At 40.4% G+C, this 72,089-nt stretch overlaps 2 protein-coding genes and 1 non-coding gene across 6 annotated transcripts; 2 read left to right on the top strand and 1 right to left on the bottom strand.

The window, feature by feature from the left end:
* Nucleotides 1–60: 60 nt before the first annotated feature.
* Nucleotides 61–1,234, top strand: LOC121757679 (transcription factor MYB1R1-like). The gene is made up of 3 exons (XM_042153187.1): nucleotides 61–265; nucleotides 694–914; nucleotides 998–1,234. Exons 1-3 carry the CDS (start codon nucleotides 61–63, stop codon nucleotides 1,232–1,234), a joined length of 663 nt encoding a protein of 220 aa, XP_042009121.1.
* Nucleotides 1,235–7,152: 5,918 nt separating this feature from the next.
* On the bottom strand, nucleotides 7,153–12,805 carry LOC121757981 (agamous-like MADS-box protein MADS2). 4 transcript variants are annotated; one of them, XM_042153425.1, is made up of 8 exons: nucleotides 12,366–12,805; nucleotides 9,794–9,872; nucleotides 9,646–9,710; nucleotides 9,180–9,279; nucleotides 8,868–8,903; nucleotides 8,739–8,780; nucleotides 8,486–8,649; nucleotides 7,153–7,541 (listed from the first exon to the last, which is right to left on the bottom strand). In XM_042153425.1, exons 1-8 carry the CDS (start codon nucleotides 12,548–12,550, stop codon nucleotides 7,454–7,456), a joined length of 759 nt encoding a protein of 252 aa, XP_042009359.1. In that variant the 5' UTR covers nucleotides 12,551–12,805; the 3' UTR covers nucleotides 7,153–7,453. The 4 variants fall into 4 exon arrangements, with proteins under 4 accessions (XP_042009359.1, XP_042009358.1, XP_042009361.1 ...); XM_042153424.1 differs by having other exon boundaries at nucleotides 8,868–8,909; nucleotides 12,366–12,804; XM_042153427.1 differs by having other exon boundaries at nucleotides 8,486–8,628; nucleotides 12,366–12,802.
* A 49,188-nt stretch (nucleotides 12,806–61,993) lies between these two features.
* On the top strand, nucleotides 61,994–62,100 carry LOC121759777. Its single transcript, XR_006041723.1, has one exon. It is a non-coding gene; the product is annotated as a small nucleolar RNA R71 (small nucleolar RNA).
* The last annotated feature ends 9,989 nt before the right edge of the window (nucleotides 62,101–72,089 follow it).

Raw genomic sequence — 72,089 nt, 5'->3', positions numbered from 1 at the left:
TTCATTCATCAAGTTTTCTTATCCTTCCTATTGCTTTACATAGTTTGGCTGAAAATCACTATGCCGCCCTCCGCAGACTCCGCCGGTGGAAGCAGCGGCGGCGAGATCGTGCTTTTTGGTGTAAGAATGAAAATCGGGAAGAGCTTGAGCATGAATAACCTCTCCGATCATCTTAGCAATCCGGAGGCAGCGAAGGAGGACCGCGGATACGCCTCTGCAGAAGATGCAGAGCCTAAGCCGTTCGCCCATGCCAAACCTAAGCGAGGTTAGATCTGATTAATCATATACAGGTGTGTTCGGTTTCTTAGATAAAATAATACCAAGATATAATCTAAGATTGAGTTGTGAGATTATTTTAGTCACAAAGGTTAGCTAAGACTAATTATCCATCTAGACATGAGTTGTGGGATTGAATCTCATGAACCAACCACACTACATATTTTATCTCGGGATACAATCTTGCAAACCGAACAATAATTGATTGTGTAGATGTAAGTGATATGCTAATATTTTGCATGATATATTATAATAAAAAAAATTATGCGACACGGTCTAAGGAAGTAAAATTTAGTCGAATTTGTTTCCTGTATTCATCTACTTCGAGAAAAACATGAGAGACCACGCTCGGAAAATTATAGTAGGTTTAATTGTAGTTGTGAATTGATTGACCTTGCTTTTGTTTTGAATTGTCAGGAAGTCCATCTCCATGGACAGTGGAAGAGCACAAGCGATTCCTTATTGGATTGGGAAAGCTTCGGAGAGGAGATTGGAAAGGAATCTCCCTCAATTATGTCAAGACTCGCACACCCTCTCAAGTCGCTAGTCATGCTCAGAAGTACTTCCTTTATCAGAGAAAACTCAATCACCGTCCCCATCTCCGACGTTCTAGCATCTTTGACATCCCCATTGAATCGGTACACCACCTAATCAATATATTATACATAGTTGTTGCATCTTGCTTGTTCATAAATCAATGCCAATATTTGTAACGAATTAGGTTGTTGCAACAACGATGGAAGATGCTAGAAACGAGCAACAGATCCCGGACTCTGTGCCTCAGCCTGTGACATCCAATTCCAACCTTTTACTATCAATGCAAGGTGGGAATCCGTTGGAAAACATTCAAAATTTGTTAGTGAACAATTCATCACCAATGTTTGTTCATCGTCTTGAGCCAGCAACTTCCTCTCGAGCCATGGCACATCATAACTATAAACATTCTTGGCAAAAATAGACTAGGATTATTTATAATTTTCTGTAATTTCTTTCCCACCCCCAATTTTGTCTATTTAGTCTATATTGTTTATACTTAATGCAACAGTTTTTCAAACATGTTTGATTAGGAAAAAAAAAGTAATGTTCTAGCAACACGTGCGGAAGGTAACTTTGAGATTATAGATCAAAGCTTTCATCTGTGCATCTTATACAATGTGGCAAGTCTGGATGGATATCTAAAGCCTTCGATTTGCAGAATAACTTGCTCACATATAGATTTGAGTAGTGTAACGCCCCACTTTCGGAACCCTAATTTGCGAAGCATAAAATTTTTGCATTTAATGCTTTTAATGCTGTGAAGTATGTGAATTAAATGATGAGTGAATTAATTGCATGTTTTCTGTGTGACCTAATTGCGTTTTGGAATTTAGATTTGATTTGATTAGTCAAATCCGTTGAGCATATGACGTGGTTGTTGAATAGTCAAACATGTGGAACATATGACGTGGCCATTGAAAGGTCAAAGTGTTGAGAATATATGGTGGAAGTGAAAATGATTGAAATTTGTGACGTGACTGTGTGAATAATCTATGCGGGGTGAAATATATTGTGGCGCATTATTTCTTAAGGGATGAGTGAGATTAAATAGGAGCATCAGTATTCATTTGGCATTTTCGACCCCTGATATTATTGGAGAAGAAATCCTATTTTTCCTTAGATTTAATTAATTGCTTGGGATATTTATCCAAATTAAATCCAAAGTCCGATTATTCCTTATTCTCTCCATGAGAAAAACGACACATATGCCTTACACCATGGAGATTTTGAAATTCTCCTATTTATGGGAGGAGGAAATTATTCATTATATATTTTGATCCCTTATTTATTCCCTTCCATGAATAAATATAAACATCCTAGCAAATCTTACCATATCTAAGGAGATCTTGCCATATCCTATTTAAATTAGGATTTCAATTTAATTCCTTGTGGGAGAATATATATAAAAATCGCGTCTACTCACTATTTATTGGGAGGATTTATTATTTTTATTCTGCTCTGTATTATTCTATTCTACTCCGTGAAATACCAAATTAAATCATAGGCTAATTAAATAGCCTATAATTTCGAAATCCCCCTTATTCCTCCCCAAAAATCACGTCGATTCCTCCCCACCAAATCTCCCCCAAATCTTCATGTAATTAATTGGGGATTATATTCTAACTCTATAAATAAGAGAGGAAAGAAAATGAACCCTAGCCAACTACACGCCTCCCTCACATCTCAAACGCCACTCTTCTCCTCTCCACTCCTCTTCCACTTGTTTTTCTTTTTCCCTCAAGATCTCTTCATTCTTTGCCAAGAATTGTTGAAGAATCAAGATTATAGGTTGTTCTACCGATCGTTTCAATCAAGAGAGGTATAATTGAACTTCTTTTCCTCATCCTCTCCATTGAAACCTCGATTTTGATTCCATCATGCATATAATAAGTGTAGAGATTGTAAATCTAATATTTAATCGGGTGGGATTGATGATTGCATGAAAAAAAGGGATATGTATATGCATTTAGGTTGTTTAAGAATGAACTTGAGGATGATTTGTGGTGAATGCTACGTGAATATATGAGAACATGATGGTGAGATCTTTTTGAAGCGTAATTATGTGTTGGAAGTATGAATATATACGTTGGGATGAATATTTGATAAACCCTAATTCGAAATTTGGAAGCATGACAACTGTGGTGTTCGGACAGTAGATTCCGATATGCGTTTGACTGACCAAATGATCTTATTTTGGTGCGAAGTTTTAACTGAGTAAACTTAAAGGTATCTTCTGTGTTGTGTGTGAAAATAAGCCTTTTTGGTCGAAAGATGAAATTTTTTATGAATTTTTGGTGTCGACTGCGCAGTTCTGTCAGAATTTATATTCTCGACCAGTGAGTTTCATTTTTTATTTGACCGACCTAAACATGTGATTTTGATGTGAAATTTTAACTGGATGAACTTTGATGTGTATACTGGGTTGTGGCAAAATTTCAGCCCCAACGGAGGTCGGATGGACTTTTAATGATTTTTACAAAACGACTGCGCTTTTCTGCCAGATTTAAGTCATGCAAAGATAATCTATGTTGTTAAGCTTTGAATGACATACATGATGCATATGTGTTAAGGAACTCATTCTATGATGTAGTGATGTGTTGTACGTTGATGTGTGTTATGGTGTGTTTTCTTATGTTGATAAAACGAATTGATGGGAAAAGGGAAACATTGGGGATATGCATGATTTTGAGTCGATAATTGAGACTGATTTATGATACACATAAATTTTAAAGGTGATAACTCGCGCTCTCAGCGTGATAGCAAGGGGAAGAAAGTACTTGAGATCTAAGCCGTCGAGGTGGGCTTTTCTTTTAAATAAGGACCATGTCCTAAATATCTTATCGATGGGAATGCAACTATATTTATCATGCGGTATTTTGATTTTAACGTGCCTATCTGATGTGGCTTTTGCCACTATTATTTAAATCGAATTCGGGTCCTCGTAGGGCCGCAAACCCTACTTGGATTAGTGTACACCTATGGTAGACTGTGTGCTAGCGTACGTGCTGGCCGGTCTAGTGACTTGGTTTGTGGCCACATTCCAAGTCATGTATTGGCAGATATGGTTAACGTCTATAGGGAAATGACTGATCAGTCGACTTTTGCAATGGGAAATGATTTTTAGTGCCTCGGGCCTTTCTAAAGCTAAACCCCGATGGTTACTTATGTGTAGCATGATAAATAATACTTTTATTGAAATGTTTTCGGCATGAGCTCACTGAGTATTTTTATAGAACTCAGCCCTGCACGTGTTTTCCCTATGTGCAGGTTGAGCAGCGACGAGAGTATGGTGGTGTTGAGCAAGTTAATTGAAGAATGAATTGTTTATCTTTGATCTGTGAGTGTCGTTGTGTCTTCATACATAACTTCACTCTTCTCTTGGATGCTTCCGCTGAAACCTATTTTACTTATTGTTTAATCCTGACACTATTTTAAGTTCCGTTTTAGAATCTAAAGACATGATACGTTTTGGAGTACGTTGAACCCGTATTATTTTGAATATCAATGAAAATAATTGTTTTCTCCTTTTGGTCTATCTGCCAAAGCGTCACCATTTTCTCTTGATTTATTGTTCATTTATTTCCTTGGTCAAACCCCTTTTTATAAAACCCTAGCCCTTTTCTTTGATTGCATTTATGTCCTGTTAAGCCGCGATCACCGCATTTATTATACCCTAGAAGGGCGGTCGTGACAAGTAGGATTAATAGGAAACCTATTTGGATTAAAGAATGACGGGTAAATAATTTATTAAATTAACTTAAATAGTAAATGTTATGTGTTACTATTATTATTGTTATGTGGAATAAAACTATAATAATAGTACTATAAACTTTTGTATTGTTTAAAACAAATTAAACTTAGTAATTGATTCGATATAAAGCACCAAAGATTGGTATGAAATTAACCCTATTTATCGGCTATATATAATATTAAGCCAAAATAATCACTATATGTGAAAGTTGTGATCGTAATTATGTATTCTTGTGAATGGTTTAATCATGGAAATTTACACTAAAAAATGGACGAACAAGAAGATATTGATTCACAAAACATGCAATGAAGGCTTAGCTAGACAAAAACTCTCAATTCTCACGTCACTTAACTCTCAAGAACAAAATGACTCACAAAATCCCATTAACTGTAACACATTTGCTCTTCTAGTATTTTTCGGGATCAAAACTAACAAAATTCTTCAAATAAGAATCTTGAACATGTTAGCAAATTCCATTTTATGGTACATCCATTCATGGAAATAAAGGCCCAACATATTCATCTTGGGCCATACCAGGCCCTATCTGCTGAGTCCATTCGTCTTTAACTAATGATCTTTAAAAATATTGGTACACTAATTTAGTTGGCTAAACTTATTTACGATCTAATTTATGCAAAAGATGCTGATATCCCCAAAAGATATGATGTAATAAAATGATATATTTGGAAGCAGTATCTATGTATGGTGATTATTCATATGGTGTTTAATAATGGTAATGATGATGCAATATTATATTCCTACTTAACTTACGATGATGCAATATTAAATTCCTACTTAACTTACGATACAATAATGGTAATGATGATACAATAATGGTAATGATGATACAATAATAATAATAAGTGTTGTTAAGGTGTTAATTTTTTGTTAAAAAGTAAAATGCTTTAATTTAGATGGGATGTTCCAAATAAGAACTCGAATAGCTTAAGTTGGGATGGGGAAGTAATAGTTAACAAATTTGAAAGATTTGGTCAAATTTGGTAAATCCCATAAAAAAAAATTTCTCTATTGTATTTATAATAAATGACGTTTCTTCTTATACTTAAAAATTTAGGGATGTCAATGGGACAGAATGTCGGGCTATTCGTGTACGAACCATTAGGGTTATAATTTTTTGGGTTATAAGGTTTCACTACAAAATACTTATTGTTCAGGTACATAAAAATTTTCACGCACTCCACACACGTCACACAGTTGACACAGTACACACATTTCATTCATTTCAAGCATCCGATTTTTTCCATTTTTTAGATTATGTTTTCGATCTGAACCGAATCCGAAATTTGCAAAAAGTTTAAACTGAACAAAACCGAAAAACTGAAAACCGAACCAAATTTGAAATTTCAGTTAATGAATAGTGTGTCATTTTATTTTTAGACATTAATACTATCAACAAAATTATGCTTATTTGTCAACCTCCCATCAATAAATATTAGAGTACATTTTACTAATATTTACTTAAATATTTTTGAATATCATTGTTTTGTAATACTGATTGAATAAAGATATTATACTTGAATTCAAAATACAGAAATTTGAATCAAATAGCATGCAAAATTATTTCATTAGCTTACAATCATAGTCATAATACTCTCTCCGTCCCAAGATAAGCGAAATATTTTTTTTGGGCAAGAGATTTAATGAATTGGTATTTAAATAGTTAAAGTGAAGAGAGCAAAGTATGAAAGAGAGAAAATTAGAGGAGTGAAAAGAGAATAAAGTTGGTGGAGAACAAAGTAAGACAAAGTACTTTTTGCCAAAAAGGGAAATGACTCACTTATAGTCAGTGGCGAAGCTAGGATTTTTATGTTGGGGGCCAAGTCACGATTAATAGTTATAGGGTTTATCGATGTAGGTGACATCGGAAGCTCGAAATAATCAATATTTTAAATTTTTACATAAGTATAATGGATGAAAATGAATTTTTGTTGATGTTTAAATGCCCATCATAGAAAATATAAATAAAAACATAAATTTTAAAAAATAAAATAATTTTTAAAAATTAATATAATTATAATGATGGATTATGAAGAGATATTAATGGAATATAGTAACAAATCGACATTATAATGCATAAATTGTAGTACTACTATAAAAGAGAGAAAAGTTGCATAAACAAAAAGATGAAGAAAATGACGCTGACGGAAATCGAACAACACGGGACATACGCTTCACAAGGCGGCATTCACAACCAACTGCGCTAATGAAATTATACGGGAAATGTAGTTTGCATATAATATATATAGGTAAATGGAAAAATGATGGGGGGCCATGGTTCTCCTGGCCCAAACGTGTAGGCTTTATGTATAGTCGTCAATAACACTTTGGGTCGCCCTTATAGTTCAGCCACTGGCGTAATATTTTTCTGCGTCCGCCCGGCGTAATATTTTTCTGCGTCCGCCCCTATAGTTGACTACTTGAAAAGTTTATAAAGCAATAACCCGGATCAATATTTTTCTGCGTCCGCCCCTATAGTTGACTACTTGAAAAGTTCATAAAGCAATAACCCGGATCGACCAACAAACACAAAGCAGAATGGAGAAAAATATAATCATTACTTATGTCAATGGGAGATGAATTGTATCCTTGATTCATTAGCATACAAAACAAGAAGAAAACACAATAGTGAAAATCTAGATATTACAATTTACAACATACATAGAAATTTGATTGAGAATCTAAATTGTTTAGGCAAACCAGAGTCCCTTTGGTTTGTCCATACATCAGTTTTTGATAAGTTGATGACCCTTAAACCAAATATTAGAGTGTCACTCCATTATTTAAGACTGTACTTGAAAATAGATAAAATATGAATCATATTTATATGCTTCTTATAGTAGAATTGAAAAGATATGTTGCAAATCAGAGTCAGAGCATCCACCCAGGGACTATTCCGTTGACGTTTTGAACATCCGTTGCTGCTGTCATCTGGCTCGAACTCACTGGTTCACTATACCTATTTTCCCAAACCAAAAAATAAACATTAGAATATTAGTATTTTAACCATTTCCCATCGATGAATTCTACAAAATGGTTATGGATTTACTAAGACAAATACTCCAGCCATCCCCTAAAAATATAAATATTTGAAACAACATTTGTTTTAATGCAAAATTGGAGAAGATAGAGATGTAAAGAAAGAGGTGTTAGGGGAAAATGGGTCCCATTTCTCTTTTTAGGGACGGACCAAAAACGAAAGAATTTCTATTTTTAGAGTACAGATGAAGTATTTTGGTAATAATTTCTATTATGGTGCATGATATTTTGGTAACAATTACGCATATTAAACCTGTTGAATGCTAGTCAATAAACAGCCATGTAGGGGTGAGCAAAAAAACCGGAAACCGAATATCCGAACCGAACCAAACCGAAATTTTGAAATTCGGTTCGGTAATTTCGGTTTTTCGGTTCGGTTCGATTTTGAAAATATAAAAATTTCGATTTTTCGGTTCGGTTCGGTTTGGGCGAAGAAAAAACCGAAAAACCGAATAATATATATATATTCTATTAAGTATCTAAAGGAAGAGTAGTCATATAGCCATGTACAACAACCACTACTTAAATGTATAACTAGACAACCCGAACTTAGTGCACTATAAGAGTGATTTAGTTAACTATAAAGAGCGTTTTAATTCATAACACGAATTTGAAAATACGGAGTAAATCAAAACGCCATTATAGTGAACTAAATATTTCGAGTAATAAATACTCCACTATAAATTAGAGTGGACTAAAATCATTTTTATTGTGAACTAAATTAGTTAAACTATTATCATTTCTCATTGAATAAAGCTGCCAGATTTATTCCATTGTCCCATATCCAGTCAAGCACATATAATAAAAGCCAACCATTTCAAATAAAAAAATAAAAAAATCAATATTAAAAAAAAAAAATCTAACCCGATTTGGAGAGTAGAGTTGCAATCAAGAGGCTGAAAGAAGGCCTGGGATTGAGCGTGGTGAGGAGCATAGTTGTTACTGTGCTCCCCACTTCCTCCTACCCACGATTGCTGAATGTGATTTGCAGCATATATCTCTTCCAACTGACCATCAAAATTCATATACTAGACAATTGTAATTATAATTGATGATTGCCTATAAATAAATAAAATATTTCTGCAATCTATACATTTTTGTGCAAACTTTAACTAACCTTGCTCTCCAATGCTTTGTTAGCATCAAGCATCAACTTCTCCTGGACTCACAATTATTAATTATAAAAAATTTAAAATCAAATATATTATCATAGTATAGAGAAAGAAAAAAAGAATATCAAATATACCTTCGATTGAAGATCAGAAAGCTGATCAAGCATAACCTGTGTCTGCACACAAGTTAGTGACGAAACTGTGAATTTAATTTCACACATTTACAACACTACGTTTGTATGTTTGATTACAAAACTGAAAGTAACAGAAAGCGAACTCCGTATATAATCTATCTATTTCCAACATAGTAAAAAATTATAGAACAATATAATCTTAACATAATGATTATTTGAATATTCATAACAAGAAAATACTCATCAGAATTAGTATCCTCCTATATGTATACAAATCAAAATTAACAAAGAAAATATTTTGTTTCAGCTTACTCTTGTAGATCTAATGTGCTTCAATGATGTCTCCAGTTGATGTTCGATGTGCTCGAGATCATTGATGTTCAGAGGCCCAAGATTATCGCCAAGTAGTTGCCTGAAACATTACTTTCATAAGTTATTACAGACGGGTTGCGTTAGTGTGCTAACTATCTTAATGTGCTACTTGTTAACTAATCAGCACATTATATTAAAAATGTCAATACAAATTTATCTTAACATTTTGCTTAATGTGCTACCTGTTCTACCTGTTCAACACAATAACATGAGTACATCAACACAAATTTATCTTGACATTTAAACATAAATTTGTGTTGGCATATTCATGTCACGGTATTGACATTTTTAATATAGTGTGTTGATTTAGTTAGCAAGTACACGTTAAGATGGTTAGAATTTGATCACATCCCTATTACAGTATATACACATAATTGATATCAAAAGTGGACGAACATTCGTTTACCTTTGATATCGTTGTAGGGACTCATATTTAGCTTTAAGCTTTAGGTACTCCCTATAGCTGCTTTGCTACAAAACAACAGTCCCATATACAAATTAGATAGATCATACAAGATTCTTCATTCTCGATGTTTTGCAAGAAGGCATAGTACCTCAATATCCTTGTCTAGATGGTTGACTTCTAAAGAGCCATAACTGCATTTTTGGTACCTTTCAAGTGTCTTGAGCATGCTGGCACAAATACATATAACTGCAGTTAGCTATATGTATAAAAGAAAATTTAATCTATGATAGGACTAACTGAATGTATGATTGTTTCGACGCAATAATGCTAGCATGTCCAATAATCAAGAAATATTCTATGAATATGTTGCAAATTTATGAGTTTAATATAGTATTATAAGATAGTATTCCCTCCGTCACATGTTACTCGCGCTTTTCGTTTTAGGTCGTAAATTTGAGTTTGATTTTTTAGTATAATTAAATTAGTATTTTAAGCGTAATGAGTGAGCACTTAATAAACAATCACTTAATTAACTCTAATATATTAACTAAATATCCTAATTCTTACTTAAAATAGAAATAATTGAGCCGAAATAGAAAAGTGCAAGTAACATACAAATGGGTATATAATTTGAAGCGTTATGCACATTTTGTTAAATAGACCAACGGAAGTTATTAATCAAAAATATTTAAAGAATTTCGATTATACATACTGTTGATTTTCCATGTAAATAATTTCAAACAAACAATTTTAAAGAATTAAAGTGAAGTATATACGTTTATGATGCCCCGTTTGGTATATGGAAAATTGAGAGCTTGGACTTAGAATTGAAGTCTTTAATTCCAAATCTAGTGTTTGATATCACAAAAATATTTAAAATCACAATTTTCCGATCCTCTCAATTACCACAATTTGAATATCAAATACGAATTAGATAATTAGAATTTCAAATAGTTATAAAATAAGATATCTTCACACACTACAGCACACACTATGCACACACAGATTCAAACAAAACACTCACAACACAAAACCCACACTACACAATTTATAGAGTATATTGTTTTATAATGGAATTATGTGATGTAATTACTAAAAACAGGTAAAAAAGAGTTAATGAAATAGCAAAATACGACATCACGAAACAAAGGGGGCATAACTTAAGTAAAACAGAAAAAATTAAAACACAAACAAAATTATTAAAAAAAAAAAATAATAATAATAATAAATAATAATTATAATAATAATAGTTATAATAGTAATAATAATAATAAAAGGACAAATTATATAACATAAGGTGAATGGGAAGGAAATAAAAAAATAGAAACTAAACATTAGGAAAACATAAAGAAAAGTGAGAAACAAAGAAGATTTCAAAGTGTATACATCATGTATGTAGTGTGTGTATTGTGTATCGTGTATGGTGTGTATTTGTGTGTTCAATGTATGATGTGCATGTGTTTAGTATGTGTGTATTCAGTGAGTGAGCGTATAAAGTGCGTGCGTGTGCCGTGTGTATTGTGTGTGTTATGTATGTGTGTGATGTGTCTGTTGTGTATATGTGTGAAGTATGTGTATGTGTATTTAGTGAGTGTGTGTTGTGTGTGCATGTTTATGTTTATGTGCACAGTTTGTGTATGTTTATGTGCGTAGTGTATGTATCATGGGTCATGCAGTATGTGTAGTATGTCCGTGTGTAGTGTGTATGTTGTGGTATGTGTGTGTTTATTTAGTGGGTGATGTAGTGTGTGTATCGTATTGCAGTGCGTATATTTTGTTTGTGCCAAAGTTCTTCGCATCAAATTTCATACCAAATACTTCATTTACCAAATAAACTATATGGAATTGAATTCTAATTTAACTCCTACCTATTTAAATTCTAATTTCATATACCAACCAAACCAGAAGAGAAATTCGAATTTACAAAATTTAAATTGTAGCATATCTCCTAAGGAACTGAAGTTGTTAATCGTATAAAGCTCTCTCAGCCAAAGACTGAAAGAATTACATAGCAAATTAAACTAGTTAGAATTAAGAATTTAGTAGTAAGATTTTACTCTACAAGATTACTTAAGAAACAAATAGAGCAACTCATTTCCTTCACCCAACAAAGAATAGTTTAGCTAAATAAAATAAAAGTTTACTTTAATGTTGTTCAAATACAAAGTAAATTAACTATGCGACCCTGTCAAAAGATGATCTATCACACCAGATGAAAACCAAACAATGTCTTTATTAAATTGAATGGAAAGATCACCTCAAATACCGTATAGATAAACTTGATTAAACACACATCCACCGTTATTTTTCTGAAAAATTATTTTACAAATTCAATAAAGCAAAGGTCACCTCAAATACCCTATAAATAAACTTGATTAAATACATATCCACCGTACATATTTCTGAAATTTTTTGTACAAATTCAATGAAGAGAATCAAGCATAAATCCAGTCAAATGAAAGAAAAGCTGTCAGAGTAGAAAACAATTCCTTAATTTCACGGATAACAGAAAATCACCATATATTATCTGTCACGTTTCACCCAATTACACCAAGGTTAGAAGCCAGAATCGAATCAGTAAAAGTTGAGACGCAATTGAAGCACTTTGACAGAATTCCAAATCACAAAAGCTTTAACTAATTGAAACATAAATTTGTTTTAATTTTAAGAATCATAAAGAATTGATAAAAATTGGGAGTGAGAGAGAGGATATAATTTACTTTGATGTGCTGCAAAATTCATAAAGCTTGCCACGGTTGGAGAAGATGATGAGAGCAACCACGGCATCGCAGAGAACGGAGAGTTCATAAGCTTTCTTGAGCAAACCATTTCTCCTCTTTGCAAATGTAACCTGTCTATTTATCTTGTTTTCTATCCTCTTAAGCTCCACTCTTCCCCTACCCATGATCCCTATTTATACATCTAATTATTATGTAACTATTAAACCTTCACTTTCCTCTCTCTTCACCCAAGAGATTTCTTTAACCAAAAGGGTAACAATCTACAAACCCTAAAAAGAAAAACTTAAAAAGGACTGTTCTATTTATAGAAACGCTTGAAGAGTTAAAATAACTGTGTTTTAGTGAGAGAGAGATCTATAGAGAGGGGAAGGTGGATTTATTCATGGATTCATTGTGCAAAATGATGTTAGCATGTGCAGAAGTAGATGATGGGAGAGATGTTTTTAGGGTTGGCATTATTTTGCCTACTGTGTTAAAAGCGTGAACTGTCTAGCGCGTGGGACTCACAGTAGATATTTTTGTTGCTGTGGAGAGTACGCGTCCTTAAACGCGTGGAATTGGATTGTCACCATCCGAAATTAGACTGCGAGACTTAGGCCATCCACAACGCTGTCACTATACCGTCCCTTAAAACACTATTTGCGGGCCCCATTGTATTTTTTATTCCATCCCTTAACTAAGGGACGGAACCTGCAACCCTCCGTCCCTTAACCGTCCCTTAAATTACTATTCATTCAATTTCATTTTTTTTTATTTTTTCCAACAAATTCAATTAATAAAAAACGCACTTCATTCAAAATAAAATACCATTACAACATAAAAAAAATACAACTTAAAAGTTAAAAAATTAAAAAAACACACAATTAAAATCCTAAAAAAATAAACGTGGCATAATTTAAAATACAATTTCATAGAAAATAAAAAACTACTCCGCCGGCGAATCATCCCCCGAAGGCGGTGGAGGTGCACTAAAGCCGGTAGGAGGCGGAAGGCCAAGTTGTGCTGCCATAAAGACAATTCCGTTCCACCAGGCTTGGTACTGGGCGGGCGTAAAGCGGGAAGTGTCCGCCATTGTGGCGGTCATGTACATGGCCATAAGGGAGTTCGAGCCTCCCCCCAAACCCGAGCCCGAGCCAGACTGGCTTGATTCGCCTCGACCCTTCCTCGCTCTAGCCGCCTTTGCCGCCTTGGTCCCTTGCGGCCGACGGCGCCCACTGGAGGATCCTCCGGCCGTGCCATCAACCTCCTGCGAGGCACCCTCTTGTGCGTCGCTGCCCTCACCGGCGTCACCAGACGAATATTGGCCACTCGCCGTGTGCTTCGTGCGCTTGGAGGTTGAGCCCGAGCTGGAGCGGACACCGCCGGCCCACCTTTCCTCGTCCTTGACAATCTGCCAAACATCAACAAATTTGAATTGTTTGGCGGTGTCGTTGTGGTAGACGCACAAAGCCGACCTCAGAATGTCGGCGCCCGTGGATACGCTTTGGCACTGAGTCGATTCGTTCGCGTAGATGCCGTAGAATCTTTTGACATCTCTGTCGACTCGGTCAAAGTGAGCGCGGGACATCTTATATGTGCAGCGGCGGGAGCCCTTCGCCTTAATCTGGTGGTAGGCCTCAGAGACCTTTTCCCATAAACACTTGCGGTTTGTTGATTCCCGGCGATGGGATCGTATGAAACACGGATCCAGACATTGTACACCACCAACGTTTCTTCTCTGCTGTACGGATGCCGACCTAGATCCTCCTCCTCCTCCTCGCCCGCCTCCGCCTCTGCCCTGGAGCTTCCACCGCCTTGGCCTCCTCCCTCGCCTCGGCCTCCTCCCGGAGTGGGTTCAACGGAATAATCCTCCCGAATATGGGATAATCCCAGCGAATACCGCGGGGCAGAGGGACGGGCGTATGCATCCACGTCAAAATTGGGTGGTTGGTACCCCCGGAAGTCTACGAACCCTGGGTGCCCGGCGTCGACGAACCGGAACCACCCAATGTGTTGTACATGCTTCCCCAGTCGCCGAACGCGTTGAGATCCCACGAGCCGGAGCCGCCACCGCCGGTGTTTCCATCGCCGGACATTTTGTGATGAGATGTTAGATAAAAATTGGAGAGGAAATGTAGATGATTTTGGGAGAGAAGATGTGTAGTTGTGTGTGAAATAAGGATGAATTAGGTGTATTTATAGAGTAAAAAAAATAAAAAACGGCTAATTTACCTTATACAAAAAAATGATTTATTGCGTCAGCGTGACGATGCCCACTCGCGGGGCGGCGAGTGGGCGTCACGCATGGCGCCTGGGCGCGCCACGTCGCCTCGGCGGGTGGCGAGATGGCCCGTCACTCGTCACGCTGGCACGGAACACGGGCTGGGGAAGAGACGGGGCGCCGCAACGCGTCGCGCCGCCGTCTCGTCACTCCGTGACGGAACCGTATTCCGTTCCGTATTCCGTTCCGTATTGCAGCGTTCCGTTCCTGTGTGACGGAACCGGGACGGGATGCGTTGCAGCGTCTCGTCCCGACACCAGCCCGCCCCTAGCCCGTCACCAGTCCCGTTCCACCGTGACAAAACACGTGACGGCTCGCCACGCGCCGAGGCGACGTGGCGCGCTCCCAGGCCATGCGTGACGCCCACTCGCTGTCCCGCGAGTGGGCATCGTCACGCTGACGCAATAATTCATTTTTTTAAAAAACATTCGGATTAATTAAAATAAATAAAATAAAAAATGTGAAAAACGGTAATATTACCGTTAATAGCCGTTTTTCCTTTTTTTATTTTTTTACTCTATAAATACTCCTAATTCATCATCATTTCACACACAACTACACATCTATTCTTCCCAGATCATCTCCATTTCCTCTCCAATTTTCATCTAACATCTCATCACAAAATGTCCGGCGACGGAAACTCCGGCCGTGGCGGCTCCGGCTCGTGGGATCTCAACGCGTTCGGCGACTGGGGGAACATGTACAATACATTGGGTGGTTTCGGTTCGTCGACGCCGTGCACCCGGGGTTCGTCGACGCCGGGGGGTACCAACCACCCAATTTTGATGTGGATGCATACACTCGTCCCTCCGCCCTGCGGTATCCGCAGGGACTCTCCCAGATTCGGGAGGATTATCCGGTTCAACCCACTCCGGAAGAAGGCCGAGGCGGGGGAAGTTCCAGGGTGGAGGCGAAAGCGGAGGTGATCTAGGCCGGCATCCGTACGGCCACAATGAAACGCTGGCGGTGTACAACGCCTGGATCAGCGTCTCGTACGATCCCATCGTCGGGAATCAACAACCCCGAAAGTGCTTCTGGGAAAAGGTCACCAAGGCCTACCACGAGATTAAGCCAAAAAAAAGACCCGCCGCCGCACATATAAGATGCTCTGCACTCACTTTGACTGAGTCGACAGAGTGGTCAAACGATTATGCGCCATCTACAAGCATGAAGCGGCTCAGTACCAAAGCGGTGCCAAGGGAGCCGACATTCTGAGATCGGGCTTTGCGGGTCTACTTCGAAGACACCGACAAACAATTCAAATATGCCGATGTTTGGGAGGTCATCAGGGACGAGGAAAGGTGGGCCGACGGTGTTCGGTCCAGCTCGGGCTTGACCTCGAAGCGCACGTAGCACACGGCTAGTGGCCAATACTTGTCTGGTGAGGGCGGTTCGGGCAGCGGGCCACAAGAGTTTGCCTCGCAGGAGGAGGAGACCTCGGCAGACGATGCCGGGGGGTCCTCCCGTGGGCGCCGTCGGCCGCAAGGGAGAAATGCGGCGAAGGCGGCTAGAGGGAGGAGGGGCCGAGCCGAATCAAGCCAGGCGGGCTCGGGGGGACCCTCGAACTCCCTTATGTCCATGTACATGACCGCCACAATGGCGGACACTTCCCGCTTTACCCACACCCAATACCAAGCCTGGCTTAACGGAGTTACGTTTATGGCGCCACAACTTGGCATTCCGCCTCCTCAAGGCTTCGGTGCACCTCAACCGCCTCCTCCGGGGGATGATTCGCCGGCTGAGTAGTTTTTTTATTTTCTATAAAATTGTATTTTAAATTATGTCATTTTTATTTTTTTAGGATTTTAATTATGTTTTTTTTTGAATTTTAAATTGTATTTTTTTATATTGTAATTTTATTTTATTTTTAATGAACTGTGTTTTTTTTAATTGAATTTGGTTGGAAATAAAAAAAATGAAATTGAATGAATAGTAATTTAATGGACGGTTTAAGGGACGGTTAAGGGACGGAGGGTTGCAGGTTCCGTCCCTTAGTTAAGGGATGGAGTAAAAAAGTACAGTGGGGCCCGCGAATAGTCATTTAAGGGACGGTTAAGAGACGGTATAGTGACAGTATTGTGGATGGCCTTATAAAGTAGTAGCCATGTGTCGGATGAGAGGTGGTTACTCCTTCCTTGATTTAAATAGGGAGACAATGTAATCAAGTTGAATTGTTAAGCACTGTTTTAGTGACCGGTAAATTGATAAGCAAATCAGAGAATTGATCATTTATCCGATTTAAACTTAATAATCCCTTACATCATTCGGGCGTCCTGTAGCATGTCCCGTTAATATTTAAACTTAATACTGCCTTGCATCATTCGGGTGTCCTGTAGCATGTCCCGTTAATTTGCGGTGGAGTGTCCGCCTTATTTTTTAACTATTATTTTGTATTTATTTTTTAACTTTTATGTTTGAAAAATATAAATTAGCAAAATAAATATAAAAATATCACAAATTAAAGACAAACTTTTACTTTTGTGTGCACCACCGCCGACGAACATCGGCAATCCGTCGGGACTATTTGGATTTGGGAAAACGTCGAGATTCATTCTTTAATTTTGAGAGAGATTGAGATGAAGGGAAGAGAGTGGAGTGAAATGTGTGAAATAAAGTAAAAAAGTGGTGGTATATACAGAAGAAATTTAAACAAAATGAAAACGTGTGCTATCCTCCGGACCTATCGTCACCCCCCGCAATGGGGCGGACGATAAGCTGGATGATGCAAAAATTGGCTGATCATCCGCGGAGAATGAATCATGGGGCAGGCTATCCTCCGCCCCATTGTGGATGCTCTTAGTTCCAAAAAAAATAAGAATATTTGGGACGTATAATAGATAAAGTAATAGAGATGAGCAGAAATGTAGTTAAAATAATGTTAGTGGATAGTAGGACCCACATTAATATTTAATGGTGAACCCTGGTGGTATAAGTTTTAAATAAATTAATGTATATTCGTAATGACTTTGGGAAAACTTTCCATAAATGGAAATGTGATATTTTTGTGGTACGGACGAAAAAGAAAAGTGTCCTTATTTTGATGAGACCGGGGGAGTATTGAATAAATTAATTATACTGAAAGAATATATTACTTCCTCCTCAATTCCTTCATAGTTGAGGCACTTATTTTTTACACGAAGTTTTAAATAATGTTTAGTGTGTTAAGTTGTTGTGTAATAAAGTGGACAACATAAGAGGGAGAAAAAAGTAGATAGAATAAATAAATAAGTGAATCAAGTAGAATAAATAAAGTAAAAGAGAAAATGAAGTTTTAAAGAAAAAGTGAGTTAATTATTATACCCATATTTAGGGGTAGGTACGGTATACCTTACCGAAACCATCATACCGTATACCTTACCGTAAATTCGGTATGCGAAAAAATCATACATTTACCTTACCAAAATTTTCGGTATACCTTATTTTCGGTATGGAGAATTTTCATACCGATACCGTACCTCATTTTCGGTATGCCGTACCAATGTTCGGTATACTATACTTTTGCGGTATACCTTACTTTCAACATCAATGAAAATTGAATATTTGAATTTTTAGAATACGATTTATATTTTATAATTTAAATAATATATTAAATTCTATATTTTATTCATATTATATTTATATTTCACAATAGATTTTATAATTTAACAATATATAAAATCAGTTTTATATATAATTATATTAATATTTTACGGTATATACCTTAAATTACGGTATATACCGAATTTCGGTATGCCACGGTATACCTTGGTATATAAAAATTCATACCTTTACATTATCGAAATATTTCGGTAAGGTATCATACCATACCGAAAATCATGGTATACCAAAAATTCGGTATTTTCGGTACGATAAGGCCGGTATTTCGGTATTTTTCCCCAGCCCTACCCATATTCCGTTTGTCCGTGAAATGTTGTCTACTTTTTTCATTTCGGTCCGTCCGTGAAATGTTGTCCACTCTGTTTTTTTTTCCATTTTTGGTAAATGGAACCCAATTTCTACTATTCTATTATACAAATAATATATAAATGTGGCACTCATATTGTAACGCCCCGACTTTTCGTATCTTTTATTTTAATTATTCTCGAAAGAGCGTCAAACTTTAACGAACGCCGTCCTTAGTATATTTTGAGATTTTTGTTATGGTGAATTTTGAGTTAGGGATTTAAGTTTTGAAGATGAGTACAGAGAATTAGGGAATTGAAGGAGAGATATTGGATTTCTCATTTTGAGGAGGTTTCTATGAATATGAACTGGGAAGAAAGAGTATGAATAGAAGAGAGACAGCAAGGAGGCGATGGTGAAACCGGCGACGGAGCGCCGACGAATGGGAGGAGGCAGCGTCGCTGCTGATTGAGAGAGTATGAATAGAAGAGAGACAGCAAGGTGGCGATGGTGAAACCGGCGACGGAGCGCCGACGAATGGGAGGAGGGAGCGTCGCTGCTGATTGAGAGAGAAGTAAATTAGGGAGTTTGGGAATTTTGATTGGAAGAGAGAGAGATCCGATAGAATTGAGGGAGTTTATGTATTTGGGCCAAATGATTTAACTAATGTTGGGCTGAATTGTGAATGTGTATTGGACCAAGGTAAATAAAGGAAGGAGAGGAAGAGGATGGGCCAAGGAAATTTAAAATGAGGTGCTATTTTATTTTGGGAGCGCCCGCGAAAGATCGAACGAAGGGGACGATGTCTAAAGTTCACGGAAATTTAAAATAGTCCTTCCCGAAATAATTAAGTTTAATAAAGAAGTGCTATTAATTAAATTTCCTGATTTAAGTAATATGCGAGTTTCTAAAAATTTCCTAGAAGTGAACGAAGGATAAGAGAATAAATTAGGGGCATGCATTCCTATAAGTATATGAATTTCTCGAGTCTTATTAGAACACTGTTTGCTTTCAAAAGGCTATCTCCGCGAGTTAAGGGTAGAGTCAAGAAAATTCAAGTTAAGGATCTCTAAGCAAACGAGGTGGGCTTTTCTAACTAAAGTATTTTGTGGGCTTTCTTATCCAAAGTATTATGTGCAAGCTTTCTACTTAAGATTTTATGTTGGCTTTTCTAACCTACCCTATTATTGTGGGCTTTATGTTTAAAGTACAAGTTTTATTAAAGGTGCTATTGTGAAATGATATTACGTGGGCTTTCTTAGTTACTATACAGTTTTTACGAAAAGTATTTTACGAGCTTTCTATAGTGATATATGATTATGGGCTTTCTTTTAGAATTGAGAAAATAGCTTGAAGTATGATTTCAGTTGTTTACAGTAATTTCAGATGTTTACAGTATGTGTGCGGTTATTTACAAAAAGTGAGAGTGATGTTATTTATATTATGTGACATTATGTGTTACTTAACGAGTGCTCATGGACGGTTAGCCTTTGTAGACATTGTGTTCGGCTTTGACCGACAAAAATGAGTTTTGATTCAAATATGTTTACGAGAAAAATGAAGTTTTGAAAGTTATGACAAGCCAGGTTTTGTTTTTGAACTTTGTCTATCTGATTGTCTAGCGAAGGTGACGTCCCTACTAGACTAGGAGTTTCGTGAAATTCGTTTCACTAGGAGTTTAGTGAATTTCGGTTCACCATGAGTACTGTGAATTCGATTCACCAGGAGTTAGTTCAGATACGGCACATGTTCCAGGAAAATAAATCGGCAGATCGTTTTTGACAAAGGAAAAGAGAAAGAGCTCTTTCTATTTTTGTTCTAAGCCGCTAATAGAATTCCATTTTAATGAAGGAGTTTAGTTTTATTCCAACTTAGGGAGTGACGCATAACCATCATGTGTCTTTATTAATAAAACGCATAACCATCATACATCTTTACGTAATGACGCACAACCATTATGCGTTTTTAAAGACGCATAACCCTTATGCGTCTATACGGAATGACGCATAACCCTTATGCGTCTTTTCGTCCGTCGGGTTTTAACAGAAGGCAGAAGCAGCGCACAGAAGCAGAAAACACTTTCAATTACTCTCTCGGGTGAAGGAGATTTCGTGTGATGTCCGACGATTTCGATCGATTTCCAACGTTTTCTCCATAAGTTCCGGTAATTGTTCTTCAATTTAGCTACATTCATCATTATTCATGTTTATTTTGCCTTCATTTGTTAGTTTTACCCAACGTATTAAATTACGGCTTGTAGGAAAAATGTCCCTATTGTTGTTTTTTTCGACAATGTTTTTGATGCAGAAATCATGCAAGTATTTGTGAGTTTGTATTGGGGTGGTAGAGTAGTTCAACTACCACATATGGGTATTGGTTATGAACTACCTCGTGCGAGGAGCTTCATCATATTAAATTCATGTGTTTCCTATTCTGAATTGGTAGCAATGATATGTGATGTGATGAGGATAGATATGAACCAACACACTATTGAATTATTTGGAGACAATGTATAGTCTTTGCTTCCGGTATGAGTTATACATGTTCTGTGATTTGCAATGATGAAAGTGTGATGTTTATGTTCAACAATGCTCAAAATTCAAGTGGGTGTATTGAATTATTTGTTGAGTATTCACCCGTGAGAAGTTCAGAAATCCCACCAGTTGTTGATTATGGTATTGGATCATTTGCGAGGGTTGAACAAATGCGCTTTGACTGTGGTATTGGATCATCTGCGAGGGTGGAGCATAGGAGCTTTGATCGTAGTATGAATGAGGAGAGAGATGTTGTAGATGTTGTGAAGGGGTTGGCAGCGGAAGCGTGCATGAATTTACCGATCACATAAATTTGATCTATTTAGCAGATTATTTAGACAAATTCTATTCGCGTAATTATCACATGTATCATGCTCATAACTTGAATTAAAACATGCTTTAGCATATAAGATCCCTAAAACATGCTTACTACGGAATTAGCCAATTTACCTTGTTGATTCAATCAAGAATTGACGATGGCTTGCGTCTTCTCCACGTGAAGATCTTCAGTACTCGACCTCGGACCTTCTGACTGGTGTCCCGGACTATACGCTGATATTTGTGCGGGCAAATCTCACCAACGTACTAGGACTTGAATAACGAAAACAGAACTCAGCTCACGGAGGAGGCAAAATTTCGAACTCTCTCTTTCTCTGAGGGGGACGAAAATTCTCAACAAGAATTATTGTAATTCTGTCTCCTTTATTCTCCTATTTATATTAAGTCACAAATTGGGCCCAGTCAGAGATCTAAGGAAGAATTTGGAACATGCATCACCCAATTAGCTTTTTACTAATTAAATTGAACCCATAATTTAATATAAGCTTATATTGGAATATTACAAGCAGCCACTACAGAAGTAATATTGCACTGCCTTCCAAATCCGAAATTACAGGTATTCCGGGTTTCCTTTAATTGCATTTAATTTATTTCCCGCGCTTAAGATAGAAACATCCATTAATTAATTATTGTCTGCTATGGACTTAATTAATCAACAAATTTTAATCTCCAAGAGTGGACTTATCAAGAAACTCTTATTTATTATTCATAGAGTAATTAAACTCCAACTAGCTAGGTTCCGAATAATAAAACCTTGTTTCAAGCTCCTCTTGTGGATGTTATCAAACGAGACTCTCCTCGCACACGATTCAACGTAATAGCAATCCTAGCACCGCTAGATAATGATCGCCACTACCCAATATACCTGGATCGTTGGGTGACGAAAAACCCTCACCTTTGGTAAGTCAAAGTAGTAGATACTCAATATCGTATGCTCAATGCTAACGTACATTGATTAAGAAATTAATTATCAAGACCTCGTCTTTCAGTAGATAGCATAAAGACTCGTCTTGTTGTTAGATCCATCCAGTGCTATACCATACCAACGTCATCTTATTTCAATAAGGCTTAGAAATAATCGGACTGACATTGCAACCTTTCGCGATAGGTAGTCTAGGCCTATCTAGGATGTGAAATTCTTATTTTTCTTTTGTTTAGAACTGACCGTGTTACCTTAAATTGGACGACGCCCACAACCGGTCTACTAAAACAAAGACTTAGACTTTGTTAAGTTTGCTTATACATTTAAATATGCAATAAACAACTATTAAATGTAAAACATAACAACATTATGATAAAAAATAATCTGTTGCATTTATTGAAAAATAACAATTAGAATTTTACAGTATCCAATCACTCGAAAGGTGATTTCTAGTATACGAAACCCTAACAATCTCCCACTTATACTCAAAACAGCTTTCGAGTATACAAAATGGTAGTGCACACGTCTAAAATTTCTCCCACTTATACTGAAAGCGAGTTGAGGTCTTGAATGAGTCGAACTCCCATCCCTTTAACGTGGCACTCGAACAGTTTCACCGCCAAAGCCTTTGTAAAAGGATCTGCCAGGTTGTTCTCTGACGCAATCTTGACCACTTGTATGTCTCCTCGCTGCACTATATCCCTGATGATATGATACTTCCGCTCTATGTGTTTGCTCGCTTTGTGAGCTCTTGGTTCTTTCGAGTTTTCCACAACACCAGAATTGTCACAATAAATGGTGATGCTCTTGGGCAGATTCGAAACCACACCTAAATCCATAAGGAAGTTCTTGAACCATACAACCTCTTTTGCAGCTTCCGAAGCGGCCACATACTCGGCTTCCATGGTAGAGTCCGCGATGCATTTATGCTTCACACTCTTCCAAATTACGGCTCCACCTCCTAAGGTGAACACATATCCTGAAGTAGATTTTCTCGAGTCCTGATCAGCTTGAAAGTCTGAGTCAGTATATCCCAAAGGGCAGAGCTCGGCTGCATTGTAAACTAGAGCATAGTCCTTAGTCCGTTTAAGGTACTTGAGTATGTTCTTTACGGCAGTCCAATGTCCTTGGCCCGGATTCGACTGATATCTTGCCACCATGCCAACAACAAAGCAAATATCAGGTCTAGTACAAAGCATAGCATACATGAGACTTCCAACTGCCGAAGCATATGGAATCCTTCTCATTGCTTGTATCTCAAACGGCGTTTTAGGGCACATCTCTTGAGATAAATGGATGCCGTGTCTAAAAGGTAAGAAACCTTTCTTGGCGTCCTGCATGCTAAAACGGCTAAGTACTGTGTTGATGTAAGGTTCTTGAGATAAGCACAACATCTTCTTTTCTCGATTCCGAAGAACCTTGATCCCGAGGATGTGTCCCGTGTCTCCCATATCCTTCATCTCGAACTGGTTCGACAACCATGTTCGTACTGATGACCACATCTTTTTATTGTTTCCAATTAGAAGAATGTCATCTACATATAAAACTAAGAACACCACATTCCCCTTATCAACTTTCTTATACACGCAGCTTTCACTTGGGCACTTTTCGAATCCAAACTTATTAACAGTTTGATCGAAACATTGGTTTCACGATCTAGATGCTTGCTTGAGACCATAAATGGCCTTCTTAAGCTTCCAAACCATGTGTTCTTTGCCCTTTATGGCATATCCTTCGGGTTGTTCCATGTAGATGGTCTCCTCAAGACCGCCGTTTAGAAACGCAGTCTTAACGTCCATCTGCCATACATCCTAATCCATATAAGCTGCAATAGACAATAGTATCCGGATCGATTTGAGCATGGCCACTGGGGAGAAGGTCTCGTCATAATCGACGCCTTCCTTTTGGGTATACCCCTTGGCCACTAGTCTTGCCTTAAAGACTTTAACTCGTCCATCGGGTCCACGTTTACGTTTATATATCCACTTGCTCCCAATGGCAGTACAGCCTTCGGGTAGGACGGACAAATCGTAGACGTCTTTGTCTATCATAGATTGTAGTTCCGAATCCATTGCTTTTACCCATTCGCAATGGTCGACATCTGCCTGCGCCTCCGCAAAGTTCCAGGGATCTAATACATTGCTGTCCGAGGAGTGATCCATAGATTCTCCCAAACCAATGTATCTGTCGGGCTCATGCGAGACCCTCCCACTGCGGTGCGGCACTACAATATTTTGAGTAGAAGTTGAAGTTTCGGGAATTGTTTGTACACTTGGTACTCGTTATTGGTTAATGGAACTTGTGACAGAAGTTAGCTCATCAAGAGCCACTTCACTGCTGGGTTTATGATTCATTACATAGTCTTCCTCTAAGAATGTCGCATGAGTACTCACAATGACTTTCTTGTCTCGGAGACTAAAGATTTCATAACCTTTCGTCCCTTTGGGGTATCCTATAAACAAACATACCTCCGTCCTTGATCCTAGCTTAGTTGGATCCTTTTCCAATATATGAGCTGGGCAACCCCAAATCTTGAGATGTGCTAGATTGGATTTGCGCCCAGTCCACAACTCATAAGGAGTAGCAGGTACGGATTTTGATGGTAAATTTGTCTAAAATAGGCAGACGTGCATAACTCATCATCGATCGAACCATATTTAACAAGGTCCCGTTCCTTCTTTCAGCCATGCCGTTCTGCTGGGGCGTGCCCGGTGCAGTCAGTTGGGATTCAATTCCCGACTCCGATAAGTAGTCCAAAAATTCGGCACTGAGGTATTCGCCTCCACGATTAGATCGTAGGCTTTTGATATTTTTTCCATGATACTTCTCCACAAGAGTCTTAAAGTCTTTAAACTTGTCAAAAGACTCTGACTTGTGACGCATCAAATAGACATATCCAATTTTTGAGAAGTCATCAATAAATGTGATGAAGTATCGAAAACCACCTCTTGCCTCCGTAGACATTGGTCCACATACATCGGAATGAACGAGCTCAAGTACTTCCTTGGCCCTATTGCCCTTAGCCTTAAAAGGCCTCTTAGTCATCTTGCCTTCTAAGCATGACTCACACTTATGAAAAGGTTCCTCCTCTAGACCTTTGATAAGATCTTGTTGAACAAGAGAATGGATACTCCTTTCATTTGCATGACCAAGTCTAAGGTGCCATAAGTACATTTCGTTCATTGAACTTGAAGGTTCCTTTCGTTTCTTTGAAATTTTTGATGTTGTATTGAGTTCTGATTTGCGATTATTAAATTGTGTAGATATGATTGTGTACAGATTGTTTTCCATGATACCACGACAGATATAAGTACCATCTTTCTTAATAACACAGTTGTCATTAAAAGAAATCGAATATCCATCATAAACCGATTTAGAAAATGAAATTAAATTTCTTCTAAAAGAAGGTATCAACAAAACATTCCCAATCCGCCGCCGCCCCACCGATCTATAGTGCATGGAGCGTCCGCCCTGAGGCGGACGCCATTTTTGGGGCGTAAGGCCCTCCGGCAATAAGGGTGCGACGCCTCGCCGCGCCTATAGGCGTGTCGACCATCCCCAGAATCTTATTTTATTTTTTAAATTATTTTCGAAAATTGTATTATAAATACCACTCCTCCACCACCCATTTTACACCCTTTTCAAACACTTTCCATTAATTCACTCTCTACACTTTTACTCTAAAAAAATGCACGGTGGAGACGACGAATCACCAAGCATTGACGAATCAGGATATGATGGCTATCCTTCCCAGCCGTGGGGTTAGAGTCAAACTTACCCTCCGTGGGGATTTAGTCCAACTCCTCCTCCATCTCAGCCATGGAGGTCGAGTCCCACGCCCCAACCTTTTCAGAGAAATTTGAGCCGCTCGGCGTTTGGAGATTACAGACCCAACCTGGACGCACTTAACCATCCGCGGCCGGAGACCCTTGTCCATTCCAGCCAATCTCCTTTCACCGATGCAGATCGAGACGGACTGAAGACGATAATGGGTCTGTTCAGTCCGAGCGTACCGGATACGCCGGTAGCATGCGTGGATACGCCCGTTCCGACGAGAGTCGGCGGGTGGAAGCAGTGATGGCGGGCGCGGCAGAAGAGGTGGCAGCCGCGGTGGCTGCGGCGCCGGCAGTGGTGGTGGCGGCTTGGGCAGTGGAGCGGGTAGGGGCGTCGGCAGTCTGCGGTGGACGGGCCACGCACTACACCAAACCGGAGTCCATTGCTGTGGAACGGGCATGGGATGATCCCTCCATGGTGCGTCCCGTTGTCTCCCCTAGATCCAGTTCCCATTTGAGTTAAAATACCCGACAGCATTAGCCTGCTCTATACTGACCGAGTCGTTTGGCTGATCTTAGCTCGGTTATTGGTTTCCCTGTTCTGCACCCTTGTAGTTCCCAACTGGGGAAGTCGGCGGTGTATTCTTCTCGATTACGCTCAGGAGTGACTTCTTCAGCTCATCCATCTTCAAATCCATCTTCTGTTCAAGCTTCTGCTCCTGGTCAGTAGACGAGGCACTTGCAACCCTTTCTCGGTTGTATCCATCCCTTGAATAGTCATACTCCTTCTTCGCACTCCTTAGTTTCCTTAGGACCCTCTTCGCTTCGCTGACCCGTAGCTACGTGAAGCTTCCTACCGACGACGAATTGGCCAGGTCCTTGGTTGTTATGATGTATCTCAATGTTCGCCATGCGATGATTGGGACATGCATCTAAAAGACCCATATACCTCGCCAATAATCGCTCAAAGGTTCATCGTACCCTTTCTTAACACTAGTTATTTCTCTTTTCAGCGCGCTTGTCTTGGATGACAGGAAAACTTGCCTAGGAATACTGACTTGAAATCAGCCCAACTCTCAATGGAGTCGGGGGGCAGGCGCATGAACCAAGTGTTAGCCTCCCCTTTCAGTACGAACGGCAAGGCCTTCAGTCTATAATCATCCTCAGTCGCTCCTGCTGGCCTTCTCTGTGCCTTACAAATTTTACAAAACTCATGGAGGAACTCATACGGCCCTTCGTAACTCTTCCTGCAGTATGTAGGCAGAATTGTGATCACATGAGGCTTCACATCACAGGCAGTTTGCCCTGGGGTCACAACTATGGCTTGAGGTGGTTCTCCCTCGGTATGTGCATTCAGCGTCCCGATCTCAGGATCTTCTTCTCCTTGAGCGGCCATCCTTCTCGGGTTTCCCTCTATCCTTGGTATCTCTTTCGGTATTGGTCCTTCTATGGTGTATTGCTCCTCATCACTACTCGAACCTAAGTCAGACAAAGTTGTTGACAGGCCAGAACGAGTGGTCACGAGTATAGTCCCTCGCTGGATTATCTTCGGTCCCCGATGGTCAGGAGCCGAGCTGCTGCTCATAAACTGAAACGAAAGGAAAAGAGAAAAAATATGCATAGTATATACGCCAAAGTATCACTCACAATAACAGTTAATAACGCCATTAGTCCCCGGCAACGGCGCCATTTGAAAGAGCAGGTTTGTGTCAGGTGTCGTTCAAGCCTAGGTGTATCCTACTGATCAGGAGAAAACAAGCCCCAGCTAATCCTGAACCTGGTATCAATAATTCCTCAACCCTCTTCTACTGGGTAGTATAGTGAAGGTAGGGGTCGAATCCCACAGAGATGGTGACGATTTGGAGTGATTGTGGTGATATTCTGGAAGGTTTGGTTAGCTACCACGCTTGGGTTGAGTTTCTACCTAGACGGGAAATTAAGATGGTACTCTACTGACTACGACGGGTGAAGGGTGGTCGACATGTGGTTGCGTACGTGGAAATTGGTTTATGGGGTGTAACAGAAAAAATATGTGAAAAGTACTGGGTTTCTATAAAAGACTAAACTGAAGGTCAGAGAATAAGTGGTAGTTATGGTGACTAGGCTGACAGATCTGTACGGTACAAGTTAAAAAGTGAAGGACAAAAGTAAAAAGCAACTAAAAAGCAAAGTGGTCCCAAAACTTGATGGAGATGTCATCTTCTTCAACATGAAAATAATCAGATCACCAACCAGATTCAACGCCATGAAAACACAGATTAACAGCTTCAGAACACAGATCTACTACCAAAATTCCAACTCTAACTCAAACACTGAAAATGAAACTTCGCCTACCGGCCAACATGCAAGGTGGTAAGAATCACGTAAACTGAGCTTCGCATGTAACAATCTTCAAACGCGATCAAACAGTAAACAACTAGCTAACTTAGAGAAATTAACTACTAAACTGAAATATGCGATTTAACACTAGAGACAACCGAAAATGCTAGATCTATGCTAACTAGGCAGAAAGAAGAAAGAACAACGATACAACCGAAACGAAACAACTTCATAGCATTTAGAAAACGTTTGGATCACAACCAAGACTTCAAAATAAGCAAAATACTGGAAATGTGAAAGATCCAACGTAGAGAAAACAAACATGATTAACTAGAAAGCAAATAAAGATTGTTTTTGCCACTCCGGGCGATGGAACTGCTAACTACGATCGTGCTGACTGGAAAGAGAACGTCTGGAACTCCGGAGGTTTTTGGAACTCAGGTGATCATGGCTATGGCGAGGAATGAGACTCTGGACTGGACTGAAGAACTGAACTCCCGAGATATTTCTACCTAAGAGTGGATGATGATGATGATTTTTATCTCTCCAAGTGGCTTCCTTTTATAGGGAGGCTTGCCTTGGATTTTAGGGTGAAACCTCATTGCGAAATGACTTCTGTGCCCCTTAATTGCGGTTGACCAGCCCCAGCTATCCTTCTTCTCCATCTCGAGCCATATTTTTTTGCATGCATCCTGGTCAGTATGTAATCGATCTGACGCCCTTTTCACCTGAAGTATCGAAAGCTTTGCCTACTGGCTAGAACACTCATCCTACACACTTAAGCAACTGTTTTGCAGATATAATCCAATTATGCACATCATACTGACCAGTAACCAAGGCCTAGAATACGACTTATCAAACTATCTATATGGTTCCTATCTGCTCCTGATCTTGCTTTTACATGTGCTGATTGTTTGCGGTTGTGCGGGTGTGCGTGATATCCATCAAAATCAGGAAATTCCGAGCTAAGATCGTATTAACGACTCTAGTGACTGGTGCGTTTTTATGTCAGATTTGTGGTGTAGTGGTATGATCTTAACTATTGCGTCACACATAATTAATTAATTTGTTGGAATGATGGAGGAAAAAATATTGCCGACAACAACTACAAATTTAGGAGAAAAACAATGTTAAATACTCGCTAAGTCTCATACGAATATGCATTTTTGGTTGAGCACATATTTTAACGCTTAATTGATAAAGTAAGAGAAATAGAAAAAGCAAATATAATTAAAGTATTGTTACTATAGAATGAGTGTCATCTTAACAGAGAGAAAATAGTTTTTAAAGTTGAAAAGTACATATTCTTGTGGACGGATTAAAAAGAAAAGAATGCATATTTTTATGAGATCGAGGGAGTAGTTACTATAAAAAAATCACAAATATAGTGGGATATAAACACGAGGGATGCATGAGAGAAAGACATGTGGATGTATGAGCTGTAGCACACGAGTGAATCAAAATGATGTAGTAGATGGAAACTGTAGAAAGGAAGCACACAAACACAGTATAGTATCCTGCAAAAGGTTGCGTACATGTATTATTAATGTAGAGAGAGAATGAATTGGGAGCAAGGGGAGAGAGAAGATGCTTATGTTCTTATGGATGACAATTAGGGCATCCACAATAGGGGCGGCGCGCCGCCCGCCCCTAATCCGCCGCCGCCCCACCGATCTATAGTGCATGGAGCGTCCGCACCGAGGCGGACGCCTTTTTGGGTGGAAGGCCCTCCGGCGATAAGGGTGCGACGCCTCGCCGCGCCTATAGGCGTGCCGACCGCCCCCATAATTTTATTTTATTTTTTTAAATTATTTTCGAAAATTGTATTATAAATACCACTCCTCCACCACCCATTTTACACCCTTTTCAAACACTTTCCATTAATTCACTCTCTACACTTTCACTCTAAAAAAATACACGGTGGAGACGACGAATCACCAAGCATTGACGAATCGGGATATGGCGGCTATCCTTCCCAGCCGTGGGGTTGGAGTCAAACTCCCCCTCCGTGGGGATCTAGTCCAACTCCTCATCCATCTCAGCCGTGGAGGTCGAGTCCCACGTCCTAACCTTTTCAGAGGAATTTGAGCCGCTCGGTGTTTGGAGATCACAGGCCCAACCTGGACGCGATTAATCATCCGCGGCCGGAGACCCCTTTCCATTCCAGCCAATCTCCTTTCACCGATATAGATCGAGACGCACTGAAGACGATGATGGGTCTGCTCAGTCCGGGTGTACCGGATACGCCAGCAGCACGCGTTGGCAGTGGCGGTGGAAGAGGTGGCAGCCGCGGTGGCAGCGGCGTCGGCAGTGGCGGTGGCGGCTCGGGCAGCGACGCGGGTAGCGGCATGGGCAGCGAGACAGCGGCACCGGCAGCCGGCGGTGGACGGGCCAGCACTACACCAAAGCGGAGTCCATTGCTATGGCGCGGGTGTGGGATGCCGTCACATCGGACCCCATAGTTCAAACCTCGAGGCGCCAAACCGTGTGACGGGTCACAACTCTGCAAAAAGTGGTCTAGGATTTTGCATGCCACCAAGCGGTTCGCGGGCATATACGTGAACAACCTGTTCATTGCTGAGAGTGGCCAAAGCAAAGCCAACGTGAAGGCGCTGTCTATGACCTAATTCAACACGGAAGGCTGGCCGAAGTTCACCATGTGGGAGGAGTATCTTGTTCTCGAGCACTTTCCGAAATTCAACGCCATCTGTGCGCAAGAGCGTGCAGGAGCTCCTGGGGCGAAGCTTACTAGCCACAACATAGCCGGGGACTACATCAGCGACAGCGGCTCGCAATCATTCGACCTCAACGACGAGCAAACCGAAGAGCCCTCAGCTACACACTCTAGGCGCCCACGCCCTCCGGGACAACATGCCTCTATCTGAAACGCTAGAGTGGCTGGAAGTTCCTCTCGCATATCGTCGGCGCATCTGGATCGCGCATCCCGCCCCTATACCGCAACCCATGGCCCCTGGACTCCACGAGGTCTTGAGGGAGAACCTAGATGTGCAACCGACCTGGTCATCAAGGGTACATACTGGAAACTCATAAGTTGGATCCAGCGCCAGCTAGGCTTGTCTGATGAGGATTTGGCGGCGGCTGGCGGTAGCGGGAGAGGCGGCGGAGAAGAGGAGGAGGAATCTGACTCCGCCACCGAGTAGACGGTGGCGGCGTTTTTATTTGTATTGTATTTAAATGTTCGTTGTATAATTTTACCGTTTCCAATACAAGGAATATTCGGTCCCAATTACCTCGTTTTCTAATTATTTACATTCCGGTAATTTTAATTATAATTGATTTAAAATAAATGAAAAAAATAACAAGGCCTACTGGGAAAATGTGCCCGAAAGGAAACTTCCTGTGGGTATTGAACACAAGGCCTACTGGGCAATCAAGGAAGTAAATATGCAGCCCCAAACTTGTGCGGAAGAAAGGAAACTCCAATTGCAGGAGTTGTAGGAACTCAGACTGGAGTCGTATAATGCAGCTATGTGGTACAAATAAAAGACCAAGCTATGGCATGACAAGAACCTGCAGGTGAAAGAGCTTCAAGTTGGACAAAGAGTTCTCCATTTTCAATCAAGATTGAAGTTGATGCCCGAAAGTTGAAGTCAAAGTGGATGGGACCTTACACCATTGTCCGCCTAAGAGCGAATGGAGCAGTGGAGCTTCAAGAAAGTGACCCAAACTCTTCTCCCTTTAAGGTTAATGTTCACCGCGTGAAACCCTTTAGGGAAAACTCGGAGGCATGCACGGTGGAAGAAATTCGGCTGTGCATACCCGTTGTTGTCGCCTAAACTAGTTTGTTGGTAAATGTCTTGAAAGGTCCACTTGATCAGTGACCTACGACGTAGATGGATAGAGTGAACCGTCAAGACATTTGGAGTTGTGTAAATATGTACTTATCTTTTTAAAATCCTCCTTAAAAAAATCTTCCAAAAATATTTTCGGGAGCATAGAATTGACTGGATCAGGTCGCTGAGAAAGAACAAAATCCGAGGAGCTCCATTTGACGGAACTCACTTGATTCAGTTAAATTGAAAATCCCACTTTTGTTAAGTTGTTTGTTTTTATCGTAAGTATGAAATTGAGCATGACCGGCACGCGTCGATAAATGAAAAAAGGGGGGAATGAGTTTTGGGGGAAAATTACTGAGGAGTCACTAATCGAATTGTGTCTATTTGAACCGCCCCAGTACTCCACTCTAACAACTAGTCCCAAATTCTAATCTCCATTCTCTCCCTGCAGGTTCCGGTTAAACTCAAACCCTAGTGTCGTAATCAACCACAATCCACCGAGAGAAATGGAAGGAAAGTCACCAAAAGCTTCAAGAAGTGTTTCCGCCACTAAAGCCACCGGTAGTTCGAGGCCCCTGCAGCGGGAAGTTGAAAGAGAGGGAGCGATTCCGACCAATACAACACAACTAAAGCAACCGCCCTTCCACCGTCACATTGTCCAGAGAAAAATTTGTGGAGATGATCCAAGCATTGAACACGAAAATAGATCCCGCCTTGTTCTTGGCCCAAATCGAAGCGGCCACCGCGCCTCCTGCTACTGTACAACAAGTTTCACAACCTCTTCAAATGGAGATCGGCGATGTAGCCGTAGAAAAGGAGCGCAGCGAGGGGACCACTGTAATGGATGATGAAAATGTGGTGGATGTGATGGGAGGACCACTGGATGATGGAGAAGAGGTGGAGCAACAGTTGCCGACCGCCGGGAAAAGCGTAGAGGAGCCCACCGTCCAGAGGGATGGAGTTATTGATATTGTCAGACAAATAGCCACGGAGTGTATGTATTGGACAGTAGAGAAATGGCTTGATTATGCATTTTATCTTATGTACTTATTAGCTATTTAGATCAAGTTGAACGAAGCATGTCGAATATAGAATTGATCAGCTGATAGGTAAGTTGACAAGCTAGTTTAGTCTGTTTGAGTCTTCTTAAGAAAACATGTATGAGCTGGCTGTAATGAAAAACATAAACCCCTTAGCAAGAGTGAATGTAGAGGACATTGCATTTCAATCTGTGAGACCCCTCTTTTTATTCAAGTTGTAGTCAGTTCGAGTGAAGTGAGAACGATGGAAGAACCCGAACTTAGACCAACTGTGAAGCCCTCTGAAAAAGTGAGTTAAAAGCCTAGAGTAGAACACTTTCTACTAAATACATATGAGGAAGAAACTGAGAGGGTGCCTCCTAGTGATGAGGCTGCTGATGCAAGAGCCGCTGCTGATGCAAGAGCCGCTGCCGTCCGCACTTATCAGCGGAGGCCGGCTAGAAAAGAAACCTCTGAGAAGAGGACTGAGGAGGAAAGATAAGGAAGAGACCCAGGTCATAACACTAGGGTATATGTGAGGTGCCCCACCAAGAGTGCTGCTGGGGGCTCTGTTCGACGAAGGAGACTCATCATGGATGAGGAGACAGAGGAATAAGTGGATGTCGTCTATACACCGATAGACGACTTAGTTAGCCGGAGGCAGACCGATAGCCAAGCTGCAGTAGGTGGTAGTGAACGGTAGAATAGGGACCGCAAGAGGAAGGGGAAGGCAATCGTGACCCCAACAAAGAAGAGGCCAAGGCAGGCATCCTCAACCCTGGTCATTCGAGAGAGGAATCATAATGTAGAGGAGGAAGAAACAGAGTCTGACGAAGATGAGGCATTGAGATTTGAGCGTCGCTCGAAGAACAGACATGATAAAGCCATAAGGGTGTTGGAGCAGCGGCCAGAATTGGCCAGGATACGGTTCGAAAAGGTACACGTCCAGGTGAAGGAGCTGCTGTTGGAATGAATGACCAGATTCAAAGACTCCAAATTGGACATCCAGTGTAGTGGCAGAGTTATGATAAACAAGAAAGCGCGATCTGGGAAACAACTATATTAACCCGCCCTGGACGCTGTGAAGGTTGAAGCGGAGTTCTTAGAGTACATCACGGGGATAGGTTTTGATTGGCTCTTGGAGATACAGGTTCCAAGCGTGCCAGTGGAATTGGCTAAGGAATTTTTCACTTCCTTCCATTTTACCAACACTAGAGACTTAGAAGAGCAACCAATCAGTTTCAGAATGTTCACACGGGATATGAAGATGAGAATTCGTGAGTGGTCCATGAGGCTTGGCCTGTACACTGCGGACCAGGAGGGCGAATGGTTTGGGAGAGACACAGGTCAACCCAAGGAGAACCTAGAATTCAACCACCAAGCCGCTTGGGCGTTAATCGTTCCAGAAGGCACAAAGGAGTACCAACCGACATCGTCTAGGGTAGATTGCATCAAATTTCCCATCCTCCGTCTTGCTCAGGTTTTCTTAGGCTACAATTTGTTGGGCCAAGCCAACACTGCCGCCTCCGTCACTGAAGCGGAGTTATACTTCATGTGGTGCATTAAGGAGCAGAGGAAAGTGCATTTGGGGTATTGGATTGCCAGGCCTTGCAACAACATCGTCAAGTGCATCTCTTGCCACTTGAATATCTGTCTCATATTGGGTGCTCTGTGCAGGAATTGTTTCGAAGTTACTATAGTAGGACACATACCAAGGCTGACTTACTGCTCAAAACCGGAGCTGTTCAATACTGATTTCTTCGTCAATGTGGGTATTATGACATAGAAAGGCAGAAATCTCCGCTTTTACAGGGTGACCAAACCTAAGGCGCCTGAGCCCACCACTGTTGAGAAATAGACTAGAACACAACCCAAACCTACCACGTCTACTCCACAAGCTTTAATTGAAGCTGCTGCGCCTGAGACCCATGCTCGGCCGGCTGATAAGGATGTCGAATGGAGAGCTAGGATAGAGGGGCTGCTGGAGACACTTGCCCAGGATTCTAACTCCCAAACGAAGATGCAGGCGACCCAGTTGGAGTTGCATATTAAGCATTAGGAGGATGTCCGAACTGCAGTTCACACGTTGTGGGAGACGGTGACACTGATGGCCAGAGCCGCTGACTTCAGGAAGGATCAACCGAGGAAATGACCAACCCCAATGATAAAGTATTTTTAAGTTTTTGTCTGTATATATATATAGGAAAATGATCAATACAAAACTTGATCTCAATACAAAATCCAGACCAAATCCTGACCATGAGATTTGACAATCCAATGGTCAATAATTAAACAAAAACACGGAGGGTCATTGTAAAGCAGTTTTAGGTCATATTATAAACTTTGGGTTTGAGGTCATGTTAAGATCATTTCATGTCATCCTTACTATAATGACGTAAAAATAAGCTTACAATGACCTAAAAATGACTTTTGTATGCTTGGTTCTGCATTTTTGTATTAAGAATGGTTTTGCATGGATCAAAACCCTATATATATATATATATATATATATATATATATATATATATATAGGGAGATGATCAAAGTATGACTAATATTAAGTGTATAACTAGAGAACAAATCTCAGCCACACATTATCTTAATCCAATGACTAAAATAAGTAAATATTTTTAGTTAATAAAAACTGCATGAGGGTATTTTAGGAAAAGTGTCCAGCTCTAGATGCAGAGAAGAACGGAACCGATGAAAAATTGACTGAGGTTATGGAAACACAAAGGAGAAACCTGAGGAAACAATAGCAACTGAGAAGCAGGAACCAGCCTCAGAAGCTGAAAAGAAGATTTCAGAAGAGAAGCCATGTGAGGTATCAATTGAGAAACCTGAGTTACCTGAGATAGAGAAGGCTACAGATACAGATGAGAACGTGATCAAATAGAAACCTGCTGAGAATTCCAAGACTGAGACATCAGAGAACGTAGAAGACAAACATGTTTTGGAGCCCCAAGCATGTTTCTTTGATTAGATTGAGGGACGCTCATGGCGCCAAGAATGGGATACTCAACCTCTCCGTCAAAGTCATAGGCCGCCCCACCCCTGCCGTAGGCTGCGCCGCCAGTTGTTCCGGCGGCCCGGTGGTCGATGGAAACGTCGCCGGTCATGGGATTGTAACTGGGATTCCAGTTTCCTATAGATATTAATTTTCATAAAATTCAAGTTTGTGAAATGATTTAATATTGTGTATATATAACACGAATATTTGGATATAATTTGGGCGTGACTAGTTCATAATTCATAAATATGGTGTTATTCACTAGGGAGGAAATCGGATAAGTAGGCCGATGATGGGTTTATTTTTATTATGATGATGTATATGGTTGTAAATTTCCAAATCATGAATTGCACATATCTTACTAATAGTATATCTTCTAATGAAGTAAAAATATGGTTATAGTGATTTTACTTCACTCTTGTTTACAAAACACATTTCTCTTATTATGATTTTACTTCACTCTTATTTACCAAACACATCACTCTTAGCATGATTTTACTTCACTCTTGTTTACAAAACACATCACTCTTATTATGAGTTTACTTCACTCTTGTTTACAAAACACACCACTCTTAGCATGATTTTACTTCACTCTTGTTTACAAAACACACCACTCTTATTATGATTTTACTTCACTCTTGTTTATAAAACACATCACTCTTAGCATGATTTTACTTCACTCTTGTTTACAATACAAATCACTCTTAGCATGATTTTACTCCACTCTTGTTTACAAAACACATCACTCTTATTATTATTTTACTTCACTCTTGTTTACAAAACACGTCACTATTAGCATGATTTTACTTCACTCTTGTTTACAAAACACATCACTTTTAGCATGGTTTTACTTCACTGTTATTTACAAAATACAACACTCTTAGTATGATTTTACTTAACTGTTGTTTAAAAAAATCAAAACAAAATGTAAACTGCTATCAACTTTGATCCATTTCAAGAAGAGAAAGAACTGTTGATAATAATAATTCTTCCCCAATTGCCATTATGCAATCCCTAATTCACCACAAAGCCATTTTCCGATTACCTTCCCACACACCACTTTCCAATTACTACCTCCCACAGATTAGTAAGAACAATCCCTTCCCACACACCACTTTCCAATTACTACCTCCCACAGATCAGTAAGAACAATGATTTTCTCACGATTCGCTCCAAAATTGGTTTCAGAACGCTGACTAAATGCTCCACCGCATCTCTCCAACCTATACGTTATAATGGCTGGGACGATTTTCAGCTCGATTCCGGTGAGGTAAATCGGTTTCAATTTTCCAGAACAAATAAGAGGAGAAGAGAGAACAATAATCGACGTAATCTAATTTTGGCTATGCAATGACCATTATACCCCTGCCTTGTTACTGTGGATTAAATTTGTGATTGAGAAAACTAATTTCTCCTTTAAATTTGAAAATCACATGTATTAATAATAGCCCTTGATTTTCTTGATCTTGTGGTTGTGATTTGTTCTCTAGTTATGTAGTTAGTAGACACTTGCCATAGATCACTACTCTATGTATATATATATATATGTCTGTTTTCTTGCTTATCTTCATCACCCTTTTTTCCACTTTATCGAGCTAGCTTGAGGGCAAGCTTTGATAAAGTGAGGGGGGAAGTAGTGTGGAGTGTATGTATAGGACATTAAAGAAATGGCTTGATTATGCATTTTGTCTTCTGTACTTATTAGCTATTTAGATCAAATTGAACGAAGCATGTCGAATCTTGAATTGATCAGCTGTTAGGTAAGTTGACAAGCTAGTTAAGTCTGTTTGAGTCTTCTTAAGAAAACATGTATGAGCTGGTTGTAATGAAAAGCATAAACCCCTTAGCAAGAGTGAATGAAGAGGACATTGCATGTGAATCTGTGAGAACCCTCTTTTTATACAAGCTGAAGTCAGTTTGAGTGAAGTGAGAACGATGGAAGAGCCCGAACCTTAGACCAACTATGAAGCCCTCTGAAAAAGTAAGTTAAAAGCCTAGAGTAGAACACTTTCTACTAAATACAGAACTGAGTGGCTGCCACTTGATGCTTAGATGGAAATGACATAGGGGAGTAAGGACTAAAGGCAATAGGAGAAGCCAGTTGAGCCTACTTCTTTCGAACCAACTAAATCTTCGACACAATCTTCTTCACAGACAGGGGCTTAGATGCAGATGGGGCTAACAGGGGCTTAGACGCTGGTGGGGGTTGCTGAAGAGAAGAGCTTCCCGGCCTGGGTACTGGGACACGCTTCTGGGACCAGAGGGCAGCTTCTTCTGGGGCTGGGGAAACTTCTTCTCCATCCAATCGGTCATCATCTTCATTAGCTTAACAGCTTCCGCTATGCAATCGCACTGCACGGTCTACCTCCCCACCCAGTCGGTGATACTACCCCTGAGGGCCACCATCTCCTCTCGGACTCCGCCGAGCTCCGTTTGCATCTTACCCATCTCCTCTTTTATCACTCCCATCTCCTTTTTCATCTCCTGGTAGTCCACGCTGGTCACTGTTTCAACACCATCCAGCTCCGTCTTCACCTGGGGTTCCATCCTTCCCACCTCATAGAAACAAACATCCTTCCCGTGCATGTAAAGTAGCCCCTTGTTGAAAAAATAATCTACGCTGAATAACTCCGGGGGCTCGCACATGACTACCTCGGGCGCGGACTTGGCTATCTTCATGATTGTGTTGCGCTGGAGGTAAGCACCGAGAAGATGACAAGTGTACATGTGGCGAGATGGGTTGGCGGCCATCTGATGACAAACCTGAGCCAACCAGTATCCCAGGTGTACCTGCACATCTTTCGCCATGCACCATGTAAAGTAGAGGTCAGCAGTGGTCAAGGCAAAGTTGGATGTCCCCATCAAGTTGTAGCTTATAAACGTCTGGGCAAATCGTAGGATGCGGTTCTCAATATGGAAACCCTTTGAATAGCTGGTCTTGAATTGCCCCACCATAGGATGGGTGACAAACTCCCATGCGGACTGTGGCTTAAACCCGGGGGTGTACTTCGGAGCTCCTACCATGCGCTCGTTCCAAATGCCCTCATCATCCTCGGCGCGAGTGAACAACCCCATCCATAGGGACCACTCCCTGATACTCATCTCGTGCTCCTCAGTAAACAACCGGAAGGTGATCGAATCCGTGTCAAGGTCGGTGGTGGGTTTCAGACTGAATGTCGAGAAAAACTCTCATACTAACGTTGTTGGCTCCTCCGCAGTGCTATGTTTCAAGAGCCAATCGAACCTAATAGCACCAATACATTGACGGAACTCCTCTTCTGATACTCAATCCGTAGGGACCACTCCCTGATACTCAATCTCCCGCAACTCTTTCGGATCGTACTGTTTCCCAGATTTCGCCAGCTTACCTATACCCTTCGCTCCTTGTAGGTTGCTGCCCTCTTTGAATCATCAAACTTCCCCATTGCTTCAAGCAACCCTTTTGTCAACCAGACCTCCGTTGGCTCAAAATTTAGCTCTTCCTCTTGCTCATCCATCGCTTCATCCTCAAAGTCACAAGGCGGGTTAGGGCTGACCTGTTCCTTAGCGAAAGACACTTTTGTTGGGGCGGAAAGTGGAGCTTCACTAGATTTGTCCGTTGCATTCTTCCTGGACTTCTTGGTCTGGGAGGGGGCCGCATGCTTTCCTTTCCTTTTGCGTTCCGCAGCTAGGCGGCGTTCTTCTGCCTCATCCTCCTCCCTGCTCGACCCAGGAGCTTCCTCCTCTTGTTCTCCCTCTGTCCCTGGGCTAGTGACTCCGCTGCTGTAGGTTGGGCGAGATCATCAATCTCATCCCTCAAACTCCTTCTGGCCATACGCCTGGCCTCCCTTTGATGCGGCGAGTCTGTGTCCTCCGGATTCTCTACCAGATCTACCACCAATTTTAGCCCACTTTCCTCGGGCATCGAAATTTCATCAAGAACGGGGGCCTCCCCCCTCAGACAAACTAGGGGTTTCCCCCCTCAATATAAACAGGGGTTTCCCCTCAGCAACTGTTCTGTCAACAACAGGGGTTTCCCCCTCAATTACCACGTCATCAAAATCTAGGGTTTCCCCCTCAACAACACCCTTTGCAGAAACAGGGGTTACCCCCTCAACAACCTGTGTCGTCCTCTCTTCACAAACCATCATACGCTCAAGTTTTCTAGCCAACTCACCCTCGTCCGCCAGTTCATCGCCCACCGCAGCGTCTCTCTCAGGCGCCTTGGGTGTCAGCTCAGCTTCTGTAGGCGAACTTGAGGGTTGGGCCGTCGAATCTTCAGGAATCGTCGGCGGCGGTGGCGCTGTGGTAGGTTTGGCATGTTCTAATTCTGCAAAAACACAAGAACTTGGAAGAGATCTGGTGATTAGGGTTTGAAGGATTGTGGGTATTGCAAGAGAAAAGATTTGGGGAAGAATATAGAGTAGAGAGAGATTTCGGTATTTTGGAGATTAGAAAATAAAAAGAATAAGGAGGAAAAATTGGTATTTTAGGTAAGGATATGGAACGGCAGCAGGACAGTTGTAGACGTGATGTAAACAACTGTACGCCTTCCCATAAAGTTAAAATTTGAATTTTGAAAAATTTTCAACTTCCCTCCCAAATTCTGGTCCGAAAATCTCTCCACCCCATGTAAATGCTATTCTCCGCAATACCACACTTAGGAAAAACGAAAATGAAACGCCAGACTCCCAGGTCAAGGATTCAACATATGACAAAACAATTTCCCTAAGAAGTTTGGTGCTTCGAAAATATTTTTGGAAGATTAGATTTTTTCTTTGTTTGGTATTTTTTTTACTTTTATGAAAAGCAATTAAACTATTCACACTTTCAATTGAGTACTCTCGAGATCCCCTAGTTCAGTGTATAGATTAAAAATGCATTCCCATTTACCTGACCCAGGAATTCACCGAGAATACTTCCTCACTAGACCGATTAGACGATAATAGAGAGTGCGCATAGTGGCACTTCCTCCACTACACACAACTCAGAATTATCCCTAAAAACTTTCACTCGATGACCATTAACAAGGAAAGGAGTAGAGTTCGAGGCACTTCCCTGGATTTCCACAGCTCCATTTGCTCGAAGGACAACAATTGGGTACGGCCCAATCCACTTGGACTTCAGCTTCCCAGGCATCAGCTTGAGCCTGGATTGGAAAAGGAGAACCTTTTGACCCACTAGTAGTTCCTTGACCCGGAGATTTTTGTCATGCCGGAGCTTTGTCTTCTCCTTGTACCACATTGCGGATTCATACGACTCCAGCCTTAACTCTTCCAGCTCCTGAAGTTGCAGTTTCCTTTCTTCCTCACAAGCCTGGGGCCACATATTAATCTCCTTCACCGCCCAATGTGCTCTATGCTCCACTCCCACGGGCAGATGGCACATCTTGGTAAACACCAGCCGGTAGGGCAACATCCAATAGGAGTTTTATACGCAGTCCTGTAAGCCCATAATGCATTGCCGAGCCTCTTGCTCCAGTCCTTCCTTGACGGGTTCACCGTCTTCTCCAATATTGCCTTAATATCCCTATTTGAGATCTCTGCCTGCCCATTAGACTGAGGATGGTACGGAGTAGAAAGCCTGTGGTGGACTCCGTATTTCCTCATCAGAGCTTCTATGGTTCGGTTACGGAAATGCGTCCCTTGGTCAGATATAATAGCTCGGGGCATACCGTACCTGTTAAAACATAATCTACGGCCACGAGGATGTACGTATTTCCATACGAAGATGGAAATGGACCCATGAAATCCATCCCCCAGACGTCAAAGATTTCGCAGACGATTACTGGGACTTGCGGCATCTCATCTCTCCTTGAAATTCCTCCAGTTTGCTGGCATCTCTCACAGTTTTGACAGAATTCAAAAGAGTCCTTGTGTAATGTAGGCCAATAAAATCCACTGTCCAGGACTTTTCTCGCAGCCTTCCTTGGTCCAAAATGACCTCCACACGCCAACTCATGGCAATGATTAAGTACATCCCTCTGCTCCCACTCGGGAATACATCTCCTGATTACCTGGTCAGCTTCCATCCTCCACAAGTAAGGATCGTCCTAGAAATAATACTTAGCCTCACTTTTAAGCTTCCTCTTCTGGGCCCGGGAAATTTCTTGCGAACTGGGCACCTCTCCTGTGACCAAGTAATTTGCCAAGTCTGCGAACCATGGTTCAGCGTTCAGCTGACACTTTCCTTTCTCAGCATCTCCTTGACCTGTTATCGCCATTATTTCCTCCCAACTGATAGGTCTAGGAAATTCTCCTATGTAGTACAGATGTTCCTCCGGGAATGCGTCAGGTATAGCTTCCTCCGTTTCTCCCTGGAAAATCCGACTCAGATGGTCAGCCACTTTATTCTGTGTCCCCTTTTTGTCTCTCACTTCCCAATCAAACTCCTGAAGAAGTAACACCCACCGGATTAACTTTGGTTTTGATTCCTTTTTTACCAGTAAGTACTTGATAGCTGCGTGATCGGTAAAAACTATCACCCTTGACCCCAGTAAGTATGGTCGAAATTTCTCGAATGAATACACGAATGCTAACATTTCCTTTTCCGTGGTGTCATAGTTTTTCTGAGCCTGGTTGAGTGTCTTCAAGGCATAGAAGATCACGTAACTTTTTCCATCGATCCTTAGACCTAGTACCGCTCCCACTGCGAAGTCGCTTGCATCACACATTATTTCAAACGGTTGACTCCAGTCGGGTGCCCTGATGATAGGGGCATATACTAATTTATCTTTCAATAATTGAAAAGCCTTCTTACACTCTTCGTCGAAGAAGAAATCAACATCATTATGCAACAGATGGGTGAGCGGCTGAGCAATCATCGCGAAGTCCTTTATGAATCTTCTATAAAAACCTGTATGCCCTAGGAATCCCCTGACTTCTTTTTGATTCGTAGGGTAAGGCAATTTCGAAATCACATTGACCTTTGCTTGGTCCACCTATATGCCCTTCTCTAAGACTACATGCCCCAAGACGATTCCCTCGGGTACCATGAAGTGACACTTTTCGAAGTTAAGGACCAAATTCATTTCCTGGCATCTCCTCAATACTACGTCCAGGCTAGCTAAACAGGAATCGAAAGAGTTCCCATATACGGTGAAATCGTCCATGAAAATCTCGATACAATCCTCCAATAGATCTGAGAAGATACTCATCGTGCAGCGTTGAAAAGTGCCTGGCGCATTGCACAGCCCAAACGGCATCCTTCTATAAGCATACGTGCCAAAGGGGCACGTAAACATAGTCTTCTCTTGGTCTTCGGGAACTACATAGATCTGGAAGTATCCACTGTATCCGTCAAGGAAACAAAAATATTGCTTTCTAGCCAGCCTCTCTAGCATCTGATCAATGAAGGGTAGGGGAAACGATCCTTCCTGGTTGCTTCATTCAACTTCCTGTAATCGATGCACATCCTCCACCCAGTAACAAGTCAAGTGGGCACTAATTCATTCTTGTCATTCTTGACTACGTGAATTCCGGACTTTTTAGGCACCATGTGAACAGGACTGACCCATTCATTGTCTGGTATGGAGTAAATGATGCCTAAGGCAAGTAGCTTCAAAACTTCCTTCAGAACTTCCTCCCTCATGTTTGGATTTAGCTTAAGTTGCGGGTCCCTGTAGGCCTTCGCTCCTTCTTCCAATCTGATGTGGTGCATGCAAAGATCCGGACAGATTCCTACTAGGTCCGAGAGAGTCCATCCTATTGCCTTCTTGTTTCTTCTGATTACCTCCAGTAGATCTCTTTCCTGTTCCTCGGTCAATTTGTTGTTGACTATTACTGGGAAAGTCTCATTTTCTTCCGGATAGGCATACTTGAGTCCTGGTGGGAGCGTTTTCAGTTCCTTCTTGAGGGTACTTATTTCCTGGGGCAAGGGATTTTTTTCTATCGTATCTGTTATCATTCCCTTAGGAAACCCAGGAGAATTTTCCATGCTAGCCACATGGGCTGATCCCCTTGACCTAGCTGACTCTGGATTTTTACAAAACTCCGAAATAGCTTCGGCTAACTCCTCATCAGTTAATTCACTGGTGTGCATTGCACCACACCAACCAGCTACCTCCTGTCAATAGAGAGACTCAATTCTGAATTTTCAATCTGCTCCTGCATCAACTCGGTCTCAAGATATTCCTGGACCAGGGGGTTAATAACATCGATAGCATGCAAATTCTCAACATCTAATGGTCTCTTCATTGCCTCATCTATGCTAAATGTGTATTTTTCCCCATTATAGTCCAGGCATATTGTTCCATCAAAAACATCAATAATGGTCTTGCCGGTACACAAAAAGGTCTTCCTAAAAGCACCCCGCTAGACTAAGCAGATTCATGATCACTCATTTTAATAACATGAAAATCGGCCGGATACAGAAAATCATGCACTTTGACTATAACATTTTCCAAGACTCCCTCTGGACAAATGCACGACCTATCCGCCAATTGGATCACCACTTTTGTATCCACCATTCCTACTCCTACCAACTTTTTATATATGGAAAGCGGTTAAACATTTATCGATGCCCCAAAATCACACGTAGCATGCTCGGTTCTGACATCAACAATGGAAATGGGTAAGATGAACCTACCTAGGTCAGTGCATTTCGATGGCATCCTTCGTTTCTGAATCACTGCTGACACGTTCTCGCCAATCAGGATCTTCCCACTGGGTCTTGTCTTTCCAGCTATGAACTCCTTGATGAATTTGCTGAAGACCGGCAATTTCAAAGCCTGTAAGAACAATAGGTTTATCTACAATTTCCCAAAGATATCCATGAAATCCACCGGTTCATCCTTGTTCTTCTTAGCCTCTCCTCGGTGCGGAAATGGTTTCAATTATTTCCCTGCACTTGTAGATCCTCCAGCTGGAAGCTCGCCTGTTTCCTCCTTTGCTAATTCATTCTCTGCTTCTGGCTCTGGGTCTAGGAAAAATGGTTCAGCTTCACTAGGTAACGGTTTCTCTAGATCACCTTCCCGAAGGTCATCTTGTCTTACAGCACTGCCCCCTTCGAACTTCCTGGTTCGGGAGCTGAGTTCTTCCCTTATTTGCTTTCCACGGGCGGTGTCTCTTCATTTTTCCTTATCATTGGACCTTCATAACCTCGTACAGATCTTAAAGTGATTTGACTGATGTTAGCTCTGTCTGGTGGCCTTACTGAGGCATGAATCTTTCCTTCGTTGCCCCATATCTCGTTCAAGGAAGTTGCGATCTGGGACAATTGCTTTGCCAGCATATCCATTGCTGCCTTCTGCTCCAACTGAGCGTCCTGAAGCTTATGCACCACGTCATTGTTGGATTGCATGTTATTCTGTATATGCTGTTGAGAACTGACTAAATCATGCACCATATCATCAAGATTCCTTGGTGGTTTAGAATTAGGTTGGTTAGAATTTGATCCCGAACCTAGGTTTGGTCCACTCCCTTGGTTCTGGCAAAAATTTCTGTGACCTCCTGAACTGTTGTTGTACTGATTTCCTGGCCCTTGGTTCCCCTAGTAAGTGATTTGGGAATTCTGATAATTCTCAGGGTAGTTCCTTTGGTGTGGCGGTACATAAGAGTTCCCCTGGTGGTTTTGATTCCTGTTTCCCCAATTTGAATGCTCTCCCTGGTTCCGGTTGCTCCAGTTGTTCTGCCCCTCCTGATTTCTCCCAGACCAGTTAGTCCGCCTCTCTGGTTGTTGTGTAAATTGGGTGTTTTATTGTGGAGGTGGCTGGGTCGGGTCATTCTCAGACCATCTAAAATTGGGATGGTTTCTCCATGGTGCATCTCTCTGTCTCCCTTGATTCCAACTTCCATCTGGGTTCCAACTCCCCATCGAATTAACCTTAGCCTGGTAATCTCCCTCTTGAGGGCCATAGTATTGCTGGGGTGGACATTCTCCTGGACTTGGAGGCTTCTCTTTCTCTTGTAAGGCTGGTGGGTTAGTCTTCTCGATTGCATTCAAGAGTGCTTTCTCAAGCCTATCTATTCTCACCTCGACTCTTTCGTCATCTTGCTCACTCAACGCATTTTCTGACCCTCTACTCATAATATTCCTCGGGCTGTAGTACGCCTTTTTGGCCTCTATCAACTTTCTCAAGATCTCTCTCGCTTCACTTCCCTTTTTCTTCGTAAAATTTCCCCCGCTCGAAGAATTCATCAGATCCTTGGATTCAGGGTTTGCTCCTTCATAAAACAGATAATAAATTTCTGCCTCGATCATTCTATGATTCGGGCAAGCATCTAACAATCCCTTAAACCGCGACCAATATTGACTCAGAGATTCATCGTACTCCTGCTTACACTCCACGATTTCCTTCTTGAGTGCATTTGTCTTGTTTGAAGGGAAAAAGTAATCCAGAAACTCCAACTTGAAATCTCTCCATGTCCGGATGGAATCCTGAGGCAGCCTCAGCAGCCATGTGTTAGCCTCTCCCTTTAGGGCAAATGGAATTGCACGTAGGCGATAATCCTCTTTTGTTGTTTCGTTAGGCCTTTTCTGAATACTGCACAGCTTGCTAAACTCATTTAAGAACTCGTATGGACACTCGTTCCTACGCCCGGAGAACGTCGGTAGAATGCCTAGCACATTTGTTTTAATATCGATGGACCTCTGACGCTGATTCATGACTATAGCCTGGGCTGGCTCACCATCTAGATGGGCAGTGAGCGAACCGATCTCACGATCTGGATCGATTAGTTGTGCCATGTCTCTGACCTCTTCCTCCTCTATTTCTTTTTCTGAAGACGACGTGGGATCCTCCCTTCCTGACGAACTCCAATCGTCGTCACTTCTTGAACCAAACGGAAATGGATCTCCCATAGATAATCCCGATCTGGTGGTGACCGTAGATGCTGTCTCTCTAACCTGCCAAGTAAACCGATCGTTCCTCCACCCAGATGAGTTACCACATTGTCCAAACCGTGAGCCTCTGCTCATAAACTAAAAATAAAGAAATAAAAATAAATCAAAACTATATACGCCAAAATCTCTAAACACAATCACAAACTACGCCATCCATCCCCGGCAACGGCGCCATTTGAAAGTTCGAAAACTGTGTGTGCTTTTGTGTTAGGTCAAGCTTCGCAAACCCAGAGAATCCGCTAGATCACAAGGTCTAGGAACTTAGAGGATCTTGGAAGTCTCGGTCGTCGGACACACAAATTCCGCGTTCAAAACCCTTAACCCGCTATACTATGAATTAGTTCAGGGAAGTAGGGATCGATCCTACGAAGATGGATGCGTAAGAAGGCATTTAAAAGACTCTGGAAAAAGAGGTTGGCTGCTGCCACACAATTTTGGGTTGAGGAAAGCTATTACTAGACTTAGGAATAAAATCTAACACTAAACCTAGGATACAGATAACAGCATGTAAACATAGAACATCATCTTAACTTCAATACCTCAAACAAACTTCCTCGACCTAGTAAACAACTACCTAAATTAGCTAGACAGAAATAAACATGCAGTGGGGACCATTTTCCAGAAACGGTAAAGTACGAACGAAAAGCTGCAACTAACTAAATCTGCATTAAACGAACCACAATCTGCATCTCGTTACCTGATTCAAACACGAACATGGAGAAAACAGAGTAATAATCCAGATTCAAACAGAACATACAAATTCGGACGTCGGAAACTGACGATTAATTGGAAACCAACAGATCTATTTCTACTAGACGAAGTAAACAGAACACAGAAATGAAACATCAAATTCTATCCGATCAAACAACTCAGCTTCAGATCCACATGTCGAATGCTTAATCTACTCCGGATCCAAGCAATCCGAACCCGACTACGACCAGAAACAACTCCATAAAATCCGATTCAATAAATCCACTCCGATCAATCGACAATCCAACCACGATTCTACTCCAAATCAACAGATCAAGTGCGAAAAACAGTCATTCAAGTAAATAATTATAAACTCAGAAACAAACATCATCCATACTTCGAAATCAACATCATCATAACGGAAAATAGAAATTGCATAAAAAGATTCAACAGCCAACAAAAGTCGAGCTTCGAACAGCGAAGACTCAGTGAAATTCACAGTAGCAAACGAAATGAAAGCGGTAAATTGTTTCTTCGCCCTACGCAAGGACGGTGGTACACAACATCAAACTGAAAGTGAAACCCGAATCCCTCTTTCCGAAACACAAGTGTGTAGAAGTGTGTGTGAGTGAGCTGAGAGCCCTAAAAGTAAAAAAAAGTCCTCCCTGTAAATTGCATGCTCTCTCTTATATAGATGCGGAGGTGATCTTCTAGAAGCCTTCACTTGAAATCTCTGTTTTGTCCTTTAGCTTAGCGATCTCCTCCGTCTGGCTATTTTTCCTTCATAATGCTCACTTTATTGCCAAATTTCCGTCTCCAGGCAATTATTGTAACACCCGTAAAAAAAAAGAAAAAAAAATCAAATAAATCTAATTAAATCTTTTCCTAGTTGACTTGGTCAAATATATTTCTCTAAACCATATCACCAAACGATTTCCCCATATCTATACTCTCTAAAATCTCTCCAACCACCAAATCCATCAATATCTATCAGTTTTGCCTATATATATCCAATCAATCCCACGATCTTTCTACACATAAATTCAATACCAAGAAAAACCAGGAACTAAAATTTAGAGAAAGAACCGAGTTGGAGAAGAGAGTTTTCTGCCGCCTAAGAAGGTAATCACCGATCAATTCCCAGCCTTGATTTCCTTGCATTCATTTAGGATAACTCGAATTTTGGAGCATGAAATCTGTAGTATTCGGACAGTAGGTTCCGACGCATGTTTGACTGACCAAACGAACTCCTTTTTATATGATTCTTTTTTCTGAGTAAACCTTAAGGTGTCTTCTCTGTGGTGTGTGAATTTCAACCTATTTGGACGAAAGATGTATTTTTAGTGAATATTTGAAGTTGACTGCGCAGTTCTGCCAGAAATTGTTTTTCTCGACCAGGGAGTTACGTTTTCGATTTGACCGACCTGAAAAGATTATTTTGATGTGAAATTTTAATTGAATGATATTTTATGTGTCTACTGTATTATGGAAAAGTTTCAGCCCTAACGGAGATCGGATGAATTTTAAATGATTTTTACAAACCAACCGCGCAATTCTGCCAGTTTTGTTGTTAGGTGAAAATATCACTTGTTGCTAAGTTTTAATTAATTATATGATGCATGTATGAATTAAGAAGGTATCCTATGGCATGATTATGTGTAACACGTTGAGAAGTATTATGGCATGTTTTTCCTTATGTTGATGAACGTTCGGGAATGGGCAATCTAAGAAAACGATGAAAGGAACGATAGGACATGCATGATAATTGTAATAATGGAAAACCTGATTGTGTGGTGATATTGACAAGGGTTGTTGCACGTACGAGGGTACCAAGAGTAAAAGGTTGCGTAAAGTCGTGATTATGTGGTATAAGTAAGCGAGGTGGGCTTTCTTTTTAAATAATGGCTATGCCCTAAGTATATTTTTATGTGAAAATGATATGAATATTTGTCATGCCGAGTTTTGTTTTATTCTATGGAACCTATCTGATGTGGCTTTTGCCATCTATGGATAATCGAATTCGGGTCTGACTAGGGAGCGAGTCCCTACTCAGGCTAGTGTACACCAATGGGGATCGTGAGCCGTCTTTTGGGTCGGCCGGTCTAGTGACTAGGAATGTGGCCACATTCCTTGTCATCAATGGATCAGATATGGTAGACATCTATGGGAAAATGACTGATCAGTCGAGTTTTACGATGGAAATTATTTTAGTGTCTTGGGCGATTTCTAAAGTTAAAACCCCAAGGTCACTCAATGGTGGCATGATAAATACTTTTTATAAAATGTTTTCGGCATGAGCCCACTGAGTGCATCAAGTACTCAGCCCTGCTTTTCTTTTAAAAAATTGCAGGTTGAGCGTGACGGGTGCGGTGGGTGTTGAGCAAGACCGTTGAAGAAATTAAGTGTTTAGAATGTGTCATGTCTTCACACGTGACATATTCCTTCTCTCAAATGCTTCCGCTAAGTAGTTGTTCTTCTTTTGAGTTCTTGTATCGTTGAGATAGTATTCATTCTTGAGTTGTTGATTGTTGAGATACTCTGATTTTTATTCGAGCTATTCCCTTTTGTTTCGAGCTATGGTCGAGTTGCGTTGTTTTCCCCCTTTCTTCCCCGCTTCTTTAATCCTCCCCTAATCGCGATAAACCGTGTTTTCTATCCTTAGAAAATGCGGGCGTGACAATTATCTTCCTTTCTTCCTCGGCCTGGCGATATCTTCCACACACCTGGCTTAAAAAATGCATTAGATCCGGCAAATCGTTAAATTTAACCTCCTAACCAATGCATGAAATTAGCCTTATCAATCGTTGATGAAATGAAGTTGTTGTTTGGAGTTGAATAAGATTTGGTGTTTTCTGAGTTGAATCTTGTTAAATCTGAGTTTGGTTTTGTTTGATCTCGGATATTTAGTCTAGTTTTGTATGTTTCTGTCTGATCTGAGATTTAGATTTTGTTTGCATATAGTACGAGTAGTTTCACGTTGATCTGCTTATGTTAAATACTCTATTTGGATCTGCCGTGGATGTTTCGTCGATTTACTTTGTTGATCGTAGAAGAAGGTCGTAGTTAGTTAGAGTAATCATCTTTGTCAACTTTTCTGCGTAGTTTTCTTTTCAGTGGTCCCGATTACCTTTTTGCAGTCATACTTTGCTAGTTGAGTTGATCCGTTTGTTATGTGCTGTTTAAATCCTGCCCAGTTCAGTTGATTAGTTTGCTTTTGTAACTTGAACAGTTCAGTCTCTAGAGTTAAAACTTAACCCACTTTAAAGCGTGGCAGCAGCCAAAACCTCCCAAATGTCTAAAACACAACTCGGCACACCTCTGTCTCTGTGAGATTCGACCCTTACTTCCCTTACTAGTTAATAGTATTGTGGGTTAAGGTTTTTGAAAGCCCGAGTCTCTCAGTTTGCACAAACAACGACTAGTCAGCACCCCTCTTGATCCATTGCTAGTTGTCTTGGTCAAGTGCGCGAGACTTATGTGTTAATATCTGTGCATGAAACTTGAGAACACTCTGAGACTTATATATCAGTATCATAGCTTTCAGTTAGTCAGTACTTGGCCTAAAAGTTTGTTTGTTTTGATTTTGATACTGTAGACTTAATAGACTTTATTTAGTTCTATGGTTAATGCCTCTTGCTTGGAAGAGACTTCATACATAATAACAAAATTGATAATACTGTAGTTAAACCAATTAATGAAGGATTTGTAAATATCTTTGTAACATTTTAGAGTTACTACATTTGACAAATAGCAATTAACATGTACTCAACTATCAAGGTTAATCCGAAAGGAGACTTAGTGAGCTTGAAAATTCGTTTTAGTAAAGGTTTTGCCGATTAACTCTTCTCTACATTATTATATCTCTTATTTTACTTTTTCTTCGATTTAACTATTTATCAATTAATTCATCACACAATAAAACTCACATTTTTCCATTTCGGTTTGTCCCACAATAAGAGTCACATTTCACTTTTACCATAAATGGTAAGTAGATTTCACATTCCACTAACTTACTTCACTCACATTCTTTTATAAAACCAATATAAAAAAGTGAAACCTATATTCTTCTAATTTTTTCAACTCACTATTCTTTACATTTCTTAAAACTTGTGTCCATATCATCAAATGTGAATCCTATTGTGAGGCGGAGGGAATATCATTTTCCAAAACGAGCGCAAAAAAGAAATGGCTACAAAGGGAGTATGATATGTATTTATTATTTAAGTTCTTTATTTTATTTTAATTGTTCTTGTTAATTAAAAACCCAAAACGTTATCATCCAAATTGTATATGAAACTTTATCGTAGCACAAGTATTGCTTGACTATCAGTCCCTTTACTCGATATCTCATGGTTACCTTTAGCCATAAACACACTGAATGATGCGTGATCAATTACTAACTAATTTACAGTAATAAGTAATAACTAATTTCAATTTTTGTATGTTAAAAACATCAACACAAAGAGATAAATTTATCAATCTTCTTGTATTGATAAACTTATGTCTTTGTGTTAATATTTAAATTTACATGTTGTATTGATTAATTATATTTTTGTGTTGATAATTTTAATACACATGATTGAAAGTAATTAGCTATTACTGTAAATTAGTATTACCCTAACGCGACCCAACACTGAACACTTTGATTTTTAGTGCAAATAAAAGTTGCATCAAATTTTTGGCAACGTTCTTGGAAACTACTTTTCCAATTAGTTTGATATTATGAGACAGGATAAAACTACTTTAGATTGTAAAATAATTATAAATTATTTTACAAATAGTTTAGTGCATTAAAATGCTAAATTTTCTTAAATTGTTAACTTGCGAACTCAACAATGCATTGTATTAAAAATGTTAACACGATCACATTATAATGTCAACACATATTTGTGTTGACATTATAATAAACTGTGTTGACATTTAAATATCAATATCAACATAATGTATTAAAATATCAACTTAAGTTTATGTTAACATTTTAGTATTATCGAGTCAACACTTTTAATACATTGCATTGATGAATTAGCAAATTAACAACTTAAGAAAAGTTAACATCGGATCATACCCCTAGTTCACTAACATTTAACTTTTATCTTTATGAAATTATTTGACTATGAAGAAAAGTGGATAGTAAATGTTAATATATTTTGAGGCCTAAATTTATATATTAGTTTTATAATAAAATGTGAGTGGAATAAGTTACGGGAATATAGAGTTTATTTACCAAAAATTGAAAAAGTGAAACGGGAGAACGAAAAAGAAAAAATGAGACATTTAAATACTAACGGAGGAAGTACAAAGATTTATTACGAGTGGGGATAAAATGAACTTTGTCTAGCACTCGTCTGAACATTAGATGCCACAATGAAAGTCACGAGAATAGGAGAGATAAAGCAACAAGGCTAATGATGAGGTTGTCAAATTGTTAAATTCTTTGTGTAGTGAACAAATGAGGAAGCTGTAGAAGTGACTCGACTATTTTTTATAATTAAAACATCACCGACAAGTGTACGGGGCTTTGTAGGTTGAGGAAAATTAAAATTATCGATCCTCGAACACTAAAAGTCAGTTTGAATATCACGATGCGATTTTAAACACTATCTATACTAATGAAAAGGTTTTTGGGTTTTCGTATCTAAGAACTATGTGAAATGAAACAAACAAAGACAATTAACGCAAAAGCTAACAAAGAACGGTTTTCACACAATCTTGGAAGGATAGGAGTTTGGATCCAATTGGAATAGATCACGGGATCTCACCTAGTGAACATGCTCATTTATTGGGCCTCACTCATGATTAAGCATGTCGCTACAGTTGGTTAGACCCTCTCTCGATTGCACCTAACACGTAGATCGACCTTTAATGTAAGACTCTTCTTAACATTACTCTCTCTCTTACTTTACCATGTCTCCATTTTAACTATTTATTATCATTATTATAAAATTCGTGCAGAAAAGTGATTGGAACTCCTAAAGTAAGACGGAGGGAGTAGTAAATAAAAACTAGAAACAACCAATGGGTAGAATGATGGTGAGGAGTCTTGTTCCTTCAATCTCCTGAATGGGTGAAGCTCCTTAGACTTCAATTCACCTTTTAAGTCTTCTATTTGGCTCAATTTGTGTGTGTGGAAGTTATGGGATCGAGTGTGTGAAGTCCCTTTTATACTCGAAGTTACAAATGGGCAAAATAAGGTAGCAGTAGCAATTGCCTGGCCGGGTGATTTTCATATATGAAAACATCCAGGTGGGCGTTATGTTAGTATCCTGTAATTCGACTAAACCGCCTGGGTGGGCGTTTCTTCGGATGGAAACCGTCGGCAGGGCGAATTTTCACTCTTTTGATGTGCGTTTTCAGCCAAAATGCCCGGCGAGCATTTTTTTGCCAAGAAAATGCTCGGGCATGCAAACTCTTTGTATTGGGCCGTTCAACTTCATTTAAGCTCGTTTTAGAAAAATAGCAAATAAGGGGATGAAACCTCAACTTTACACCTCAAATTACTTAACAACTTATGTTAATCACCAACAAAAACCATCCTAAACTATGAGTTTGTCAAGAAGCACATCAGAGCTCCGTTGAGTTTGTCAAGAAGCACATCAGAATTTTTAAATAACCCGAAGACGGATGCCTAATGTACGATACCACAACCAAGCTTCCCGGTTTGCAGATCTGTGAGCAAGCATCGCAGAACCATCTTGTTTAGCGATCTCATCCACGTAGTAGAGGCCTTGACGCTCAGTACCAAGCCCAATTATCCTCTTCGTCCTGATATCATGTAATACACAGAAGTTTGGATGCATCACTAAGGTACAGTTTAATTCTTTCATCACGTGGATGATAGACATAAGTTTGTGAGACATTTTGGGCATGTAATGACAATTTGTGAGTTTCAGGGTTGAGAAATATCAATAGTCCCACTCCCACTCACAACAGTCAACTCTCCATCGGCAGTTTGAATTTGACTTTTTGTCCCCCTACTAAATTCAGAGAAGTTATTCTTATCGTAGGACTAGTATTAGTTGCTCCACGGTAAAAAAATCCACCCACCCTCCTTAGGGTCATTTTTACTTTGAGCTATACATGCAGTAGGTATGTGTTCTAAGGGTGTAAACCGATTTAGGCTCAAAATAGAAGACTAAAAGTCGGTTTGAGTATTACGATGCAACTTTGAACATTATTTAGACTACTAAGAGGGGGTTTTCGTTTTCTATAACTAAGATCAAAGAACAAGTAGTCAAGTAAAGACACATAACTAAGCAAGACAAACAAAGGATGGTTTTTCACACAAATTTGGAAAGGTAGGGATATGGATCCGTTATTTTGGATCACGGGTTTCACCTAGGGATCATGCTTATCTATTAGTTCTCATGTGTGGCTGGGAATTGGTTAGACCCCTCTCTCGGGTGCATCTAACTCGTGGATTAATCCCTAGTGTAGGAGTCTCCTCCATACAATTCAAGATTAACTCCCTAGAACAACGGACCCAAGTCCTCTCTCTAGCTCATGCATCTCTCGATTACATGTAACACACGTAGTTGTTGATTACCTAACCATTCTAATCATGCATCTCTCAATGTCATTAATTAGAACAAGATATATCTAATTGTTAGCTAGGCAATTGGATAATAAGAGCTCAATAACCAACAAAAACCAACACAAGACATAGATAGCATAAATCAAGGATCAACCCATGGATTCCATACAAACATCACCACATCCCTAAGGAAAATCTAGCTACTCATGTTCAAAAAGATGAAACAAAAAGGAAAACAAAGAAAATAGAAGAAAACATGGATAGAAATTGGAAACTAGAACTCCCTATGGTAGAAATGATGGTGGGGAGTCTTCTCCTTCAATCTCTTGAGAGGGGAAGCTCCTAAGACTTCAAATCCTTCTACAAAACCTTGCTCTCTTGCTCAGAATTGTCGTGTGGGAGTTAGGGCTCGAATGTGTGAACTCCCTTTTATATTTGGAGTGAAAAATGGGCAAAATAAGGAATCTGTGCAAAACGCCCGCCCGAGCGATCCATAAGTGTCAAAACGGCCGACCGGGTGTTCTCTCTGGACCGCGATGCACTTGCAAAATGCCCGGGCGGGCGAAATCTCTGGAATCACCCTGTTCGCTCCGTTTTACCCGTTTTAACCTGTTTTTACTTCAAAACTCCAACAAACTCATTACTTCATCTAATTGATTACTAAATGGTTGAAAACCTATAATAAACACCTTAATTCCACAAAATCATGGATTAAACACCTCTAAAACCATCCTAAACTATGAGTTTGTCAACTCCCCTAAACTTAAACACTTTGTTGTCCTCAAACAAGAAGAAGAAATAAGAAAACAAACTCATGTAAGGATGTTGGAGTGTCATCATTGCCTCAATAGAAATAAAGTAATCAACAAGTATCAATGGCCTCGTAGAAAAGTAAAACATTATATAAAGTGTTACTTTAAGTTACTATCATGTAGTCAACCTTGCCAAATTGCCCTCACAAGGAGAAAATGCAATGTGCATTTGAAAATTTCACTCACTCTCAAAGTGTATATAAGCTCATGACATCACTCTCAAATCATCAAGGCATGCATAGTTTAGCATAGGCTTGCTCGAAATCTACACTCTCCTCTACTATGGTGTGATTAAAGATCAAAGGTCCGAAAGGTCTTCTCTATAGGTTGTAATGTAGGCTCTTTGGATAGGTGAGGTAATTTTTTGCTAAAGTGACTTTAACCCCCAAGATCTAACTTGTTCAACTTTACCGACTTTCTTCCCCAATCTTAGCTAGTTCTAGGCTTTGCATACACTCTTCCCATCTATCAACATTCCACTTTTGTCTTTTCCAACCTTCAAATCACCCTTTTCACCAAATGCCAATTATTCACTATTTTTCACTTTCATTTTTTTTTATTTTCTCCTTTTTTCCCTCAATGCTTTGCATGGTATCATCACTATTCTTTCTTTTATTTTTCTTTTGCTTTTCTACTTCAACAAGCTTGTTTCTTTTTGTTTGCTAAAACCCCTTTCAAACTTCCATTTCCTTTTGATTTTCAAAAGTGGCACACAAGAAATTCAACCCCTTGGTTTGTCAAAGGAAAGGTTTATCGGCTCAAAGTGGGCTAACAAGGATTATTAACATGATAACGGTTAAAAGTAAGATTTGGCTAACAAGGATGACCTAACGTCCTCCCTTGTCTCTATAACCACTATGTAGACTCAAGAAGATCGCAAGCAAGTTCTAGAAACATATGACATGCTTGAGATAAAACACACATTTATGAACAATATAGGCTTAATTCTCACAAGGTCATTTTGGCAAAAGACAAGGCACCATGCATTTCACTTTAGGCAATTTGAAATGAAAAATTACATGTTACTTAGCCATATCAACAAGGTTTTCAAAAAATTTTGCACACAATCATCATTGGCAACTCCTCCAACATGTCTCACACTCGTTCAAACTTCAATTTTCTCACCCTACTATCATCCTATCCAAGGGAGATTATTCAAACCACAAAGATAACAAGAAAAACATTCCTAAAAAGAAACATAAACACAAAAACACAAGTGAAACAAGGAAAACATTCCCCAAAATCCAAAATTAAAGAAAATCATAAGTTAAGGTTACATGCCCAAATGTCATCATCAAGTATATGCAAAAGAATAGGGGTACAGGCTGGGGGATAATCAATCAAATGTATAAATCAAGCACGAGAGAGAGAGGTAAGAGAGAATCCACTAGACACCCCCCAAACTTATTCCAAGCAAAGCTAGAATAAGTTTGAAAGAGAGTGGATCTCCCATGGACCTTCATTGCGGCGGAGGGGGCGGATGTTGCCGCTCATCGAGCCGAGCGTTTAGGTTGGCCCATTGCGCGTTGTTGAAATCAGTGAATTGATTTCAATTTATCTTGTGCTGCTCCCAACGGGCTTCATTCCGAGCCCAATACTCCTCCTGTCTAAACTTCCATCCGGGCCACTCTCTCGGTGAGAGAACTCATATCCTCGTCCTCCCACTCCTGTCTATCTCTTCTCCTCGGATTGCTTGTGCCGGCCTCATCACGACGGGGGACCTCCTTCTCATCATCATTATCATCATCATCATCATCATCTTCTTCTTCATTGTCCGCTTGCTCAACTCCAATCATGTACTCGTGGAGCTCCACATGAGGGTTGTCCTCCCCATACCACGGACTCGGGTCATATGACTGCCATGGGAGAACGGGTGGATTGGCTGCCTTGGCAGCTCTGTGGGCGCCAGCATTCATGCTTCAGTTCATCGTATACTCGGGACCGTTCACATATGTGTTCGTTGCGTCCGGAAGAGGGTAGTGATCTTCATCCCTCTGACAAAGATAGGCCCGCCGACGTTGGTCCACTATAATAAATCCCGTTCTCTTCAGATAATTGAGGTCCATCAGGGACATCCCAATATCCCTAACGAGGTCATCAGTGTATACTCCCAGATGGAGTGCAATGGACCCTATGACACCTGCACAAAACAATGTCCCCTTGTCTTTCTTGGAGGCCCGTTCAAGGTGCTTGATCATATAATGGGCAAGGTTGATCTGCCTCTTGTGAAGGAGACTCCATAAGAGAAAAAGCTCATCCCGCTGCACACTGCCTTGTTGTGATCGGGCAAATGGGTGGCCTACACACGCCTTCAGGATCATCCTCAAAATAGGGTTTCGGATCATCGAGGTATTGGCCCTGTTGGTTTGAAAGTCTCATTTAGCCCCGTGATCACCCTCCAAAATGCATTTTTGTCGAACTCAGTCGGCTCTCTGTGATCATTCACCATAAACCCATGCATTTCCTTGAAGTCTTCCATAGTCAACTCATATGGGTCGTTCCTTATTCAGAACTTGATTGCTCTAATGCTCCTTCGATCGGCGATCAGGTCCAAGGTGGAGAGAAACTATAATGTAAGCACTTGGTAGGAGGAAACATTATTCCCATTGAAGAGCACCGTCAGTTGCCCCACCTCACAAAGCTCTTTGAAACACTGTGCCAAGCCCAACTGAGTGAGGGCTTTCTGGGCATGGAAGTTTTGACACTCTATAATCGAGCTTCTCGAGGGCTTGCCATCTTTTCCTCTCGTTGCTGTTGTGCAACTCTACATCACAATCTTGGGCTCTTAGCACGATTTTTCACCTACAAAGAAAATGTGACAAAATTAGGTCTTATTTACAGCCAAAACATCCACACCTAATGCATATTACCAAAGTGAAGGTACTCCCCCAAACTTGTCATAAAACATAATCTATGCGCAATAGAGTATCCTTCACTATCCAATTCCACATCACAAACAATAGATAAGACAATAAGTGTAGGCTTTACGCCCGAAAGTGTGCATATACATCAACAATCAAAGCATACAAACACAAAATCCAAAAGTGAAGCTCAAGTGATGCACAAATTTGTCCTATAACTTGGTCTAGCATGCAAAGATCCTATCTTTCGCTCCAAAACATAGCCAATACAACACTAATCCACATGCTTAAGCCAAATTCTCTCTTAAGTCTCAATTAATAGCAAATATAACAATTCAAACCACAATTTCACAACTTTTTCCAATAAACCAACTCTCCATAGTCTCAAAATCCATACAAGAATGAAGTTCAAGGGACAATGTCCACCAAATACCACATATCAACTCATCCAAGTTCACAATTTCAAATGAATCTAAGACTTAACACCAAATCAAACCAAACAATCAACACAATTCATACTTTATCCCAAATTGTCCACTTAGACCAAACAACATGCTATTGTACCATAATAAATCGAAAACAGCCAAGATTGAACTATGCGTAAGTGAAAAAGGAGGAAGAATTCATACCTTTGACGCTTAAAAATGAAAATCCCCAATATTTTCTTCACACCTTGAACTTGTGGGAATCACCCAATTGATCCGATTAAAACACAAATTTGAAGTGCTAATATGAAGGTATAACCTGAATTGGTGGAGAGAAATGGGTGGGATTGGCCGGAAATCGGTAGTTGGTGGCTAGGGTTCCTAGTAGAAGTCAGGCGCTGCGGCTGAGGTCGCGTGTTTATATATACTGCATCGGAACGCCTGATCGGGCAAATGTTGAATTGCATAACGCTCGACTAGGGCGATTGGTCTGACTCGCGACTCTTCTTGAAAAAGCCCGATCAGGCGTTTTTGCATGAGCAAAACGCCCAACCGGGCGAACTCTCTGCCTTGAGAAAGTAATTGGGTGCATCAAACACGCGTAAAATGACACACCCAAATTAAACACTAAGAAACTCCTAAAAATGAGAGAAAAACACATTGACTCAAATAAAATTGTACCTACTAAGGGTTTCCTCCCCATAGCGCAATTGTTTAACGGTCTTCAAGCTTTCACTCAATTGCCCAACCTCACTCGGATAATGTTATCGGGGCTTGTCTTTGCTTAAGCAGCCAAATAAAGCTTATATAGCCACTTCTTCCACCAAGTGGGCTTCACATCTTCCCCAACAACACTTCCTTTAGATCCTCCATTTTCCAATTTGGCCACCTTCTTCTTTTTACCCCCCAAACTATGTTTATCCTCAAAACAACCATTTGGGGATAAATATCTCCTCCAAGGGTTTCTCAACCTCATCATCATTAGCCTTCACATGTGCCACTTGTATCATCTTGCAATCTTAAACTTCCAAGGGCACTTTTTCCACTCTCTTAGATTCTTCCATTTCATGGCGTTTCATCTTGCCTAACATAGAGAGGATGGTCGTCTTGTTTCCATGCCTAAGGGTGAGTTCTCCCTTAGTGACATCAATTAAAGCTTTCCTGGTTGCAAGGAATGGCCTTCCGAGGATGAGAGGGACATTTGAATCTTCCTTCATGTCCAAAACGACAAAGTCCACGGGGAAGATAAAATAACGACAAAGTCCACGGGGAAGATAAAATCATTCACCCTCACTAAGACATTCTCAAGGACTCCATTGGGAAACTTCATGAACTTATCCGCCATTTGGAGGGTGATGGTGGTTGGCTTCAAGACACCAAACTTCAACTTTCGGAAGAAGCTTAAGGGCATGATATTTATACTTGCCCCCAAGTCACACAAGACCTTAGTTTACCTATCATTCCCGATCACACAAGAAATGTTGAAGCTCCCAGATCCTTCATTTTTGCCGGCATCTTTTGTTGGATGATTGCACTACAATTCTCGGTCAAATTTTCGGTTTCAGAATAAACCAACCTCTTCTTCTTTGACATTATCTCTTTCAAGAACTTGAGGTAACCGAGCATTTGTTGGAGAGCCTCAATAAGAGGTATGTTGAGGTGCACCACTTGAGGAAAAGGAATTTTGACATCTTTTGGCTTGGGTGGAACAATTGCCTCGGGTTGAACCTCGGATGGCATAATAGGTGATTCCACCCTTATCTCATCTTTTTCTTTCTCTTTGGGCACTTCCTTAGCTTCTACCTCGGGCATAGGAGGACTCTCATAGCTTGTACCACATCTCAAGTAGATTGCCTTGCAATCTTTTGGATTTGAGTTGTAGTGCTTGGAAATTGTCCAGGTTAATGTATTTGTCCCACGGCTTGGGCAATTTGACTCACTTGGTGCTTTAAGGCTCCCAATCTTGTGGTGACCACCACTACTGCGGTTTCCACTGTATCAATCCTCATGGTGGAGTGTGTCATGATCCCATCGGTCTTCTCCATGAGAGCTTTCAAAAGCTCATTGGTGATATCACTCGAAGATTTTTAAGTGCCGGGCACATTGGCCGCCCCACTTGGTGCTCCAAATCCGGGAGGTGGAGCTGGTTGGGTAGCATTACTCGGATTCCCATATGAGAGGTTTGGAAGCGTGTTGAAAGGTGGGCGGTAGCCTTGATAATTACCACCCGCATTGTTAGGGCGATAATTGTTGAAATTTCTTTGGTTTCCCCCTTGGTTTCCTCCTTGATGGATGTAATTCACATCTTCAACGGTCGGTTGAGGTTCTCCCATGGGTGCCACCCCCACACTAAGGCTATCCGCCTTTTGATTCAACATCATCATTTGTTGGGTGAGAAGATTAAAGTCATCCGCATCCAGGACCGAAGCTACCGGCATTGAACCATCTCGGCCCGAGCTCCAACCCTTGCTAGTACAGGCAGTCCTTTGAAGCATCTTCTTGCACTCATCGACCCCCTTGTCCAAGAATGATCCCCCGAGCCAAAGTCTAATTGACTCTTGATAAACTCCGAGCATCCATTATAGAAGAGGCTCACTTGATGGCCTGGAGATAGCCCATGGTTGGGGCACTTCTTCAACAAAGCATCGAATCTCTCCCATGCTTCAAACATGGACTCTTGGCTCTTCATACTAAAGTGAGAGATCTCCGCTTGAAGGTTGAGAGTGGAGCTAAGAGGGAAGAACCTATCCAAGAAATTTTGGGCTAAATCATCCCAACTTGTAACCGAGCCCGGCTCAAGGTTATTAAACCAATCTCTAGCATATCTTGACAATGAGAATGGGAATAGCCTAAACTTGATTGTATCGTTTGGAACCCCATTAAGCTTGGTGGTGTTGGCGATCTCCAAAAATTTAGCTAAGTGCCTATTAGGATCCTCTGTGGGCCTTCCCGAGTAATCACGTTGCTCCACAAATTGAATCAATGTCGTCTTCAACTCAAAATTGTTGGCATTCACCCTTGTATCATAAGGTGGAATTGGGATATTGACATTCCCAAATGCATCTCTAACCGGTGCCTCTCACCTCCTTTCCTCCTCTCTTTCCCTTCTCATCTCTGCCATTTCTTGTTGTAATTGGAGAATGATTTGGTCTTGATTAAATGGAGGTGGAGGTGGAGGTAGAGGGGGAACTCCCCCATTGTTTCCATTTAGATTTTCCATTGGCTCAACTAGATGTTGAGCTCGCTTTCTCCTCCTTTGTCCTCTTCTCCTTCTATTGGTGGCTTCTATTTCCAAGTCAATCGGCTCAAGGGGTAGACGCCTTGAGCGCGTGAGTATACACACCTACACAACACAAGAGAAGAACAAAGGGAAGTTAGAACTAAACAAGAAAACTAAACTAAATAAAGCAAGTAAAATCTCTAAACTAGTATTCTCAATCTTATCACAATATCAAACACAAAAGCAAATTTAGTCCCAGGCAACGGCGCCAAAAACTTGACTCATGCTAATTTTGCAATAAAAAGCGTCACCCACAAGTGTACGGGCTAAGTAGCATATGGCAAGCTAAAATTATCGATCCTCGAAGACTAAAGTTGGTTTGAGTATTACGATGCAACTTTGAACACTATTTAGACTACTAAGAGGGGTTTTTGGTTTTCTATATCTTAGATCAAAGAAAAATTAGTCAAGCAAAGCCAAATAAGTAAGCAAGAGAAACAAAGGATGGTTTTTAACACAAATTTGGAAAGGTAGGGATATGGATCCGTTAGTATGGATCACGGGTTTCACCTAGGGATCATGCTCATATATTAGTTCTCATGTGTGGCTAGGAAGGTCGGGCTATTTGGTTAGACCTCCTCTCGGGTGCATCTAACTCGTGGATTAATCCCTAGTGTAGGAGTCTCCTTCATACAATTCAAGATTAACTCTCTAGAACAACGGACCCAAGTCCTCTCTCTAGCTCATGCATCTCTCGATTACATGTAACACACGCAGTTGTACATTACCTAACCATTCTAATCATGCATCTCTCAATGTCATTAATTAGAACAAGATATATCAAATTGTTTGCTAGGCAATTTGATAATAAGAGCTCAATAACCAACAAAAACCAACACAAGAGATAGATAGTATAAATCAAGGATCCACCCATGGATTCCATACAAACATCACCACATCCCTAAGGAAAATCTAGCTACTCATGTTCAAAGATGAAACAAAAAAGGAAAACAAAGAAAATGGAAGAAGACATGGATAGAAATTGGAAACTAGAACTCTCTACGGTAGAAATGATAGTGGGGAGTCTTCTCCTTCAATCTCTTGAGAGGGGAAGCTCCTAAGCCTTCAAAATCCTCTTCAAAACCATGCTCTCTTGCTTAGAATCGTCGTGTGGGAGTTAGGGCTCGAATGTGTAAAGTCCCTTTTATATTTGGAGTGAAAAATGGGCAAACTAAGGAATCTGTGCAAAACTGCCGACCGGGTGTTCTCTCTGGACCGCGATGCACTTGAAAAACGCTCGGGCGGGCGTTTCTTCGGATGAAAAATGCCCGATCGGGTGAAATCTATGGAATCAACCCGTTCGCTCCGTTTTGCCTGTTTTAACCTATTTTTACTTCAAAACTCCAACAAACTCATTACTTCATCTAATTGATGACTAAATGGGTGAAAACCTTAATAAACACCTTAATTTCACAAAATCGTTGATTAAACACCTCTAAAACCATCCTAAACTATGAGTTTGTCATGAATCCGAACCCTACTTGGCTCGATGATGACATGTCGTTGGTTGCACCGGTCTATGAATCGGAGTTTGATGCCGACATGATTTTAAGCCGAGTAGCTTTACGTTTCACTAGGTCGTATGCGGCCTCGACTGAGGGTAGAGGCACCTCTTTGAGGATATCTCGTCGAATCCCGTCATATCTTGCGTTTAGTCCCCTCATAATTTTGAGCAGCCGCCTGGTACACCCGTACTTCCGGAATTGGCTTATCCCCTTGTCGCAACAATCAATCAGTTGATGTTGGCAGTGATCGATTTCAACCCAAACTCCATGGAGGTGTCTCCAGTAGATTTCAAGATCCTGCTCTCCTTGGACAATTTTTCCTGCTCTCTCCTCCAAGTCATAGAGCAGGTACGGATCTGCCATGCTTTCGAAGGTGATTTTGAGGCTCTCCCATAGGGCTTGCGCTATTTGGTGATGTGCAAAGACGATGACAATTTCAGTCTCAACGTTGTCAATTATCCACCAGAACATAATCATATCTGCCTCCTCCCATTCGATGTAGCCCTTCATTTTGGGTTCTGGTGGTGGTGGTACACCGGTGATATACTGGTTCGTCCGTCTCCCCACGATGGCTACTCTCATCAGCCGTTTTCATAAGGGATAGTTCGACCCATTGAGTTTAACAGCTAGAGTAACATTCTTACTCATCAAGTTCAAGCTCGAACTGCACTGCGATCATATCTCCCCCACAAAGTTTACAAGGTCGATAGTTGAGGAAGGGTGATACGAGCCTTCATTTAGTTTAGATATATTAGGGATTGACATATCTTTTCATATATTTGTTTCTTGTTCATTAAGTAGGTATTCTAGTATTATAATCAGGATAGATTGTTATCATTTGAGGCATCGAATGAATTAAGAAGAAGTATTTTCCCTATCATAGTTTCAAGCTCTAAAAGCGGTAGCCATGTTTATGTCTGACGGGAATTCCCCGCACGCAGAGCTCTACCCGATCTTCGCCGACCCTGAATCAGGGCGCCGGAACCCCTATCACCGCTGAGCTTTAATGCGGCCGGTGCCGGTTAAGGAATCCATCCTTAACAATTGGTGCTTTCATCGTGATCTCACCCTCCACAATACCGATCGAACAATCTACGTCGTTGCTCGACGGGAATCCACCGCGCACAGCTACAAGCCACACCGATCGAACCATAGCTACAAGCCACACCGATCGAACCACAGCTACGTCGCTGCCCGACGGGAATCCACCCGCGCATGGTAACTAGCCACGCTATCTCTACCACAACCACGCCTCAGTCCATCGGCATGTCATACGACTCCGCCAACTATCATCGTCGTCAATACGACCTCCCTAAGCCTGCGCAGTCGTTACATCCCTACCAGCCGATCCAACAATGGTGTGTAACCAGCTGGGACCGTGATCCACCGGGCTTTCCACCCTATGATCAGCCGCCACCCACGTACGAGCGTGCACCCTATGTTCTGCAGCAGCCACACAATTACCATGCAAAGCATAACCATCGCACGCCAATGAGTCACCAGCCTACACCGCGTTGCCCCATGGGATCGGTCCAGACCCACCGCATTACCTGTTGGGATCCTCCCGGTAACCGACCACTGCCAGGTTGCCAGCCCTACGACCCACCACAGTCACGACAGCCCTCTTGTTGGGAACCGCCGCCTTGCCGTGCATCGAGGGATATTCAGATTATGATCGGCCACCGCTGTGTCTGCCTAGTTGTTGAGATCTGCCCAGACAGCAAATTGATCGTTGTTGTCCTCCACTGTATATAAAGCATTTTTAGATCGTTTACTAGAGGCCTTGGACAGGATGGATACTCATGTCGATGCCAGGGATCGCCAGGTGAGCAAATTCTGGTCATCGCCGCCACCTGATCTTGATTGGCCAGATATTTCTCCATTGCTTCGGAAGATAGAATATCCTCCACCGAGAAATACCAATGTTTCTTTTGTGTCGTCGGGTTTATCCCCCAACGTCTCATCGGCTCAACCGCGACATCGCACCATCGACTATACCAATCGCAGGCCAGATTTCCAATCACCACAATGCTCGAGCATGAGGAGCCACTGCCATTCAGCAGTGCCACTGCCCACTGCAGCTTCTGTCCTTTCTTCGAATCTTCCTCCACTAGCTCCGTCTTGCAGCCCCGTCGACTGCGGTGGATAGGAGGGTGGGTTGTTAGATGAACCGCCTGCACCCACCGTGATCTCCCCGCTGTGCAGCCCTATACCAGGGGAGAGGACGAAACATTGTTAGATGACAGAGAGGAGGTTGATTCCATTAAGGAAGTGAAGAAGGTCGTCGCATCTCTCGATTTTGCTCGAGTGACATCCCAAGATGTTATTAACAATTGTTTTGGTGAAAAGGGAAGTGCTTATTTGTGTGCATTAGTTGGAAATAAAGTTGCATATGCATTTTCAATAAGTTTGAAGGAGATTTCCTTTACCTGTGTGGATTTGCATGATAGTGATGTTGCAAGAATGATTCATCGACCAACATTGCTTTCCGCCGATGCACAGTTGATTCCGCTACAAAATTACACGGCGTGTTTGGGAATTCATGGATTTGTTGACAAGCTTCACGTTTTAGCACTGAATTTTTACTACCGCATGGTCCTATCTTGATGATTTTTTACGGACATGGTGAAGTGACACGTTAGAATGTTCAATGGGCATTTAATCCAGGAGGTGATAACTCGCTAAAGCTTCTGCTTTCAACTCTTTGTTGCTTCATAGTTTCCACCTTGAGGACAAGGTAGATTTTAACTGTGGGGGAGTTGATACGAGCCTTCATTTACTTTAGATATACTAGGGATTGATATATCTTTTCTTATATTTGTTTCTTGTTCATTAAGTAGGTATTCTAGTATTATAAATAGGATAGATTGTTATCATTGAGGCATCGAATGAATTAATGAGAAGTATTTTCCCTATCATATTTTCAAGCTTTAAAAACGGTAGCCACGTTTCTGTCTGACGGGAATTCCCTGCACGCAGAGCTCTACCCGATCTTCGCCGACCCTGAATCAGGGCGTCGGAATCCCTCTCACCGCCGAGCTTTAATGCCGCCAGTGCCGGTTAAGGAATCCATCCTTAACAAAGGGGTATCCCCAAATTTTAGACATACATCATATAATAGAATTTAAGGCACCAAAACAAGACAGTAGCACAGAAACCACTTGATTTATGTCAGAAAACTCATGCGCAATTTAATACATTAACTAAATATCTAAGCTAGTTAATGCGTTAAAATCTTAACAGATTTATTAAACCACTTTTATGAAATATTGTATAATTTTAAAATGTAAATGGTAGTAATATTTTTTCCTCCTATATATAAATATATTTATGTACTTAAATAGTTATAATTTAGTTTTTTAATATTAAGTTACTAAGTACATATAACTCTTTAAATCCAATAAAAATAGAAAAATTAAATTATGATCATACTTTTTGTTTATATGCATTTTCACTTACATATATATTTTTATGTATAAATATATAAGAAAAGAAAATTATAATCATAAAATTTAGATAATAAAGTGGTGTACTTCGTGATTATACTAATTTTTATTGTTGCTAAAAGATGATGAATATATATAAAATATGATTATTATATTGTATATATAAATATGTAGTGTATACGTAGGAGGCAAAAAATTATTGATATTTTCAATATTAAAAATTATGCATTACTCTATTAGTTGGCATGTCTAGTTGGATGTGAGCTATTTATTTTTTAATCTATCCAAAAATAAAATGGTTGAGTACACCACTTCATAATGACACTTAGGTGTGGAAGGTCCACTAAATATTTTCTCAAGATTTTAGGGTTTGAATTAACTAGAACTAACAATAACTAAAGTATTAAAAAAAATAATTAATAGAAAACAAGTATAAGCTAGTTGAAATATATGGAGTACCTTTTTTTGTTATCATGTTATGTTAAATACCCTCCGTTCATGAAAAGTCTAAATATTTAGTTCGACATGGATTTTAATGTATAATTAGTAAAGTAAGAGAGAGGGAGATAAATGGTAATGTAAGTATTGTTAGTGGAGAGTGAATTCTACATCATTAATAGTGTAGTGTAATGATATAAGTTGTAAATAAAATGATGTGTATGGATAATGTGTTGCTTAACTATTCCAAAATTAGAAAGTTCATGCATCTTAGGAACGAATATAAAAATAGGACCCACTTTCCACTAACTTCTTCAACCCACTTTTCACTATATTTCTTAAAACTCGTCCTGGTCAAAGTGTGTCAACGAATGGCGGAAGAAAGAAGTATGACCCATGCATCACGCGGGGTGGATACTAGTTGTTGTAAAGGTCCGAACAATGCCGTTGCAGCTGGAACCACCAGTAAAACTGTTAGGATGCTGATGCACTTTTTATTAGCACTAAACAAATATGCAAGTATACAAAGTAGGAATAGTATAGTTAAAGGTTAGTATATGGATATCGGACACAGGAAATACGTTCACGGATTGTCTATCAATTACTAGGTTTTTCTCACTATTTGGACACACAGTTGGTTGGTTGTGGTTTACAAACTAAGAACTTTAAAATAAGAGATAGAAAATAAACAGATTGCAGATTGAACACGTAAGAGAAACTATATGACATAAGGGAATTTCAGGTATGTGCTTTCACAGTTATGGTTTATACAAATTCCAACTACAATACCTTAGCACAGTTCATGCTTTACTAGAACGAGTCATATAAATATTGCCAATGCGGCACAAAGTAGATCACACAATAGGGTCGTCAATCCTAGATTAGCAACTCCAAAAAAGCACTTAAGACTCAACTCTATCAATTAAAAATATTGTTTTAGGGAATTACTTGTAGTGTTAACTAAGCGATTCTAACATGCAAATCCTCTTTTGATTACTTTGCAAGCCAATAAATCATCACAAGAATGTGTCACGCAAAACATGAAGCATTATCACAACTTAGAATTAAAGTAAGCAATGAACAAAACGGATATTATATAAATATGAATTGTATAAATCAAAGTCGTTAGTAACACATTGTTAGAGTTTGTATACTAGAAATCACCTTTCGAGTGATTGAATACTGTAAAAACTCGTATTTTATTTTCCAGGGAAAAAATAGATTATTTTTATCATAATGTTATGTTTTATATATAATGGTTGTTTATTGCATATATAAATGTATAAGAAACTTAACAAAGTCTAAGTCTTTGTTTTAGTAGACCGGTTGTGGCGTCGTCCACTTTAAGGTAACACAGTCAGTTCTGAACAAAGAAAAACAAGAATTTCACAACCTAGATAGTCCTAGACTACCTATCGTGAAAGGTTGCAATGTCAGACCCATATCTCTAAGCCTTACTGAAATAAGATGACATTGGTGTGGTAGAGCACTGAACGGATCTAACATCGAGACGAGTATTTATGCTATACACTGAAATACGAGGTCTTGATAATTATTTCTTAATCAATGTACGTTAGTATTGAGCATACGGTATTGATTATGCATTACTTTGACTTATCAAATGGTGCTGGTTTTTCGCAACTCAATAATCCTGATATATTAGGTAGTGGTGATTAATATCTAGCGGTGCTAGGATTGCTATTATATTCCAATATAAGCTTGTATTAAATTGTGAGTTCAATTTAATTAGTAAAAAACTAATTGGGGGAGGCCATATCCAAAACCTTTCATAGATCCCTGACTGGGCCCAATATGTAACTTAATATAAATATGAGAATAAAGGAGACGGAAAATACACTTTATTTTTCCTCAAAATTTTTGCCCCCCTCCCTATTCACATAGGGGACGATTTTCTCTCCTACTCTGTGAGAGATTTTTGTCTTCTTTATTTAAGTCCTAGTATCCTGGTGAGATCAGCCTACACCGATATAAGCATGCAGTTCGGGAACCAGTCAGAATTCGTGGACTAGTACTCGACATCTTAACGAGGAGAAGGAGCGAGCAGTCTTTGATTCTTTGGAGAATCATCAAGGTATTATTCCTACTCTGTAGAAAAGCATGTTTTAGGTTTCAATTATAATTAAAGCATAATTTAGTTCAAGTTATGAGCATGATACATGTGATAATTGCGCGAATATAATTTGTCTAAATAATCTGCTAAATAGATCAGAATTATTATGTGATTGATTTATCATGCGCTTCTGCTTTCAACCCCTTCCCACATCCCTTAAATTTTATGAGTTTAACTACAAATAACATATACCCATAGTTTGTAAGAAAACAAAGAAAAATATAAACCCATAATTTGTAGAAAAACAAAGAAAATATTAAAAACTAAGATAATAGAACCCAAAGGTTAAATCTTGTAGCATTGATCTTTTCTTGCTTCCAAGCTTCAAAACCCTCAAGTATGGTGGAAATCTCGATATAATTATTTTGGTGTAGAATGTAGCAAAAAGAGATCTTTTTGATGAAGCTTGAGGTGGTATATAAAGCCTCCAAGACGTGTGGAATAATATGACAATGTCCAGCAGTCGCTGACCATCTTTCTAAAGCTTCTGGACTCAAGTCAGCAGTCGTTGCGCAAACCCTAATGGTCGCTGGCGTGTTCTCCTTTTCAGTTCAATTTTCCGAAGCGGACCGCTGTGTGGACAGCGGTTGATGGCGGCCAGCTGGCTGGCTCGAAAGCTCCAGACTCCCAACTTTGACTTTTTACAAGCTTTTTAGGCTTTATTTTGCACATTTCTCACAAAACACGTCAAAATATCAAATTAGATAAAATACGCAAATAATGGACCTGTAATTTAACTTTTAACACTCAAAATAAACCAAATAATAACCTTAAAACAATGCAAAATCCGAGCGTATCAGATGCCAAAGAACTTCACACTCAATGCACCAGGGTCTGGTTATACACGTGGACTTGCAAAAATTATGAAACCTACTAAATTCGTCACCTCAGATGGAAGAAGGACGACACACGCTATGAGTAACCTATCTCTCTGTGATATCATATTCATATATCAGTCCTTTAACAATAATGATGAATTAATGTAACATGAAATCTAATACGAGTACATCTACAGAATATCTCCATATCTCTATTATTTTATATATTATTGATTTAGCATATCTTTACTGTTTCTTGATCATTAAGTTAGGTTATTCCTATTATTAATAGGAGCCTTTGTTATCTTTTGAATGAAAATACAATTATCTTTTATCGTCTTTTACTTTTCTATAATTTACTTTTTCCGGCTTTGTTCGTCGGTTGCTCGACGGAATTCCTTCCGTGAACGGACCTCATTTATCCGGCAAATTCTAACCAATTATCACTGATACGGGTCACTTCGTATCATCTGGTGCTTTCGTCCGGTTCTCATCCTCCGTATTTTCGCCATTATGTCATACACCTACACCGACTATCAGAATCACCAATTCGACAATCCTTATCCGCGCCCCGACACTGACCCACATCACTAGTCATCATTGTACGCAACCTCGACTATAGGATATGGACAGCCACAGTCGTTGCCCTTCTCTGACAGACCAGACCCATCCTACGGGCCGCCATGGTTTGGCCCTTCTCCTTATTGGGCCAACAGACCATCGACTACTACCAGCCACCGTCGTTATATCTGCAACCTCCCAATCCACCGAATAGGCTATGTTGATCAACGACCAACAATGTCGGCCATAGACAGCCTCTCGGCTGCCACGCGATCCTGTGACGCCGGATTTAGAACCGAACCTACCGATGGCTGCCTTGGTTTCACAGCTCGAGAGCTTGACCGCAATTGTCAAGGAATTGGAATCTCGGATGGATGCACATGAACGTCGCCTGGGCGATCCACACGCCTTGACGCGACCTCCACCATACAGCCCCGATATCAGGTATGACTCAGTCCAGTTATTCATCAATGATATTGATGAATCAGTACAATCTCGTCAAATTCATTATGATGATATTGTATTTGAG

Source organism: Salvia splendens, chromosome 12 (genome assembly GCF_004379255.2).
Source record: "Salvia splendens isolate huo1 chromosome 12, SspV2, whole genome shotgun sequence".
NCBI lineage: Eukaryota > Viridiplantae > Streptophyta > Magnoliopsida > Lamiales > Lamiaceae > Salvia > Salvia splendens.
The sequence above is the reverse complement of the archived record's forward strand: the minus strand, read 5'-3'. Positions and strand labels throughout refer to the sequence as shown.

What these genes read in the sequence shown, in the direction of transcription:
- LOC121757679 (XM_042153187.1), top strand. Translation starts at nt 61, where the DNA reads ATGCCGCCCTCCGCAGACTCCGCCGGTGGAAGCAGCGGCGGCGAGATC. An exon ending in CCATGCCAAACCTAAGCGAG is followed by an intron (nt 266 to 693) that starts GTTAGATCTGAT and finishes TTGAATTGTCAG; the next exon opens with GAAGTCCATCTCCATGGACA. An exon ending in TTGACATCCCCATTGAATCG is followed by an intron (nt 915 to 997) that starts GTACACCACCTA and finishes GTAACGAATTAG; the next exon opens with GTTGTTGCAACAACGATGGA.
- LOC121757981 (XM_042153424.1), bottom strand. Translation starts at nt 12,550, where the DNA reads ATGGGTAGGGGAAGAGTGGAGCTTAAGAGGATAGAAAACAAGATAAAT. An exon ending in ATCTAGACAAGGATATTGAG is followed by an intron (nt 9,711 to 9,793) that starts GTACTATGCCTT and finishes GTTGTTTTGTAG; the next exon opens with CAAAGCAGCTATAGGGAGTA. An exon ending in ACAAAGCATTGGAGAGCAAG is followed by an intron (nt 8,650 to 8,738) that starts GTTAGTTAAAGT and finishes ACAATTGTCTAG; the next exon opens with TATATGAATTTTGATGGTCA.